This window comes from Carassius auratus, unplaced genomic scaffold, assembly GCF_003368295.1.
Source record: "Carassius auratus strain Wakin unplaced genomic scaffold, ASM336829v1 scaf_tig00035458, whole genome shotgun sequence".
Lineage (NCBI taxonomy): Eukaryota > Metazoa > Chordata > Actinopteri > Cypriniformes > Cyprinidae > Carassius > Carassius auratus.
This window is the reverse complement of record NW_020526232.1, coordinates 124,838-196,926: the sequence shown is the minus strand read 5'-3', so window position 1 is coordinate 196,926 and position 72,089 is coordinate 124,838. Positions and strand designations below refer to the sequence as shown.

The 72,089-nt window shown below is 37.4% G+C and overlaps 1 long non-coding RNA gene across 1 annotated transcript; it reads right to left on the bottom strand.

The window, feature by feature from the left end:
* Positions 1-33,813: 33,813 nt before the first annotated feature.
* LOC113081990 (uncharacterized) lies at positions 33,814-39,844 on the bottom strand. Its single transcript, XR_003282391.1, has 5 exons — positions 39,784-39,844; positions 37,360-37,421; positions 35,865-35,982; positions 35,627-35,660; positions 33,814-35,416 (listed from the first exon to the last, which is right to left on the bottom strand). It is a non-coding gene; the product is annotated as an uncharacterized LOC113081990 (long non-coding RNA).
* Positions 39,845-72,089: the final 32,245 nt, after the last annotated feature.

Below are 72,089 nucleotides of genomic sequence, written 5' to 3'. Positions count from 1 at the left end.
TAACATTGGAAAAACTATCTGACATCATATCTTTGGATCAGAAATCATAGAGCTTGGCAGAGGGCTCTTTTGAATCGGCCTATCAAGCAGTCCATAAGTAGTGACATAACAACTTCATAGCCACGCCATAGCAACCAATTTTAGCACCCTAGCAACTGTTTAACAACATTTAAAAGCTATATATCATCAAAATAACCATATAGAAACACTGTCTTGGTCTTTTTGGAATCAGGCTGGTAAATGATCTTTAAATATCACTATATGAACTATATAGGCACACCATAGCAACCATATAGAGCACCCTAGCAACCATATAGCAATATAAAGAACTTATATCACAGCTCCACGATATCAAACAGGCATCATGGGTGGCTACAGGGCGCAGAGATTTGCCACTGCAAGCACCACTCACATTTTCTTCAGGAAATGTACTTTCTAGTTATTATTATTTCTTCCGTACAAATTTCGGCGCGTAACTAGTCCCGCAGTTTTCGTCACAGACCAACGAAACAGGCGTCAAATCGTGCGCCTATTCGGGGGAATGGTGTGCTATGACTTTATAAGCGATCGGGTGTACGATGTTCGTACACCGCGGCGAAATATCGGCCGAAAAAATCGCATAGACAATGCATTACGGCCAACTTTGACGAATCGTAGCGCAGAGAGAGAATTTCGCAGAAACATGTGAATCACCACATTTGGAGAGGCTATCAAGCTGTGCGAGAGGATACCTCGCAGAGGCGTACAAGTTGGACCCCTGGGGCGCTAGAGACCCCAAAGTTCCCCATAGACATACTATGGTGAGGATCGCCCATGAAACAGTGTGTTTTTCCTACTTATGGGAAGTTATACAGGGATTTTTGTATTGAACATAACTCAGGATGGACAGTGTCATAGAGACAAGGGGGTGGGCTCATTCGAATCAGGCAACCAATCAGTCTCTCAGGATCACTGTGAATCTATCAAGCCACGCCCTAGCAACCATATAGAGCGCCATAGCAACAAGCTCCATAGACTTCCATTGAAAAAGATCAAATTAATAACTTTGGATAGAAGTGTCATAGAAACCATGAGGGTGGCTCGTTTGACTCGGGAAGCAAACGGCCAATCATGTATCTCCTTCATGACAACCTAGCCACGCCCTAGCAACCATTAAGAGCTACCTAGCAACCCAAAGTAAAGAGAGATATCTTAACATCTGAAAGACATAGAAGCATGGGGGTTGGTTTATATTAGCAAGCAACCATTGGAGTATCATCATTGGCAGCTGCCAGGCCACTCCCTAGCAACCAAACACAGTACCCTAGCAACCGTTTTGCAAGATCTATATCTCTGCATCAGAACATCGTAGAGGCATGGGGGTTGGTTTATATTGGCGAACAGCCTTTGGAGTATCACCATTGGCAGCTGCCAAACCACTCCATAGCAACAAAATGGAGTACCCTAGCAACCGTTTGCACGACCTATATCTCTGCATCAGAACATCGTACAGACATGGCGGTTGGATTTTTTGACTCATGCTAGCACACTGGACTTCCAACATGCTAGTCATGCTAGCAGTGATTAGCTACATGCTAATAGTGATTAGCTAAGTGCTCAAATGGGCTAAGAAACTCTATAATAACTACATAGTGACCATCTGTGACAACTACCAACCACCTAGTAACATCATAGCAACCACCCAGGAGACCATAGCAACCGCCTAGCAACCAGCCAAAACACCCTAGCAACCGCCTAGCAACACCTTAGCAACCACCCCAAGTACCGTAGCAACTGCCTAGCAACCACCCAGGTTACCATAGCAACCGCCCTAGCAACCACCCCGGGTACCCTAGCAACCACATAGCAACACCCTAGCAACCGCCTCAATCACCCTAGCAACCACCCTGGGTACCTTAGCAACGGCCCTAGCAACCATCATGGGACCCTAGCAACCGCCCTAGCAACCACCCCGGGTACCCTAGCAACCACCCCGATTACCCTAGCAACCACCCTGAGTACCCTAGCAACGGCCCTAGCAACCATCATGGGGACTTAGCAACCGCCCTAGCAACCACCCCGGGTACCCTAGCAACCACATAGCAACACCCTAGCAACCAACCCGATTACCCTAGCAACCACCCTGGTACCCTAGCAACGGCCCTAGCAACCATCATAGGGACCCTAGCAACCACCCTAGCAACCACCCCGGGTTCCCTAGCAACCACCCTAGCAACCTCATTACAACACCCTATAGCAACAGAGGGCGAGTTTTGCCACTGCAAGCACCACTCACATTTCTTCAGGAAATGTACCTTCTAGTTCTTCTTATTATTCTTACTTCTTCCGTACGAATTTCGGCGCGTAACTAGTCCCGCAGTTTTCGTCACAGACCAACGAAACAGGCGTCAAATCGTGCGGCCTAGTCGGGAATGGTGTGCTATGACTTTTATAAGCGATCGGGCGTACGATGTTCGTACACCGGGCGAAAAAAACGGGCGAAAAATCGCATAGACAATGCATTGCGGCCAACTTTGACGGATCGTAGCTCCGAGAGAGAATTTCGCAGAAACATGTGAATCACCACATTTGGAGAGGCTATCAGGCTGTGCGCGATCATACCCCGCAATGGGGTACAAGTTGCACCCCTGGGGCGCAAGAGCCCCCCAAAGTTGCCCCATTCTAAGCCAATGGGGAGGGATCGCCCATGAAACACTGTGTTTTTCCTACTGTGGGACATTACATAGGGATTTTGCATTGAACATAACTATGGATCACATAGTCATAGAGACAAGGGGGTGGGCTCATTTGAATCAGGCAACCAATCAGACTCTCAGGATCATTATGAATCTATCAAGCCACGCCCTAGCAACCATATAAAGCACCATAGCAACAAGCCCATAGACTTCCATTGAAAAAGATCAAATAAATAACTTTGGATAGAAGTGTCATAGAAACATGAGGGTGGGCTCGTTTGACTCGGGCAGCAAACGGCCAATCATGTATGTCCTTCAAGACAACCTAGCCACGCCTAGCAACCATTAAGAGCTACCTAGCAACCCAAAGTATAGAGAGATATCTTAACATCTGAAAGACATAGAAGCATGGGGGTTGGTTTATATTAGCAAGCAACCATTGGAGTATCATCATTGGCAGCTGCCAGGCCACTCCCTAGCAACCAAACACAGTACCCTAGCAACCGTTTTGCAAGATCTATATCTCTGCATCAGAACATCGTAGAGGCATGGGGGTTGGTTTATATTGACGAGCAGCCTTTGGAGCATCACCACTGGCAGCTGCCAAGCCACTCCATAGCAACCAAACGGAGTACCCTAGCAACCGTTTTGCACGACCTATATCTCTGCATCAGAACACCGTACAGACATGGCGGTTGGATTTTTTGACTCATGCTAGCACACTGGACTTCCAACATGCCAGTCATGCTAGCAGTGATTAGCTTCATGCTAATAGTGATTAGCTAAGTGCTCAAATGGGCTAAGAACTCTATAATAACTACATAGTGACCATCTGTGACAACTACCAACCACCTAGTAACATCATAGCAACCACCCAGGAGACCATAGCAACTGCCTAGCAACCAGCCAAAACACCCTAGCAACCGCCTAGCAACACCTTAGCAACCACCCCAAGTACCGTAGCAACTGCCTAGCAACCACCCAGGTTACCATAGCAACCGCCCTAGCAACCACCCCGGGTACCCTAGCAACCACATAGCAACACGCCTAGCAACCACCCTGGGTACCCTAGCAACGGCCCTAGCAACCATCATGGGGACCCTAGCAACCGCCCTAGCAACCACCCCGGGTACCCTAGCAACCACATAGCAACACCCTAGCAACCACCCCGATTACCCTAGCAACCACCCTGACTACCCTAGCAACCGCCCTAGCAACCACTCCGGGTACCCTAGCAACCACATAGCAACACCCTAGCAACCACCCCAATTACCCTAGCAACCACCCTGGGTACCTTAGCAACGGCCCTAGCAAACCATCATGGGGACCCTAGCAACCGCCCTAGCAACCACCCCGGGTACCCCAGCAACCACATAGCAACACCCTAGCAACCACCCCGATTACCCTAGCAACCAACCTGAGTACCCTAGCAACCACCTTAGCAACCACCCGGGTACCCTAGCAACCACATAGCAACACCCTAGCAACCACCCCGATTACCCTAGCAACCACCCTGGGTACCCTAGCAACCATCATAGGGACCCTAGCAACCACCCTAGCAACCACCCTGGGTACCCTAGCAACCACACCTTAGCAACAGAGGGGCGAGTTTTGCCACTGCAAGCACCACTCACATTTTCTTCAGGAAATGTACCTTCTAGTTAGTGGTGCTTGCCGGAGGCAAGGCACTACTATTATTATCTCACATACTTATTATTATTCTTACTTCTTCCGTACAAATTTCGGCGCGTAACTAGTCCCGCAGTTTTAATCACACACCAACGAAACAGGCGTCAAATCGTGCGGCCTATACGGGAATGGTGTGCTATGACTTTTATAAGCGATCGGGCGTACGATGTTCGTACACCGGGCGAAAATCGGGCGAAAAATCCCATAGACAATGCATTGGGGCCAACTTTGACGGATCGTAGCTCTGAGAGATAATTTCGCAGAAACACGTGAATCACCACATTTGGAGAGGATATCAGGCTGTGCGAGAACATACCCCGCATTGGGGTATAAGTTGTACCCCTGGGGCGCAACAGCCCCCCAAATTTGCCCCAATACAAAGTATAGGGAGGGCTACTATGGGAAATTACATAGGGATTTTGAATTGAACATAACTCTGGATTACAGTGTCATAGAGACAAGGGGGTGGGCTCATTTGAATCAGGCAACCAATCAGTCAATCAATCTCTCAGGATCATTATGAACTTATCAAGCCACGCCCTAGCAACCATATAGAGCGCCATAGCAACAAGCCCCATAGACTTCCATTGAAAAAGTTAAATGGAATAACTGTGGGTAGAAGTGTCATAAAAACATGTGGGTGGGCTCGTTTGACTCGGGCAGCAAACGGCCAATCATGTATCTCCTTCAAGACAACCTAGCCACGCCCTAGCAACCATTAAGAGCTACCTAGCAACCCAAAGTATAGAGAGATATCTTAACATCTGAAAGACATAGAAGCATGGGGGTTGGTTTATATTGTCAAGCAGACTTTGAAGTATCATCATTGGCAGCTGCCAGGCCACTCCCTAGTAACCAAACACAGTACCCTAGCAACCGTTTTGCAAGATCTATATCTCTGCATCAGAACATCGTAGAGGCATGGGGGTTGGTTTATATTGGCGAGCAGCCTTTGGAGTATCACCATTGGCAGCTGCCAAGTCACTCCATAGCAACCAAATGGAGTACCCTAGCAACCGTTTTGCATGACCTATATCTCTGCATCAGAACATCGTACAGACATGGCGGTTGGATTTTTTGACTCATGCTAGCACACTGGACTTCCAACATGCTAGTCATGCTAGCAGTGATTAGCTACATGCTAATAGTGATTAGCTAAGTGCTCAAATGGGCTAAGAACTCTATAATAACTACATAGTGACCATCTGTGACAACTACCAACCACCTAGTAACATCATAGCAACCACCCAGGATACCATAGCAACTGCCTAGCAACCAGCCAAAACACCCTAGCAACCGCCTAGCAACACCTTAGCAACCACCCCAAGTACCGTAGCAAACTGCCTAGCAACCACCCAGGTTACCATAGCAACCGCCCTAGCAACCGCCCCCGGGTACCCTAGCAACCACATAGCAACACCCTAGCAACCGCCCCAAATACCCTAGCAACCACCCTGGTTACCTTAGCAACGGCCCTAGCAACCATCATGGGGACCCTAGTAACCGCCCTAGCAACCACCCCGGGTACCCTAGCAACCACATAGCAACACCCTAGCAACCGCCCCGATTACCCTAGCAACCACTCTGGGTACCCTAGCAACGGCCCTAGCAACCATCATGGGGACCCTAGCAACCGCCCTAGCAACCACCCCGGGTACCCTAGCAACCGCATAGCAACACCCTAGCAACCGCCCCGATTACCCTAGCAACCACCCTGAGTACCCTAGCAACGGCCCTAGCAACCATCATGGGGACCCTAGCAACCGCCCTAGCAACCACCCCGGGTACCCTAGCAACCACATAGCAACACCCTAGCAACCACCCCGATTACCCTAGCAACCACCCTGAGTACCCTAGCAACGGCCCTAGCAACCATCATGGGGACCCTAGCAACCACCTAGCAACCACCCCTGGTACCCTAGCAACCACATAGCAACACCCTAGCAACCACCCCGATTACCCTAGCAACCACCCTGGGTACCCTAGCAACGGCCCTAGCAACCATCATAGGGACCCTAGCAACCGCCTAGCAACCACCCCGGGTACCCTAGCAACCACACCCTAGCAACAGAAGGGCGAGTTTTGCCACTGCAAGCACCACTCACATTTTCTTCAGGAAATGTACCTTCTAGTTATTCTTATTCTTCTTCCGCCAAAATTTCGGCGCGTAACTTGTTCCCGCAGTTTTTGACACAGACCAACGAAACAGGCGTCAAATCGTGCGGCCTAATCGGGAATGGTGTGCTATGACTTTTATAAGCGATCGGGCGTACGATGTTCGTACACCGGGCGAAAAAACGGCCGAAAAATCGCATAGACAATGCATTACGGCCAACTTTGACGGATCGTAGCTCCGAGAGAGAATTTCGCAGAAACATGTGAATCACCACATTTGGAGAGGCTATCAGGCTGTGCGCGATCATACCCCGCAATGGGGTATAAGTTGTACCCCTGGGGCGCAAGAGCCCCCCAAAGTTGCCCCATACTAAGCCAATGGGGAGGGATCGCCCATGAAACAATGTGTTTTTCCTACTGTGGGACATTACATAGGGATTTTGCATTGAACATAACTATGGATCACATAGTCATAGAGACAAAGGGGTGGGCTCATTTGAATCAGGCAACCAATCACACTCTCGTGATCATTATGAAGCTATCAAGCCACGCCCTAGCAACCATATAGAGCACCATAGCAACAAGCTCCATAGACTTCCATTGAAAAATATAAAATGAATAACTTTTGATAGAAGTGTCATAGAAACATGAGGGTTGGCTCGTTTGACTCGGGGCAGCAAATGGCCAATCACGAATCACCTTCAACACTTCATAGCCACGCCCTAGCAACCATTTGGACCTCCCTAGCGACCAAAAGCATAGAGAGATATCTTCAAATCTGAATATCATAAAGGCATGGGGGTTGGTTTATATCATTCATACTAGCAAGCAGACTTCGGAGTATCATCATTGGCAGTTGCCAGGCCACTCGCTAGCAACCAAACACAGTACCCTAGCAACCGTTTTGCAAGATCTATATCTCTGCATCAGAACATCGTAGAGGCATGGGGGTTGGTTTATATTGGCGAGCAGCCTTTGGAGTATCACCATTGGCAGTTGCCCATCCACTCCATAGCAACCAAATGGAGTACCCTAGCAACCGTTTTGCACGACCTATATCTCTGCATCAGAACATCGTACAGACATGGCGGTTGGATTTTTTGACTCATGCTAGCACACTGGACTTCCAACATGCTAGTCATGCTAGCAGTGATTAGCTACATGCTAATAGTGATTAGCTAAGTGCTCAAATGGGCTAAGAACTCTATAATAACTACATAGTGACCATCTGTGACAACTACCAACCACCTAGTAACATCATAGCAACCACCCAGGAGACCATAGCAACTGCCTAGCAACCAGCCAAAACACCCTAGCAACCGCCCTAGCAACACCTTAGCAACCACCCCAAGTACCGTAGCAACTGCCTAGCAACCACCCAGGTTGCCATAGCAACCGCCCTAGCAACCACCCCGGGTACCCTAGCAACCACATAGCAACACCCTAGCAACCACCCCGATTACCCTAGCAACCACCCTGGGTACCCTAGCAACGGCCCTAGCAACCATCATGGGGGACCCTAGCAACCGCCCTAGCAACCACCCCGGGGACCCTAGCAACCACATAGCAACCACCCCCGATTACCCTAGCAACCACCCTGACTACCCTAGCAACGGCCCTAGCAACCATCATGAGGACCCTAGCAACCGCCCTAGCAACCACCCCGGGTACCCTAGCAACCACATAGCAACACCCTAGCAACCGCGCCAATTACCCTAGCAACCACCCTGGGTACCTTAGCAACGGCCCTAGCAACCATCATGGGGACCCTAGCAACCGCCCTAGCAACCACCCTGAGTACCCTAGCAACCACATAGTAACACCCTAGCAACCACCCTGGGTTACCCTAGCAACGGCCCTAGCAACCATCATAGGACCCTAGCAACCACCCTAACAACCACCCCGGGTACCCTAGCAACCACACCTTAGCAACAGAGGGGCGAGTTTTTGCCCACTGCAAGCACCACTCACATTTTCTTCAGGAAATGTACCTTCTAGTTATGTTGGCTTGGCAACAAGCCAACATACTGTTATGCTATTTAAACTTCTTCTTCTTCTTCTTTTTTTTCTTATTATTATTTTTCTGACAGAAATTCTGAACGCTACTCCTCCTAGGGCTTTAAAGCCACAAGCCCCAAACTCGGCAGACACCTGCGGGATAGAGCGGTGCTGGTTGCTATATCTTTTCAGACTGATCAGACTTAAAGTTTTTTTTTATTAATTTTTAAATGTCAAAATTCATTACCCATAGACTTACATTGTCTGAGAAAAAATGCGCCCCTACTGGTTGCAATACCCGGAGTTTTGTTTACTTTCACTTTTACATTGGTTAAAAATACAAGTAAATAATACAATTTCCCTCAAACTGACAAGCTAAACCAACATATCTGATTACAGGGGTCAGGGCTCATTAATAATTTATTTCTGGGCAGAGACCAGTCAGACGAGAGAAGAATCACGGCTGGTCAGCTGCTGGAGGCATTGTCTCTTAGAGCTCACAACGAGCGAATTTATTCTTATTTAAGACCTTTTAAAACGGCGATTGCACGCAATCCACACGTTAGAGCACACCAAGAGCTAAATTCAGATGTTTCTGAACTGTTTAAAGTAATAACATGATATATTCGCGGCAGCCAAATGTCCGCGAGCTCGCGATTTCTCTGAACACTTGAAGTCCACATGACAGCCGCGTTTCGGGGCGAGATCGGACAAATAAATAGGCTACACATTTCATTCACACTGACAAGCTAAACCAACATATGTTATTATTACCGGGTCAGATCTCATTTATAAATTATGTCTCTGACGAGAGAGAAACGAGCGCTTCAATATCACAGCGAATTGCACTAATCCACCCATTAGAACACAACAAGAGCAGAATTCAGGTGTTTTTGAACTGTTTATGTGTGCAAAATGAAATATAATTTGACAGCGTGATACAGCTTATGAATACTGGAAGGAAAAAAAGTCACGACAGCCTTTTAACTCTGGAGTCGATTAACGCATATACGCGTTTTGAGTCATTTTCTCCTGATAACCCCGAAATTTAAATTACACTTTCAGTTTTAATCATACAGATAAGAGCAATACATCAATCGAATCTGTAAAGGGTCTACTTTTTTTTTTGGATACAAACATAATAACAACAAAACTTTGTGCACTCATAAAATAAATTTAACAAACAAGGTGCAGCCTTGGTCTGCGCTGATCTTCATTTACAAACACGTCATCAAAATGAACTGTAACTCCGTGAATACTCAACGAAGAGACATGAGAGATATATCTATAGAAAGCTTGACACGTCTACTTTTAAACCAAACAAGTGCTGACGAACAAATATTCTGTGATAAAGTAATCCATATCAAAACAACGCGATGTCCTTTTTTCACGTCTAATGTGTATGGAAGGCCAAGAGGGTCAAATACACGTGAATCTTAACGTGTCTCTGTAAAGGGTCTACTTTTTTTGGATACAAACATAACAACAACAAAACTTTGGGCACTTATAAAATAAAGATAACAAACAAGGTGTGCTGTCTGCAGCCTTGGTCTGCGCTGATCTTCATTTACAAACATGTCATTAAAATGAACTGTAACTCCATGAATACTCAAGGAAGAGACATGAGTGATATATCTATAGAAAGCTTGACATGTCTACTTTTAAACTAAACAAGTGCTCCTGAACAAATATTCTGTGATAAAGTAATCCATATCAAAACAACGCAATGTCCTTTTTTCACGTCTAATGTTTATGGAAGGCCAACAGGGTCAAATACATGTGAATTTTAACGTGTCAACAACACGTTAAATACGTGTATTTCATGCGTAGGCAACACGTATTTAATATTATTTATTTATCGGCGCTGCACAACATGGTAAAGTCATTTATATATTTTTTTAATAGCTTCTTAAAATACTATATTACTCCGATATTATATCCAATATTGTTTAACGCGTTAAATACATGTTGTTTACACGTGAAAAATCAGCGGGTATTTAACGTGTATTTCACGTTGAAATACACGGGAAGTACACGTTAAAAATCAGTTTGAAGAGGTCAATTTCATTGGCTGCTGAGGACTTGGGTCAAACCACTTCTGTGAGCTTAGAGGGGTGTACCATTCATAGACAGGCAACCACCATTTAACATGCTATAGATCAGCTTATTCAGCCTTATTATTTAGTCTTTTTTCTTTTCTGTTTTGTATAGCCTATAGAAATAATATATTTAAGTTTCAGTTTTATGAAATATTTATTTTTTAATAAATATTAATTAAAATTTTGTGGTGATAGTATAACGTTTATAAAAGTTACAGTATTTTGTAATGAAACAGGACTTTTTGTTTAGCTCTTGACTCACCGAAGTATACTATATATAGTGTCCCTTCTTTAATTTTTCAGTAGTGTGATAACTTTAAATATGTTGTCAGTACTATTAAAATAACATTAAATTGAATGGTATTTAGGAGATTATGGTTTTTGCATGACTTAATTCGCATTCAGCTAGACAACCCTGTCGTAGCTGTTATCATAGCCTAGGCTTTTTATTAAAAAAGAAAACAGCAAGGGACCATGGAAAAAGAATGTTGCAGGTGTATTTTTTATGGTATTATTATTTTTTATTTTTTGCAGCGGGGCAACTCAAGAATGTTTGGCACACAAATACTGTGGCTCTTTTGCCCCATGGCCAAGATGGCCAAGCCAACATCAAAGTTAGTTCACTAACTTTTAATTCTAGTTATTATTATTCTTCTGAGACTAAATTTTCTGACTCTAACTCCTCCTAGACCGTTAACTCTACAGACTCCAAACTCGGACCAGCTCTTCAGACTAATCTCGCCGGGTGTGCTATATCTTTTCTAACTGATCGGACTTATACTTTTCATAAAACTGAAGATTAAAAATCATAAAAATCCCATAGACTTGCATTGAAAAGCCTCTGCTCATCTGAACATTCCGTGAACTCCAACTGTCAAAAATTCAAATCTAAACACACTGAAGCCCATTAGACTCAATCAGACTAACCTATGTACTATTACTAACCCATTCAAACTCATTCAAACTCATCTATCTATCTATATTCAAACTCTATCTATCTATCTATCTATCTATCTATCTATCTATCTATCTATCTATCTATCTATCTATCTATCTATCTATCTATCAAACTCATCTATCTATATTAAAACTAATCTATCTATCTATCTATAATCAAACTCATCTATCTATAATCAAACTCATCTATCTATCTATCTATCTATCTATCTATCTATCTATCTATCTATCTATCTATCTATCTATCTATCTATCTATATTCAAACTCATCTATCTATCTATAATAAAACTAATCTATCTATCTATCTATCTATCTATCTATCTATCAAACTTATCTATCTATATTAAAACTAATCTATCTATCTATCTATCTATCATCAAACTCATCTATCTATCTATCTATCTATCTATCTATCTATCAAACTCATCTATCTATCTATCTATCTATCTATCTATCTATCTATCTATCTATCTATCTATATTCAAACTCATCTATCTATCTATCTATATTCAAACTCATCTATCTATCTATCTATATTCAAACTCATCTATCTATCTATCTATCTATCTATCTATCTATCTATCTATCTATCTATATTCAAACTCATCTATCTATCTATCTATCTATCTATCTATCTATCTATCTATCTATCTATCTATCTATCTATCTATCTATCTATCTATTCAAACTTATCTATCTATCTATCCTAACAACATGCTAGTCATGCTAAAAATCATGCTAGCAACATGCTAGTCGCATGCTAATCATGCTAAAATCATGCTAGCAACATGCTAATCATGCTAAAATCATGCTAGCAACATGCTAATCATGCTAAAATCATGCTAGTCGCATGCTAATCATGCTAAAATCATGCTAAAATCATGCTAGCAACATGCTAATCATGCTAAAATCATGCTAACAACATGCTAGTCGCCTGCTAATCATGCTAAAATCATGCTAGCAACATGCTAATCATGCTAAAATCATGCTAGCAACATGCTAGTCGCATGCTAATAATGCTAAAATCATGCTAGCAACATGCTAATCATGCTAAAATCATGCTAGCAACATGCTAATCATGCTAAAATCATGCTAGCAACATGCTAGTCGCATGCTAATCATGCTAAAATCATGCTAGCAACATGCTAATCATGCTAAAATCATGCTAGCAACATGCTAATCATGCTAAAATCATGCTAGCAACATGCTAGTCGCATGCTAATCATGCTAAAATCATGCTAGCAACATGCTAATCATGCTAAAATCATGCTAGCAACATGCTAATCATGCTAAAATCATGCTAGCAACATGCTAGTCGCATGCTAATCATGCTAAAATCATGCTAGTCGCATGCTAATCATGCTAAAATCATGCTAGCAACATGCTAATCATGCTAAAATCATGCTAGCAACATGCTAATCATGCTAAAATCATGCTACTAACATGCTAGTCGCATGCTAATCATGCTAAAATCATGCTAGCAACATGCTAATCATGCTAAAATCATGCTAGCAACATGCTAGTCGCATGCTAATCATGCTAAAATCATGCTAGCAACATGCTAGTCATGCTAAAAATCATGCTAGCAACATGCTAGTCGCATGCTAATCATGCTAAAATCATGCTAGCAACATGCTAATCATGCTAAAATCATGCTAGCAACATGCTAATCATGCTAAAATCATGCTAGCAACATGCTAGTCGCATGCTAATCATGCTAAAATCATGCTAGCAACATGCTAATCATGCTAAAATAATGCTAGCAACATGCTAGTCGCATGCTAATCATGTTAAAATCATGTTAGCAACATGCTAGTCACATGCTAGAAACATGCTAATCATGTTAACATCATGCTAGCGACATGCTAGTAACTTGCTAATCATGCTAGCGACATGCTAGTAACTTGCTAATCATGCTAACGACATGGCTAGTCACTTGCTAATTATGCTAGCGACATGCTAGATACCTTGCTAATCATGCTAAGTACATGCTTGTCACATGATAGTCACTTGCTTGTAATGCTAACAATATGTTAATCACTGTCATTTTTATACTTCTTAAACTTAAATCTTTTTAAACTTTTTAAACTTTTCACATTTTCAAACTATCTATCTACCTATATATCTATCTAACTATCTATCTATCTTCTGACTGTCTATCTATCTCTCTATCTATCTATATATCTATCTAGCTATCTATCTATCTACTGACTGTGTCTATCTATCTATCTATCTATCTATCTATCTATCTATCTATCTGTCTATCTGTCTATCTATCTATCTATCTCAGACTGAAAACCATCAAACTTAAAACTTTTTAAACTTAAACTTTTCAATCTTTTCAAACTTTTCAAACTTTTCAAACTTTTTCAAACTTTCTGGTCAGGCTTTCTCAAGCCAACTTAAAGTTTGTCTTGACGAACTTTTTTATCTAGTTATGTTGGCTTGGCAACAAGCCAACATACTGTAATGCTATTTAAACTTCTTCTTTTTCTTATTATTATTTTTCTGACAGAAATTCTGAACGCTACTCCTCCTAGGGCTTTAAAGCCACAAGCCCCAAACTCGGCAGACACCTGTGGGATAGAGCGGTGGTGTGTGCTATATCTTTTCAGACTGATCAGACTTAAAGTTTTTTTTTTATTAATTTTTAAATGTCAAAATTCATTACCCATAGACTTACATTGTCTGAGAAAAATTGCGCCCCTACAGTTGCAATGACATTTAGGGGAGGGGCGCATTCAGACGAGAGAAGAATCACTGCTGCTCAGCTCAGGCTGTCTACACGGAGCCGACAACAAGCGAATTCATTCCTATTTAAGACATTTTAAAAACACTATTGCACGCAATCCACACGTTAGAACACACCAAGAGCTAAATTGAGATGTTTCTGAACTGTTTAAAGTAATAACATGATATATTCGCGGCAGCCAACTGCTCGCGAGCTGGCAATGTATTTCTCTGAACACTTGAAGTCCACAGAGAATTTACAGCCTTTCACATTAAAACACTGCAGCGAAACGGCACAAAACAATTAGAATAATATATTAAATGGTTTTAAAGTAGTTTTGGCCACTGTCACGCTGGTCTTAGCTGGTTTCTAACTGAATCATCAGGCTGAACATCACAGCGAGCTCGCGACGTATTCCTCTGAACACTTGAAGTACACATTTACAGCCTTTCACATTAAAACACTGCAGCGAAACGGCACAAAACAATTAGAATAATATATTAAATGGTTTTAAAGTCGTTTTGGCCACTGTCACGCTGGTCTTAGCTGGTTTCTAACTGAATCATCAGGCTGAACATCACAGCGAGCTCGCGACGTATTCCTCTGAACACTTGAAGTACACATTTACAGCCTTTCACATTAAAACACTGCAGCGAAACGGCACAAAACAATTTGAATAATATATTAAATGGTTTTAAAGTAGTTTTGTCCACTGTCACGCTGGTCTTAGCTGGTTTCTAACTGAATCATCAGGCGGAACGTCACAGTAAACTCGCGCTTCAGCCCCGCACTGCGGGAAACTGGACTGAGCAGCTGATGGCGCGTGTGCACGAGAGAGAGCCGCGCGTCAACACTGAACCGAGCTCTCGTTCAGGACGTTCACTTCCTCCTGGACCTGAACGAACAAATTCAAATCGCAGTTTAAATAAACAGAAAAAAGAGCGAAAAGCGAAAGAGCTCAATTCAGCAGCGCGGTGTTGTTCAGGGAGCAAGCAGAGACGCGTCTCAAAGTCTTCTTGCTTTTGTACCGACAACAAATACATACAAAATATGTCGAAATACCCGTGTTGGAAAGTGTGTTCGAATAAGTATGTGGTTATGTCTTAAGTGAAAGTAAAGAGTTGCAAAAAAAAATCGGATGTGTATGATCATAATGGATGCGTTTGTCTCTTAAAGGGACCGCGCCTAATTTACTAGCTCTGCTGTCAGAGTCTTTAATGTATGAAAATGAAAGTAAATCACTCACTGCTCTTGACTGATTTACCTTGTAGTACAAGAATTTATCCAAAGTCAATCCAAAAATCAGATAGAATTGTTTTACTAGTGGGTGCAGGCCACTAGTTCATTTATGTAAGTGAGTATGGCAAAATAGTGATCTGTGAAATATTATACCCACAAATTCTTAATACTGTAGGCTACCAGTGAAATTGATTAAAAAAATAATAATTAAGGACCTGCCCATGTTTTGCTTAAGTGTTTCTTTCTTTAATTGTTAATGCAACCTTTTCACACCACAGACTGAACCAAATTAAGCATTTCTTGCTTGGTAACTGTTCAACAAAGTATTGATAGTTGTGTAAATATTGTCATACTGACAGCTGTCTGAAGTTTTGGTTGATTCCATTACATATCTTTTTATCAAAGTTATCCGAAATTATCAATATGAATTTGTTCTGAGTTATTGTCATATATTATTACCAGTTTCTAAACTACAGCAAATAAACTGTGATTATGTGAGAAATGTTGAAGGTGTCTGAATACATTTTGGTTTGATTGTGTATTTTATCTTACAGTGAAGACTATGCAGTGCTATTTTAAATTAACATAAACAAACTTAAAAAAATGTAAACATTATGTAAATAGCACAAATAAATAAATAGAATGAACATACAGTACAAATTAAACAATTTTAAACAGTGTGTAACTGCATCATCTATACAAACCATTGTGCTTGGACCCCTTATGATCTCCTTGATTTAAAATGCATTGTTTCAGTTATCTTGTGTGTCGTTGCCCACAACGTGACGGTGGCAGGACTGTGAAATACATACACGAGAAAAATAGGCATGACTTATTTCACATCCAGCTAGACAACCCTGTCATAGCTGTTATCATAGCCCAGGCTTTTTATTAAAAAAAGAAAACAGCAAGGGAGCATGGAAAAAGACTGTTGCAGGTGTATTTTTTTTATGGCATTATTATTTGTATTAATTTTGCAGCGGGGCAACTCAATGTTGGGCACACAAGTACTTTGGCTCTTTTGCTCCATGGCCAAGATGGCCAAGCCAACATCAAAGTTAGTTCACTAACTTTTAATTCTAGTTATTATTATTCTTCTGAGACTAAATTTTCTGACTCTAACTCCTCCTAGACCGTTAACTCTACAGACTCCAAACTCGGACCAGCTCTTCAGACTAATCTCGCCGGGTGTGCTATATCTTTTCTAACTGATCGGACTTATACTTTTCATAAAACTGAAGATTAAAAATCATAAAAATCCCATAGACTTGCATTGAAAAGCCTCTGCTCATCTGAACATTCCGTGAACTCCAACTGTCAAAAATTCAAACCTAAACACACTGAAGCCCATTAGACTCAATCAGACTAACCTATGTACTATTACTAACCCATTCAAACTCATTCAAACTCATCTATCTATCTATATTCAAACTCTATCTATCTATCTATCTATCTATCTATCTATCTATCTATCTATCTATCTATCAAACTCATCTATCTATATTAAAACTAATCTATCTATCTATCTATAATCAAACTCATCTATCTATAATCAAACTCATCTATCTATCTATCTATCTATCTATCTATCTATCTATCTATCTATCTATCTATCTATCAAACTCATCTATCTATCTATCTATCAATCTATCTATCTATCTATCTATCTATCTATCTATATTCAAACTCATCTATCTATCTATCTATATTCAAACTCATCTATCTATCTATCTATCTATATTCAAACTCATCTATCTATCTATCTATCTATCTATCTATCTATCTATCTATCTATCTATCTATCTATCTATCTATCTATCTATCTATTCAAACTTATCTATCTATCTATCTATCAATCCTAACAACATGCTAGTCATGCTAAAAATCATGCTAGCAACATGCTAGTCGCATGCTAATCATGCTAAAATCATGCTAGCAACATGCTAATCATGCTAAAATCATGCTAGCAACATGCTAATCATGCTAAAATCATGCTAAAATCATGCTAGCAACATGCTAATCATGCTAAAATCATGCTAACAACATGCTAGTCGCCTGCTAATCATGCTAAAATAATGCTAGCAAAATGCTAATCATGCTAAAATCATGCTAGCAACATGCTAGTCGCATGCTAATCATGCTAAAATCATGCTAGCAACATGCTAATCATGCTAAAATCATGCTAGCAACATGCTAATCATGCTAAAATCATGCTAGCAACATGCTAGTCGCATGCTAATCATGCTAAAATCATGCTAGCAACATGCTAATCATGCTAAAATCATGCTAGCAACATGCTAATCATGCTAAAATCATGCTAGCAACATGCTAGTCGCATGCTAATCATGCTAAAATCATGCTAGCAACATGCTAATCATGCTAAAATCATGCTAGCAACATGCTAATCATGCTAAAATCATGCTAGTCGCATGCTAATCATGCTAAAATCATGCTAGCAACATGCTAGTCATGCTAAAAATCATGCTAGCAACATGCTAGTCGCATGCTAATCATGCTAAAATCATGCTAGCAACATGCTAATCATGCTAAAATCATGCTAGCAACATGCTAATCATGCTAAAATCATGCTAGCAACATGCTAGTCGCATGCTAATCATGCTAAAATCATGCTAGCAACATGCTAGTCATGCTAAAAATCATGCTAGCAACATGCTAGTCGCATGCTAATCATGCTAGCAACATGCTAGTCGCATGCTAATCATGCTAAAATCATGCTAGCAACATGCTAATCATGCTAAAATCATGCTAGCAAAATGCTAGTCGCCTGCTAATCATGCTAAAATCATGCTAGCAACATGCTAATCATGCTAAAATCATGCTAGCAACATGCTAGTCGCATGCTAATCATGCTAAAATCATGCTAGCAACATGCTAATCATGCTAAAATCATGCTAGCAACATGCTAATCATGCTAAAATCATGCTAGCAACATGCTAGTCGCATGCTAATCATGCTAAAATCATGCTAGCAACATGCTAATCATGCTAAAATAATGCTAGCAACATGCTAGTCGCATGCTAATCATGTTAAAATCATGTTAGCAACATGCTAGTCGCATGCTAGAAACATGCTAATCATGTTAACATCATGCTAGCGACATGCTAGTAACTTGCTAATCATGCTAGCGACATGCTAGTAACTTGCTAATCATGCTAACGACATGGCTAGTCACTTGCTAATTATGCTAGCGACATGCTAGATACCTTGCTAATCATGCTAAGTACATGCTTGTCACATGATAGTCACTTGCTTGTAATGCTAACAATATGTTAATCACTGTCATTTTTATACTTCTTAAACTTAAATCTTTTTAAACTTTTTAAACTTTTCACATTTTCAAACTATCTATCTACCTATATATCTATCTAACTATCTATCTATCTTCTGACTGTCTATCTATCTATCTATCTATCTATCTATCTATCTATCTATCTATATATCTATCTAGCTATCTATCTTCTGACTGTGTCTATCTATCTATCTATCTATCTATCTATCTGTCTATCTGTCTATCTATCTATCTATCTCAGACTAAAAACCATCAAACTTAAAACTTTTTAAACTTAAACTTTTCAATCTTTTCAAACTTTTCAAACTTTTTCAGACTTTCTGGTCAGGCTTTCTCAAGCCAACTTAAAGTTTGTCTAGACGAACTTTTTTATCTAGTTATTATTATTATTATTATTATTATTATTATTTGCCACTTCAGTAAGACTCACTGAGAGTTACCCGAGGTTGTTTTGATGAAGTTCCTCCAACTTTTTATAATATACTGATCTCATGATTGATTGATATATTTATCTGTTTCGGTCAAGAGTGAAATCAGCAATTCTGCATTACTATCACAATGAGATGTTTTACTTCTGTTCTGCAATCTTATAATAAAAATGTTAATGTTTACATTTTAATTACAAGTGAATAAAATACTAGACCATACCGTAATTTGCATTTACTGTAAAAGTTTTAAAAAGTTCTGATGAGAGCATGAGATCTGAATCTATGTTAGTCTTATTCATAAATGTGGAAAAGGCATGGCACATTTAATTAGCAAAAATCTATTTGGTATTAAATCACACAGACACATGCACAGTCTACATACAGCCTTGACATGCTAGACAAATTCAATTATATATATACAGAATATGTCTAAAACTTATGTTCAAAGAATCAGTTAAAACCCACTACTCCGTTTAACAAACAAAAGTCTGGTGTATAAGGATATGTGCACAGGCCAAGCACACTTCTCACTCACACTTTTCAAAGAAATCTTAATGAATTAATTTCTTTTAAAAAAAACATGTACTTTATAAGTAATTCACTTCTTCCCCATCGGCTCTGGAGGCAGTGTGAAAGAACAACATACTGACATTACATTGGCAGCAACATTTTTGCTTTCTGTTCAGTTATTTTATTATTTTAAGAACAGACAGCTACATCCCAATTTAAAAGCTACATTCCATTAACACAGTTTCCGTGTTTAAGCCAGGTTAAAGAGATGGGTCTTTAATCTAGATTTAAACTGCAAGAGTGTGTCTGCCTCCCGAACAATGTTAGGTAGGTTATTCCAGAGTTTAGGTACCTAATAGGAAAAGGATCTGCTGCCCGCAGTTGATTTTGATATTCTAGGTATTATCAAATTGCCTGAGTTTTGAGAACGTAGCGGACGTAGAGGATTATAATGTAAAAGGAGCTCATTCAAATACTGAGGTGCTAAACCATTCAGGGCTTTATAAGTAATAAGCAATATTTTAAAATCTATACGATGTTTGATAGGGAGCCAGTGCAGTGTGGACAGGACCAGGCTAATATGGTCATACTTCCTGGTTTTAGTAAGAACTCTTGCTGCTGCATTTTGGACTAGCTGTAGTTTGTTTACCAAGCGTGCAGAACAACCACCCAATAAAGCATTACAATAATCTAACCTTGAGTTCATAAATGCATGGATTAACATTTCTGCATTTGACATTTAGAGCATAGGTCATAATTTAGATATATTTTTGGGATGGAAAAATGGAGTTTTACAAAGGCCATAAACGTGGCTTTCTAAGGAAAGATTGCTATCAAATAGCACACCTAGGTTCCTAACTGATGACAAAGAATTGGCAGAGCAGCCATCAAGTCTTAGACAGTGTTCTAGGTTATTACAAGCAGAGTATTTAAGTCCTATAATTAACACCTCTGTTTTTTTTTTTCAGAATTTAGCAGCAAGAAATTATTCATCATCCAGTATTTTATATCGACTATGCATTCTATACTATGTTTCCTAATGATATCTCCCAAGGGTAACCTATAGAGCATGAAGAGTAGTGGCCCTAGCACTGAGCCTTGAGGTACTCCATACTGCACTTGTGATCGATATGATACCTCTTCATTCACTGCTACGAACTGATGGCAGTACGATTTAAACCATGCTAATGTACTTCCACTGATGCCAACAAAGTGTTCAAGTCTATGCAAAAGAATGTTGTGGTCTATTGTGTCAAACACAGCAATAAGATCCAATAGAGCTAATAGAGAGATACACCCACGATCAGATGATAAGAGCAGATCATTTGAAACTCTAAGGAGAGCAGTCTCAGTACTATGGTACGGTCTACATCTTGACTGGAAATCCTCACATATACCATTTTTCTCCAAGAAGCAATATAATTGTGAGGATACCACCTTTTCTAGTATCTTTTCTAGTATCTTGGACAGAAAAGGTAGATTCGAGATTCATAAAGTCATTACTGCTGTGGTGTTGGGAAATGTCAACTAGCCGTCGGATCTAGCTGTTTTTAATGCTTTTCTTTAGGATAGGTTACTTTCCCGCCAAGCAATACAAAATACCTATAGTTTTGTTTTCCTCCAGCTGCGCTCCATTTTTCGGGCTGCTCTCTTTAGTGTGCGAGTATGCTCATTATACCATGGTGTCATACTGGTTTTCTTAACCTTCCTTAAGCGTAAAGGAGCAATTGTATTTAAAGTGCTAGAAAAGAGGGAGTCCATAGTTTCTGTTACATCATAAAGTTATGAGGTTTTGGATATGCTAAGGAATTCGGATACATCAGGAAGATAACTTAAAAAAGGAGTCTTTTGTGGTAGAAGTGATGGTTCTTCCATACTTGTAACAACAAATAGAATTTACCATTTAGGCTATATGAAGTTTGCAAAAAACTAAATAATGATCTGAGATATCATCACTTGGCAGCATAATTTCAACACTATCAACATCAATTCCATGTGACAGTATTAAATCTAGAGTATGATTTCTACAATGAGTAGGTCCTGAAACGTGTTGTCTAACCCCAATAGAGTTCAGAATGTCTATAAATGCTGATCCCAATGTATCTTTTTCATTATCGACACCAACTATTAAAACTTTATCTGCAGCCAGAACTAACTCGGATGTAAAATCACCAAACTCTTTAATAAAGTCTGTATGGTGCCCTGGTGGCCTGTATACAGTAGCCAGTGCAAACATCACAGGGGATTTATCATTAACATTTGTTTCTCTGGATAATGTTATATGTGTCATGATTCTGCCTTCATGTCCTGACTTTTCTCTGGTCTTGAGGCAGGATCATGACAGATCCGTGTTTTGTGTACAAGCACATGGCCTTGTCTTTGGGCCATGTGCTTGTGTTGTCTCGTTCCCTTGCCCCGCCCCCCTTGTTATCCTAGTCTTGTCGTGATTGCCTTATCAGTGCCACCTGTCGTGTCTTAATTAGTTCTCCTATTTAGATCCTCTTGTGTGCTCTGTCTTTTGTCGGTTCATTGTTCCACATATGTGTTCCTACCTGTCAACCTCGTGAGATATTGTGTCCTTGTAACCCCTCCAAGAAGTCGTTGTATAACAGTGAGTGTTTATTTGTAGTTAGTGTTCTTTTGTTTTGAGTCCTTGTTTATCTTGTCTTGTAAGGTTATTTAGTGTCTACCCTAGTCGTTGTTTTCCCCCTCGTGGGTTTTGTTTTCCCTTTTTGTGTAATAAATCCTGTGTTCAGTACATCCTGTCTGCACTTGAGTTCCTCCCTACCCCTCCACACAACAATATGAACCGCCATTACTTCAAACGAGTTATACTTGAAGCCTGCCCTCTGAGAAATCCTGAAAACGTTGTTATAAATTGAAGCAACTACTCCCCCTTTGCCTTTTAGACGTGGCTCATGTTTATAACAGTAATCTTGGAGGGTGGACTCATTTAAAATAATGTAATCATCAGGTTTTAGCCAAGTTTCTGTCAAACAGAGCACATCTAGGTTATGATCGGTGACCATATTATTCACAAAAAAGTGTTTTTGTAGAAAAAGGACACTATTTTAAGGTGTCCTTGTTATAGTGTAATCATACATTTAAATACTGAGTAATATTAATTAACTACATGTTGTTAGGCACGATGGCCTCTTGGGGCTTATTGCTTTATTATAATAGTCAGTACATGTAACATGTAACAAGGGCACCTTAAAACAAAGTTTTACCGTTAACTCTAACCATCATATAGTGGCATTCATCTTCGTGTCCTTTAGTATTAAGCAAATGCATTTAACTGAAAATAGCAAGAACTAAATGATGAGTAATGATCATTCACTGGTTTACATGTTTAACCTCATGTTACTGGTCAGTAATAAACATATTACTGAAATGGATTAAATCCCAGACTTACCTTTAGACTAAACACTGCAGCATACATTCCAGTTGGACAGATTTCCTTAGACTTCCAAGAACCCCAGTTCATTCCATTAGACACAGTCAGCACTGATTTGTAATTTCTTGGCTTAGACTCTAGTACTATAACTGACTGAATGCTCACATGCAGCCCAATAATGACTAATGGTAAAGAAATAAAGTGATGCATTGCTGGAGCTCTGGCCTAGTCAATAAAAAATAGTTCAAATAGTCTTCAAATCCAGAAAACCTGTTCGACTGCAGTCTGTCCGCAGAATATGCCTGATTTTTCAGAATGCACTTTCATGGTTTATAAATATCATGATATCCTGGTTCTAGCCAATCAGCAGCCAGGAGCGCAGAGTGCACATCAACAACTTATGTGACTGAAAACACAAAAATACAAACACTGATCCAGCAATATATCTGTATGCTTAACCCTAAATGTCCCTGAAGACTGATTTCTTGATAAAAAGCTTGTGTTGCTTTGTTTGATTTTCTTTTTGCGTTTGCTAACAGGTTTATTGTATTTACATTTCCTCAGTTTAATAAGAGTGATTGCAAAGAAGCAAGTGTTAAAGGAAGTAATCTGCTCGAAATTATCCTTCTATCATCATTTAATCAACCTTATGTGGTTCCAAACCCATATGACTGTTTTTCTTCAGAGAAGCACGTGAATAATTTAATTATCAGTGAAGTAGATTCATGCTACTCTAAATCAAATTAATTAACCTTTAATTTAATTATGCTTTAAAATGCATGCAAACCGATCATCTTAAAAACTAAAAACATTTTTTTTATTATTTAAGTTGAACTAACTAGTGTACCATAATGCAACTTGTAATTTCTCAGTTGCATTTACTTGAACAGCAAACTGATCTGACTTGCTTGTTAAAACCGATTGAATTATAAAGAGCAAGCAAGTATTGCTCCAATAAATGAAGTGCTTCAGTTGTTTAGCTAGCAGCATCACACATGCACATGTTAATTTCACCAACAGAAACATTATCACTGCATCAACAACAGCAATTATTGCTGTTTAAATAAAGCAGTAAATAGTCTTACATTTGTAATAGACCCATCCTTGATCTACCGTAACCATACTGTAGGCTCTACTCTTCAACACAGTGGTAACCTTCACAAAAACACAGACATAACAACCCTTTTAAAAACATAACAGAAGATTAATCAAAAAAACTTTGTGTGAAGAAAGAAATAGACCTATCCACAGAACAAACTGGTATCAGTTAGCTGAAAGTCCAGGGTTTATTTATATCGTTGTTCCAATCAGTGATCAAGAAGCAATGTAAAAAACTAAATGACTAAATAAATTTGGATATTAAAGTCAACGGCCTGCATGTAAACATGCTTTAGACAAACACTTACTGAAATGCTGCTCATTGCTGGTAAAAGCATTTGCCCTTTGCCCTTTTTTTAAAACTTTCACAAGCTTTTTTTTTTTTTTTGTTATAATAATAATAAACATATTGTTTAAAGCAGAAACTGGATATACTGTAAAAGGGTTATGAACTGTTTTACATTCAAGTGCAAGCACATTGCACTATGAGCAAGGGTCGCTGGGTTTTTGTCATTGTTCATGCTTGTTTGAGTCTTACAGACATTTGGTCTGTTTCTTGTGGTTTTATTCAGATTCTCCTCTCTTGAGGTGACTGAAGAGTATGTAAAGATGACCTGATGGGATTGCACATGATTTCTGCCTCTGCTGACATCAAATTGAAAATTTGGAAAATCTTTGCGATCCGTGAGGGCCGTTGTGACCTGGTGGTTTAATCCGGAAGCTAGTTCTCTTCACAGTCGTTTAATATTTCCTGACCTTTAACACGAGGTATGTATTGCAAGCAGCCATTTAAGAAGTCTGAAAATGTAATCTGAACTGAATCAACGCTGAACTGACTTGATCTGAATAATGACACGTCTTTTGGAGCTGCTTCACATCAGAATCTGAACTGTGATTTACAGTAGATGAAAAGCACCAGAACAGATTCAAATAGTTCAAATAGTTCAATATATATATATATATATCTATAGTTTAGTTATTGTGCTTTAACTACAAAATACCACAGTAAAACCACAGTTGTGAGCATCTTTATTTCTTGTTTTAATATTCAAATGAAATAGAAATGCATGAGAACACAGAACAGTGGGAAACTGAACCTTGTAAGGTTCCTTGTAACAAGAGAGAAAAATGGAGACCAGAAATGAGACACAAACCGGTGAATTACAAGAGAAAAGCAGACAGACACTGGTTAGACGGAACAGTATGAGGAATTATCAACCACTGTGTAAGTGTTTGTTCATAACTGAACATTTTAGTCTTGCTGTTGTAGGTTTAACTGTTTTCTCTTCTGGCACAAAGAGACACATTCAGACAGGTTCATCACTTTCTGAATGAAACAGATGTGTGATTGTTTAACTGACATGTTTTACTTACTGTACCAAGAAGATTAATTTAAAATTCAAAACAACATATTTAGATAATCTGAAATATATATTTGTGATTTCTAGTCTAATGCGATCCAGATGGGTCTGTGAAGTTTCATTCTGACATAAAAACTGAGGTGAGATCCTCACATCAAAACCCTTAAGAAACCTTGCTGTATTTCTTACCATGTTATTTTAATGAATTGTCATAATTATTAATACACTGGTCTGTAGTCTAAACTGTTTTGCCATTTACAACACTTTATTCTTATTTATTTCCATATTGCAGCTGATGAATCTGAAGTCTTGCACATTCAAAGAAAATTTCTTCTGTTGCATAGTAAGCTGAACTTGTTTTTGCATCCTTCCATAGTGTTTATTGTATATGCATTCATTACTCATATATATATATGCTGAAATAACATAATATTTGTCATTATATTTGCATGTTGCTTGTATGTGAAGGTGCTTTATAGTGTTACAATGCACATTTCTGCCTAAAGACTGTTCCAGTGTTTACCGTGCTGATATTGTATTGCTGTAATATAGTTTTTTTTTTTTTTCACAATGACATTGTACTGTAATTTGTTGACAGGCTAACGGTAAAAGCATAACTGTGACTCCTGTCCAGTGTCTTGCTCTCAGTATCTACTGTACTTTGTACCATTGAAATTAAAACCTGATGTGCTACAGAGAAAGTCCAGTCATGTGTAATTCAGTTATTGTCATCAAAACCACAGCCACGGTTTACACTTGGGAAATACATCTATTAAAGTAAGTTTTGTTTGCGATGGTTTCTTATCGAGGAGTTCTTTTGTTTGTTTTGATCTAATTAAAGTAAACGGATTATTGCTTGCTCTGTCTGAATGATTTGTAATCTGTGTGGTTTGTGTTTCTGTGGCTGTGTACAGGACCAGGCCTGTGCTGATATATGTTTCAGGTTTCAGTGAATCTGATGTGGTTGTCTTTCCTTCTGCGTAATACAGGTGGAGATGTGCACTATTCAATGAGTGAGATCCTCCATCTATCACATAGAAGTCTGCTTGAAAACAATGAGGTTCAGAGCATGCTATTATATCTGTTATTTAACAATTTTTAGCTGTCAGCATTTCAGAGGCTTTCAGCCTTTAGATTGAGGGTTTATTGCCAAATTGAGAAAAATTCAAGACTCTCAGATATGGACCCATAGTTAAAAAGTGACTTGTTTGTCAGTTGTGCTAAAGAGGTAGAGAGTGCATGTGTTATAGGAAGATCTGAAGGGGGAGGAAGGCCAACTCATACCTGTATTCTTAACTGGACGGAGGGTATAATAGCTGGATGATTGTGTAGGAGAAGGAGAAGAGGTTTAGTTGGCACAGTTGTTTGGACGCTGTTAGCTTGTGTGAGGCTGTTCGTGTGTAGAAATTCAGGCTTGCAGCTCCACAGTCTCGATACGTTGGATGACACAGGGTTTAATCAAAAAATCATTTAGGTTTGTTTTGCACAAGCCTTTACACACTCAAGGACTTCAACCACGGTCTGTCTGATGCAGCTTAGCATGAAATGAGTTCACTGCGAAACAAGCTCAAAGATGATCACACCTGAGGCAGAGGAAATAACCAAGAGGCTCAGAGTCCGACTCCTAAAGTTCTTTACTCAAAAAAAAAAAAAAAAAATCTCCTTAAATGTCAGGCAAGAGAGAATCCAAAGCAACACTCAACAGAAGACAGCTAAATTTTCTAACCATAAACCCTTGGCAGCATCATACTCAAAAAGACTTTAGGACTGAACAAGAACAACAGTCAGTGAGGCATTTAAATAGGGTTTGGAAAATAAGGAAAGATTCAATACAGGGGTGCTACAAGTCTCTAATAAAGAGGTCATCTGGGGTTGAAAGTACGCCATCCAGTGGTGAAACCAGGGAAACTCAGGCAGAACATTACAAGTGGAAGTGTTTGTACATTATGGAACTTTATTGTGTCATCTTATTTTAGATTCAACATTAAATTCACTGCCTTTTTTCATGTCATAAAGTAAAATCTGATATGTGATTTCTATTCTCTTGTGTAGACCGGGAAATCATCCTTCATCACCACATCAGCTCCTGAACTCATCTGATCACAAACAGATCTGTGTCTCAGTGCTGCACTTCATAGTCTGCTTGAACACTCAGTTTAATGCTGTCTTTATATTCGTGTTTTGTGTTTTATTTTATGGTATTAGAAGTGTATAAACTAAATAGGTCCAGATTTGTTTTAGCTGAGTTTATGCAACGTTTTAAAATGTCATCAAATATTAATCAGCTTATAGACAACACTCTAAAGACTAAGACAATTAGCTGTAACGATCCTGCATCTCGTCCTGATCTTTGACTTGTATGAAATAATAAATCACTGATGTAGCAGATATTATTTTTGAATATGAATATAAGCAAGTAACTGTGTCCATCTGTCTTTCAGTGCTTTCATTCCTTCCATGTGCCATCCATCAACACAATGATAATACTAGTGTTCATTGTATATCAGTCATTTGTACATCATTCAATTAAATTGTAATATCATTAGTATATTAGACAACAGTCAGAAGTTTTATTCATTATAAGGTCTTATAGTGGTGTTGGTTTTAAGGTTAATATAAAGCAGCTGTTATACTTTAGTCAAGATTATGATCTTCATCTATATGTTTTGGTGCATTTGTGGTGAGACCATCACAACCACTTTCCATTTCTGTATTCTAAGAATTGAAGCCATTTGTTCACAGGAAATCCTGTGAAATCCTTCCGCTGTTTAATGCGCATCTTCTCACCCCTGAAGCTCAGACGGCACAACATCAGCAGAGATCTCAGAGTTGTGATGGACATTTTCTTCTCTTCAGCTCAACACAAGGTGATTAAAAACAATCAATTTGTATTTTTTTATTATTCATTATTTAAGCTCTTACTGTACTGTGAAACTGTGAAATATAAATTGTAAAAAATGTACTTGGCAAAAAAAGTAGTAAGATTATGTTTTACTGAACAAGTGTTTTGCATTTCATGTTTTGTATGTAAGAAAGCACTGTACCTGTATTGTTTTTATTGCTATGCACTGTTCATCTTCTTCTTGTGTGAATGACAGAATGATGATTTTTGGGTGAACTGGGTAGATTGTGGAGAAAAAAAAACTCTCTTAACTGGACGTTTAACCCCACTCTACCACACACCAGCACTAATACTATGTTTTAAAGGGTTTGTATGATGTTGCTAAAAAGAACATTATTTTGTGTTTTTGATGTAATGCAATTTGTTTATGTGTACATTACTGTTGCTTCTTTATACCCTTCCTTCTGAAACTCATCTTTTTTTACAAACCTCATCGTTCTGAAAGCGAGGTGTGCTCTGATTGGTCAGTTATCCAGTGCATTGTGATTGGCTGAATACCTCAAGCATGTGACGGATATGTTACGGCCCTCGCCAGATTGTGATGCCGTCTCACAGCAGGATGAAACAAAACCAATAAACCCATTACAAACAAGGCATTTGTTTCATCCAGTGGGTACATAATTACTGATTCAAATGACTTATACTATATTTTTATGTGTTGCGTTGCGTACTGCGCTGTGTAAACATATTGTCTGCATTTGTGATAGGAGAAATGACAAACAACAAACACTACTCTACACTGCTTAAAACTCACGAGGCATATTGGTGCTAAAATTCAGCCCATCTGGCCCACACAGTCCCCCATAAATCTCTTGCTGACATTAAAACTATTAAACTATCATAACTGAAACTATTAAATTATCCTTTGTAGTTGCCTTAATGAAAAGCTTTTTCTTGAATCCAGAGTTAACTATAGTATTAGTACACCTTTATAAAAGTGGCTTATTGCCTTTATTTGACCCGATATTTAATAGGCAATAAGTAGCCTATAACAATTTTAGTGACATTAATAATACATATCATTAATGCCATATTTCTACAGTGTCAGTAATGCATGTTAAACAGCCTAGCTGTGCTGCTGTGTGGATTAAACTGCTTCAAGAGTTAGTTCACCCAAAAATGAAAATTAGGCACAAATTATTCACCTCTCAGCATTTGTTTCAGCACATCAGTCCAAAAGAAGTTTAATAAAAAGCACTCATCCTTAATAAAAAGTGTCTCACACGCCATGAGACTCACCGACGCATGTGCAGCGCTGACCTCCATACGTCATCAGCCCAGAGCTGCTTCTGTGTACAACTGTTGGCACCAGCTACATTAAAGTGATTATTATTTTTCAATGTGGATATTTTTCCTTTAAAAAAAAACGCATCGATTCTCTGCTGGAGGCCTTTTTTGGTTTTGTCTCAATGCACCGGGACACAGGGGATCACAGTATGGTGGCATAACATTTCCGTCACATGCTTGAGACATTCGGCCAATCACAACAGACTGGATAGCTGGCCAATCAGAGCACACCTCACTTTTCAGAACGATGAGCTTTGTAAAAATCGATGCGTTTCAGAAAGGAAGGGCATAGAGGAAAAACAATAATATATAAATGTTTCTCTGAGGGGAACTGACTGTGTTCAGAAAAGTTTAGATGGTATTTTCTTTTCATCTTGCCCCTGTGTAATGCATTTAAAGTAGTATTTGTAAGCACAGTTTTGTTTGTTTACAGCAGTAACCCAGTAAACACCATATCATTGCTGTTCTATAAGCGCCACCTGCTGGCAGAGAGTGAACTTGCATCTCATTCAGTCCGTCTGCTGTTTCTATTTCATTAAGATGTTATGCAGTATAGTTTCGCAAAACTAAAATCAGACCATTCTGTTTTTGCTTCAAATTCCCAAACACTACAGTCTAACCCTTATGAAAACTGGTTTTACTACAAGTGAAACCAAAAACCATGGCTAATATAGTTACAGTACATGGTATCCACAAATTAACTAACCATAGTTTGGTATATATTAAAACTATGGTTAAACAAATAGTATTCAATATGCACAGACAAAATTTCACTTTCACTTTAGTTTTGTTTTTGGAGATTTCACTTTCATAAAGAAATGTGCAGCATTTTGTCTGAGAAATAATAAAAGGACACCTTTTAATTTATGAAATTTACAAACCTCATTTTGTTAAGGAATCAAGAAAAAAATCATATAGTGAAATCAGTATCATGAATTGCATTGAGTTGAGTGAATGGTTACGTTCCTACTGTTGACTGTTATTTGTTACTGCTTTAGTCACATGGATGATATAAACTGAACTTGAACTAAAACCACTGGATTCATCTAAACTCTTCATGTCTTCTGTGTGATTTAACAGATGGGATGTAGAAATGAAATAACACAGAGAGAAAACTGCTGGAGCATAAGAAACCAGATAGGAAGAACTACAAACATGGAGGCCAGAAATGAGACACAAACCAGAGAAACACAAGGGAAAAACAGACGGACACTTGTCAGATGTGACAGTATGAAGATAATAAAACCAGAATGTAAGTGTTTGCTCATTATGGAAATGCTAGTCTTCACACACCGGTCTTAAACATTCAGACATATTCATTCATTTTCTGTGAGATGAAAGTTTACGGATGTGTGATTGTGTGTTAATAACAGAATGTATTATAGATCAAGAACATAAAACAATGAGTTTAATCTGATGATGTTTGTGATTTCCAGTCTCACATGATCCAGACAGACCTGTAAACTTTCCTTCTGATGAAACTTCATCATGTTCTGAAGAACACACAACGTCCCTGAGACAGCAGCAGCGGCTGAAGACAACACCATCATGATCCCAGACTCCATCCATCCACACTACAGTCTGATCACATCCTCAGAGACGGAGGATTACTCTATAATAATCCTGATTACTGATCTCTATGAGATCATTATTCATTCACTAATAAACCCCCACATGATTAAAATTGGCTGCATCTATTATAATAGATTATATAACATTTTAATTATTTTGAGAATAGTTTTTAAATTATAATCTTTCAAAATGATTTTTTTCTGGTTCAGTAAGGTGCACTCAGTGGTTGAGTCAGATTTTCAGTATCGCCTTCACTTAAAATAATAGATTATAATCCTGTTTACATGAAATATGCTTGATCCAGAGCAGGTTTGAGCAAACAGACCTTTTGCAACTCCAGGATGAGCGTCGAAGAACCAAATAATCCTGGATCATGTCAAATCATCAACAATAAATCCAGCTAACAGAGTAATCTACACATGAAGAACAGACCCAGCGTTCATCAAACTAACAGTTTGTTTCTCAGATCTGTTTCTTTACTCTGCACTTTTACTGACAACATTCGGTACATCACAGTTTCCTGCATTTGATAGTGAACATTTATATAAGACATGAAAACGCAACACAGATGAGTGGTTCATCACACAACACACATTCATATAATTCACACACTGAAATCAGTGATGAACTGCCTTTAACTGGAAACTGAGAGTTTTATCCTTTTGCATTATCAACGCACTATTTTCCTGTTTGATACTGTAAAGCTGCTTGGACACAATGTGTAATTTTAACATAAACAGCTGAACAACACTAGAAACAGAGCTCTATATGAACTCAATCACTGCTCAACAAACACGTTTATGGTTTCATGAAATTATCAGAATATATTAAAATTGAGCATATAGACTGAATAACTGTGAGACTGAAGCGCTGCTGAAGCTTCATCACGTTCAGAATCAGGAAGCAGACTTACACCAGACTAAAGATTAGATCCAGACTCGGATGAACACAACACTGAGAAGAGATGATGCTGACCCTGAGAGGACTTCAGATGACCCCAGCTCTCAATCAGAACAAAAACTGAACAGTTCTTTGTCATACACAGAAATAATGTGAGAAAACTCTTTGAAATAAACCAAATCAATATTTATGTGAAGAAACTCACACATTTCTGAAATGAAGACTATAAAGACTAAATAACAAGACTCAATATTCCTCTTCCTGCAGTCAGATAGTGTCTGGATTGACCTTTGACCCTGTGATACAGTGAGGTGTCTCCCTCTACAGGCGATCCTCAGAATCACAGAGTTACAGATCTACAAATATATATGAAAGTATTTTCCAGCAACAGCAATGAAAACACACGCACAGGTTTCACTTCAGCAGCTGATATGATCTTATCTACTGGATTCATTTCATAAAGTCTCAAGAGTTTGTGAGAAATCACTAAACACAGACAGAAAAGTGTGAAACATTACTGAAGTCAAACACAAAGATGTGAATGTGACTCTAATGGATCAGTTCTGCTGTTTTCATCTCTTCTGAAGCGCTGAATCCACATCTCTTTCATTTCTACTCAATTCTGTTCAGGATTCACTCCAAACCTTTGCTCAGTGTTTCATCTGTGCTTCTGCTTCTGTGTTGATGCTGTTTCTGACAGAAGAATCTCTTTATTCTCAGCTTTCTCATGTGCTTCATCTCTCATTTCACACACAACATCTCTCTGTTTCTCCAGATTCACAGCAGATGAAGAGAAGCAGTTCTGTTCTTACCACACACTCTTTCTGCTTTCATTTGTCAGCTGAGGATGATGATGAGGATTCATATCTCTATAAACTGTAATTAAAATTTATAGAAACAAATATAGAAATCCAATGATGAAGTATTACAACACTGAATAACTGCTGTTAATAGAGTTCATCGTCTGTTTGATTGCATCTTTAATTGATTTTTCCGTAATCATACTTGTTGATTAATTGTGTTTAATTTATAATGTGGCTTGTTTATTTTTAGTTTCACTGGAAACAGTTTAAAATCAGGTTAATTTTCAATAACTAACATTAACAAAAATAATAAATACTGTTACACATGTATTGTTATTGTTAGTTCAAGTTAATATTTACTAATGTTAATGTGAGGCAAGGGACAGCAGGTAAAAATTTTACATCATAGAGCTAATATACTCAGGACAAGTTTATTTTAGCCTATAATTCAATCTAGTAAAGACTGAAAACAGATGACAAGTCAAATTCTGAACTGATGGTGGAGCTACAGCTCTTGAGTATGATCAGAAATAACCAGGTTCAGAGGTCAAGTGTCAGAGGTGATGAAACATCCTCAGAGGACTACTGCTATCAATAGTCTGGGAACGGATACTGTTAAAACTAAATGTTGTATTCCAATTCACATATATTAAGAGATCTGATCATTATTAACATTATTTTTAATAGAAAATAATACAGCATCCATTATTAATGCGTTTAGTTTTCTCCCACAGATGTTAAGCTCACTGTACATTTATTTGGCACAAAAACAATCAGCATTTCTATTTTAACAAATACATTTCTCTAAATAATACATCATAAAATAATCACAAACATAACCAAACAGAAAATGGATACACCAAATCGATTTGAAAGCAAATGATAAACTTCAAAAGAATACCTTTAAGAATATGTCAAATGAAGAATCAATCAGTAATATCAGTCAGATAATGTGTTTCAGGAGTCAATGTATATCGAACGGAAACAGTTCATATTTATTTTTCATATTTACACTAGCAGTCAAAAGTTCTTGGACAGCAAAATTGTTTAAATGATTCTTAAAGAAGTCTTTACTGCTCAACAAGCCTTCATTTATTGATGCAAACATAGATATTGAGTTTTACTGCTTAAAATAAATGCTTTCTATTTTAATATATTTTAAAATATTATTTTAATAACTGTATTTTATTTCTCAATTCTCTCCCAAACTGACTAATAAACAAGAAGAAGATGAAGAAGAACAAGAATGGCATCTTATACTGCTTCATTGGTGACAGTATGTACAATATTTATACATTATATTAATTTGAACATTTATAGTTTCTTGTTTTTTATTTATTATTATTATTATTTTTTTGGATAACTTTTTTTTCACTCAAAATTCCACATTACATGGAAAACCAAATTAGAAACAACAGAACAAGACTACTAAAATAAATTTTATATATATATAGTATATAAAAAAGCCATGTTGTCATTTTTCCTTTCTTTTTTTAATAACTGTGTGATTGTTGATCTCTGTGCTGTTTTGCAACATTTAGTTAATAGTGTTTATGACATATTTAATTTTATCTAGAGTCTTCTGAAATTGAGAAGCTGTTTGTCTCGTGTAATGAATAAACTTCCGAGTTCGTGATATGATTTTTCCTGGTTTTCTCGCGTTTGCTGGTTGATTCATTTCAGCGATTGAATTTTGAACATTAGAAACAAAATCAAGAGCAAGAAACAGAGATGAGAGTACACCAGTGGCTCTGGCAGCCTTTGCAGGATCACGTACAGCTCTGACATTGTTCTCATACACACAGATTTCTTTGGATGTCTCTGCACAATATTTTCCAACTAGAGCCACATCAGCTGCTTTTGCAGTATTAAATACATCATCAAAACCTCTTACTGGTGTCTGAAACTGCAGCTTACTTAAAATCTCATTGTTCTGTTGAATATCTGCAGTGATGTTAGAAATTATACTCAGATGCTCAGTCATTGGTTTGAGTTTCTCCAGGAAATCACAGATGATCTTCACAACAGTCGGACGTAGTTTTCTTTGCTTGAGTATGTTAGTGATGTTTGATGCTACACTTGTTACTCCAGCTACTAAAGCAACAGCTGCAACAGCAGTAACACACAAAGAAGCTCATAATGTGACTGGAGATAAAGCCAGACCCACTGCTCCAACTGATCCTCCAGCCAAACTGACCACTGTAGTGCTCTTGTGCACAATTCAATCACATCAGAGATGTCCTCCAGTTTCTTCATTTGATCAGTGAGTGTGGGGAGATTTCTCTTATATTCTGACTGTAGTTCCTCAATGGATCTTTTGAAAGAATCAACAGTTTGAAGTTTCCTGAAACATCAAAACCTTTATCAGGATTAAAAAGTATTTAAGATTTGATTTGTGTGCTTTTTAATTAATTGTTTAAATGATTTTTAAAGAAGTCTCTTACCAGTATTTAGCAACTAAATATTTGCCATAATGTAGCTTTAAAAAATGACTGTACTTCTAATAACATCAATAAACTGATGAAGTCAAGACTTAGAGCAAGGAAACTCTTACCGCTGTATTATCTCATCTGGTTTACTCCCAGCACCTGCATTAGATATTAAACATTTTCAAAGATTATGATAAAGATTAAATAATTGCCAGTACAAATAACTTTCTTTGTTTTTAATTCTAAATCATTTCCATCTCCATTTGACATGAGGATGTGATTTCTGAGGATCATTTGTTTATTTATTTGAACACAAAATTAATGACGATAAAAAATTCTTCATCATGTAATTTATGGACTTACAGTTAAAGTAAGGAGGAAGACCAATACTCTTATCTAAAGCATCGCTGTCATCACCGGATCCAGACAGTTTGCGATGGCGAACCATTTCTTGGGATTAGTTTACTTCGAGCAGAAGAAGCTGAGTGAAATATTCAGAAAGAAATTCAGAAAGATCCACAGTTTGACTTGTGATTAAATCACACATGTTGGTTCGTCTGGTCTCCGGCTGATCCTGGGTTCTCCCAATGTTTTTTATTTTGTATTTTTTCCTCAATTTCCTTGCCACTATCGCCTTTGGCCTGCTTAGACTTACCCTTTCCTATTTTTTTCAGTATTATTAAATTGAATAACATGTGTAATATGGTTTTCTATAAATAACAGGTAAAACAAGCAGTTTCAGTTAATAAATGTTTCTGTTGATGGATGAATATTCTTTGCTGTTTTACATTTGATTACTTTATTCAGTTTCTCTACCTAAAAACTAATACTAGACCCCCTAAATAAAATCACGAAAATCAGTTTATTTTATTTGTATCTTTACTCTTTTGTATTTATTTGTGTTGTTGCTTGAATATTCTTAATGATATGATAAAATATATTGTGACGAGTGGGGCGGAGCGAGAGCCGTGGGAACAGAGCGAAGTCGGTGAAGTGATTGGAAATGAGCGACACCTGCTCGACTCACCGGTCTCGAGTCCCACGGAGGAGATGGAAAGATATAAAACAGGAGCGACGACAGTGACGGACGAGAGAGGACCAGGCCTGGGCTTTATTTTATGTTTTGTTTGTGCGCGGCAGTCGTCCGTGAGGGGCTGTCGTGCTAGTTTGTGTTTATTTTATTATTAAAGTCTTTATTGGATTGTCCGCCAGTTCCCGCCTCCTTCTTCCCGTGATCATGTAGTTTTATTGTTACATTGGTGCCGAAGCCCGGGACAAGGAGGGACGCGCTGCTGAAGATCCCTCGCCGCTGTGGGGAATCCATGGTGCCATCGAGCTGGTGAGGAGTGTGGTGCCATGGACGCTCGAGGCGGTGGGCTGGAGTGAGTTTCCGGGGACGGATGAGAAGGTATCACTCATTTCCAATCACTCCACCGGCCTCGTCCCGTTCCCACGGCTCTCGGCCCCGCCCCACTCGTCACAATATATTTTTTTAAAGTTTAGTTTTTTCCATGAATATAGCAATACCGAACCAAAACCAATTTTATTATCTGCTATCAGCCTATTTAAAGCTATTATAATCCCCCTGTATCCTCTGAGTAAGAACAGAACTGGTGAGTTTGTGCCGTGTGTTCACTGTTGGCCAAGCAAATTACTACAAATAATCAAAAGTATGGGATTTCCAGAATAATCAAATATCTAAATTAATACATAAACAAAATTTATGATCAGTTTTTAATAAACTTTGTCTACATTTGATTATCACTTGGAGTCAGGTTGAACATGGAGCCAGACTAAACTGTAAAGTAAATCCTGATAAATGTAGAAGCGCAGGTAAAAGACTGAATATGCATCAAACCTTCAACCAGGAGCCGGTGGGTGGATCCTTATACCATTATCTGTTTCGGCCTCAGAGGGGATCTGTTAAATACAGCAGAAAGTGTAATGAAGCAGAATGTATAACCTCCTCAGTTTTTCATTTTGGTAAAGAATTTATTTTTCATTTTAATTTACATTTGTCTACAAAACATATTTAAGATATCTATCTATCTATCTATCTATCTATCTATTATATATATATATATATATATATATATATATATATATATATATATATATATATATATATATATATATATATATATATATATATATATGCAGGAATCTTTATAGCCTATCTAAAGATCTTTAAAAAATAAAAATAATAATACTGTCATTAATTACTCCCTCATGTCGTTTCTAATCTGTAAAACCTGTAAAACCATCATCGGAACACAAATCAAGATATTTTTGATGCACTCAAGGACACAAACACGATCAAGGCTCAGAAACGTAGCAAAGACATTATTAAAATAGTCCATGTGACACCAGTGGTTCAACAGTAACGTTATGAATCTATAGAATACTTTTTGTGTGCAAGTAAAACAATAATAATGACTTTATTCAGCAATTTCTCTCTGTCGTGTCACCCTATTGTGCATTTTGGAGAGTATCACATATACAAAGAACGAACGCTGTTTCTGTGTCAGCATCACATTCATGATACGCTGTTTACGTTATTCTTACGCTTTGATCTGAACATAAACAATGTATCCATGTACATACGTTGCATATGTTGTTTACATGTTATATTCTCAAATGGAGTATAGCGTGATGTGGAGGAGACAAATTGTTGAATTAAGTCGTTATTATCGTTTTACACAAATTCTCGTAGATTCGTAAAGTTACGTGGATCCGTGTCACATGGACTATTTTAATGATTTCCTACGTTCCTGTAACTTGATCTTCTTGTGAGTTTGGAACAACATGAGGGTGAGTAATTAATGACAGCATTTTCATTTTGGGGTGAACTATCACTTTAAGATCTTGAGATTGTCGGCTTGTACTGTCTGATTACACGCGCTAACATGCTAGTGTAAAAACAAAAAAAAAAACCCTACAGAGAGTAACTATAGATGGTAGTGGTTTTCAAACAGGTTTTAAACATATAACATTAAACATATAACGATGATGATTATTGTCTGCTGTTGTCAATAATGTGGCAGTAGTCTGAGAGGTTAAAGGTTGAGGCTAAATGTCTCATATTTTCAGTTTATTCTAAGACTTCCACAGTTTGCTCTAAACAAAATTATAATAAAGAATTTCAACAAAAGGGCAGCTGAGGAGACTTTATCTGTGTCTGGAAATACTTTGGATCTGGAAAAACTCAAATGAAACGTAAACCGGCACTTTGTTGGAATATGTAATTAAAATATTGAATTGTTTAAAACATTTATTTATTCATTTAATTTTATAAAACTTTTTTTAAAGAAAGAATAATATGCAAATAAAAAATAATTATATAAAATAATTATATAATATAATTCTCAGTATGATTTAACAGTAGGCCTAATCAGGTTTCCATCCAGTTGGTTTTATGCATAAATAAAAAATATAAAAACACGGCAAATCAGTAAGTGGAGAAGCTCAGCTATGGCTGAAAACTAAACAGAAGTAGCAGTGAGTGAAGTGAGTAGAGTGAAGTTAGATCGGTACAGACAGGCCTACAGTATGTCCAGAAACGGCCTCTTATAGACATCTGACTGAATCAGACTGTCTGTGTTATGACCCTCACTCTCGACATACTCTTTTGGTATAATATGACATAAACATGTTTTAATAAATGATGCAAGACACAGAAAGTCACAGCATTAGCATGCAGCTGGAGAAAAGAAACACTGGTTGACCCCGCTCTCCCCCAACATTCATTTACACGACATAAAATCATTAAATCAGATTTAGACTTTTTAAAACTTGCCTCATAGAAAAAAATAACTTTGAATATACAATATTTTTTTGGGATCTGACCTCGAGCGTCGAAATGTTTGTCTGTCGTCAGTTTAAGCGAGAAAATACTTTCGTTTTCAAAAACAACGAGCAACACGAATCGTGCAGAAATTAGAGGCAAGAGAGTGACGTCATCAGAGAAACATGTTGTGTTCAGCTCGCATCCGAATAGTTTAAAGTTTTACACAGAGTCTGAACAGTGACAAACATACTTCATACATAAGATTTGCAATTGCATTACGACGATCCTCTAAAATAATTTATATATATTTGTTTTTGTATTTTATGAAAAGATAATACGACATGGAATCAACAACGAAGAAAGCTTTCAAACCGAAAGTAAACCGAAAGTAGAACGTAAGTACAAAATGAGGAAATATTCACGTGTGTCAACTTAAGATACACAATTAATTCATTGAAAAGTAATCTCGAATCATTCCTAATGGCAGAAAGTTACCTTTTTGATCACGATTGAGATCTACAGCAGATCACAGCTCCGCTCGCGCAGTTTATAACGGAACTCTCCACTGAGAACTTCCGGAAGCAGAAAACAGGCCAGAACTTAAAGTGCGTCATAAGAATAATTTCTGCCGTGTACCGTAAAATCTGCGTGAGGCTGAAATATGACATCAAGGATAGTAATGTAAAATATACTGGATTTCTGCTAACGCATGTGCTATACAAGTATGTACAGTATTTGTTATGTATTTTTGAGCTGATGCTTGTCAGTCATCAGCTGAACATGAACTCTCTCAAAATAGCGCACATGTAGGAACTACTGCACTGAATAAATGCTCAAAGCATGAAAACAAAGAAAGAAAGCTTGTTTTAAAGTCACTCAATTAAATACTTATTCTCTAAGTGTCAAAATGCCAAGGGGCTTCTCATTAGGGCAGATATATTACATTAATATTTTAATTATGATATCTTGAAGTGAATTAGCTACAACTAAATGTAATATAAGATATAAATAGGCATCTGGATATTTGATGTTTACCATGTATCTGTCCTTTTATATAATGTGGGCTATAGAGTGAATATATAATCATTTAGGAGATGCTTTTATCGAAAGTGTCTTACAGATAATAAATCCCAAACCAGACGGTCATATAAACATAGATTACTGTGTTTAAACTGCCATATACTTATTTTACATAGAAACTATTATAATGAAGAGAAATAAACTGATTTGAAGGAAACATGAAGGCAAACAAACTTGTTTGAGGATGTAATTTTGATGATGCAGGGACAACAAGACTTTACCTTAAATAAGACTGAACAAGTACACGATTAAACAATACACAGTAAAAACACATATGAACACACATAAGATAAAACAATACAGAGTAAAAACACATTATCTGCAAACCTAGAGATGACACTGTGTCTTATCAAATAAAGGGCAAGCCCACAAAATAATAATAAATGAAGATGTAATCTGGCTTTGATTAATAGTGGAGTGATAAGATCATCTGCCGGTGAACGAGTGAAAGGTGAATTAATAATTTAAATGAGAAATTACATTTTGCGTAACCAGCATTTCTCCTGATGTCTGTCCTGCAAACCTAGAAAACTTGCTGCTAGATTTTCTTTATGTTAACACAGTAAACTGTGCACATTTTTTTAAGTTTATCATATTAACAAGACTGCTAAAACTAAAACTACTGTCGTTTGCAATGTGTAGTTTCAGTAGCTAATAAGAAAATTCACAAAATCACATACATTTTAAAAACAAATATAAATGAACATATTACAAATCTCAATTTCAATCTCATCTCACCATCTAACCAGCTTTTAATGATAAGAGACAGACACAAGAGCAAATCAACAGAGGAGGACACTTACACTTACAGTAGCACTGCTAATTAACCTAGAAAATCTAGAGATACATCAGCCATACACAAAGATACCTACAATAACATAACACACACACACACAGTCACACACACACACACACACACACACACACACACACACACAGTCACACACACAGAAGATTTGACTAAATACATACAAATTCAGGTCTATATTTATAAGCACAGAATTTCAATTGCATAAAAAAAGTATTAGGGCATTATAAATAAAACAAATTCATGAATGTGTTCTCTGCTGAAGACTTGCAGTAATTTCTATCTTTGTCCACTAGATGACAGAAGAAGCTCCTCAAACTCAGAGCACTTTAGTTTCAGGTTGAAGACAGTGAAGGAGGATCGTGTTTCTCATCATGAATCATAAACTCACTGATCCTCAAACACACATCTGAATCTGGATCATATTCTGTTACAGAAACAGTGTTATTATGACACAGACAGCTTCATGAAGAAACCGGTTTTAGAGAAGAAGAAAGAGCGATGCATGCCCTTACGAAAAAAAGAAGTTTATTCAAGTTTGCTATTAGTGTACTTCTTTTAAACAAAGAATAGGAAAGTATGCTTTTAGTTTACTTTTTATGTACTCCTCAGAAATATACTTAAAATGACATTTAAGTATACTTTACTTATACTTACAAAAAGTCTAAATATATTTGAGCTATACTTGTGCTCCTAGAATGTGCTGCCTTCGATATCCCACAATCCTGTGCGTTCCATTCTGTGACAGTTAAGGTAAAAAATAAAGATGGAGTCTCAAAGTTGCAGTCAGTGGTCAGTTTGTGTGTAAATGTATGTTTTTGTGCAAAGTTTTCCACTTTTTATGTATTTTCTAGTGAGAAATTATCTATTTTTATCACCACAGCTCTCTTTGTTTTGCTGTAGATTATTTAACCATTACTCTGATGAAGAGGTGATAATTACAGTCAAGTTTTGGGATGTTGATCGACTCCATCTATGTTTTGTTATCATTCTGAATCCAATTCATAGTCTTTATTCAGCTTTTTGTTCAAATGGTATTTCTTTATTTTTTATGAAACTTACCCACATTAAAGTGTTTTAGAAAAGAATGAATAAAGCTAGAATAAAATGTTTTTGTTTACGAGCAGATACTCTGTTCTTTCTTTGGATGTTGTGTATGTTCAGATATCCATAGAACAAAATTTATACACATTAATACCTAATGTAAAGTTCACTTAAAGAAAACTTATAAGTATACTTGCAGTATAACACAACTGAACTAGTTGTTTACTGAGACTATTCTTCAAAGTTAATAAAGTTTTATTTAGTAAACTATCAGTGAACCTATAAGTTCACTTTTAGTATTTAAAATATACTTGAACGTTACTTAAGTATACTTAATAAAAGGAACTTGAGTTCTACTACTTTTTGGTAAGGGTGGGTTTGAGATGAGTTATATAATGTACAATGTTTATAATGACTGAAAGGTTGACAGTTATGACAGTTTTTCCAAATAAATAATGTTCACAGCTAAACATGTTTTAATAAGAGCGATCACTGCTGACGGGGATCTTTATAATGAGAGAGACCAGTTGTACTGTAACGAGACAGACTTTATCTAATATCTCATCTCTTAAGATCAGTGCTAGATTTGATAATGTGACTTTCTTTGATGATGTAGAAAGTGGAGGCACAGGGCCAGGGGTGTGAATTAGTGATGAGGGTCGTCTCATAACCCGCTGGTTAAGAAATTGGCACTTTATCTGCGAGGCGGGCCAAATAATTGCATAAAAGCAGGACCCACGGGTTGGAAAAACACGACCCGCGCATCACTAGTATGAATATCATCACCAATATCCCTGACTTATTTACTGACTTATTTACAGCCTACTGTTAACATGTTAACATGACGAGTAATAATAGTAGCGTTATTCATTCATCCCACACAAACTGTCAGGCTGATGACTTTTATAATGTGTTCATCAGGTGAAACTCCCTCATTCTGAAACTCAGATGATTCTCATCTTTTATAGCTTCAACACAAGGTGATTAAAACACTCATCTGTCATTTTTTGTTGAGTTTCTATTAATTGATTACAGAAGCTATTAAAGTAGTCAAACTGTGAAACTAAAATAACGAAAATTTAAATACACAGTGACGTAGCAAAGATAGTAATAAGAATATATTGTATTATAGTCTAATAACACCAACACAAGAACAACAGACTGGAGATTTCTAAACAAATGCTTTTGTCTCTTTTACATCATTGATGTAGAAACATGTTTTTACTGAACAGGGTTTTATTCCTGCAGGAATTGATTCAATAATATATTTCTGTTTTGCCACAAGAAGCAAAGTAAAGTCCATGGGCCCTATCTTGCACCCAGCGCAATTGACTTTGTACACCGACGCATGTGTCATTCCTATTTTGCACCCGCGCAAAGCGCGCTTTTCCCTCCACAGAAGCACGTGGCTAAACTAGTGAATGAACTTGCGCTCCCTGGGCGGTTCAGCGCAAAAAAGGAGGCGTGTTCCGGCGCAAACAATCCCTGGTGCTATTTTGCTGTTCCATTAAACAATTGCGCCACTGACCAGAAAAAACCTAGTCTAAAGTCAGTGGCGCGTTGCGCGTTGTTCATTATGCTATTTTAAAGGCGCATGCTTGACCATAATGTATATAGCGTGCACAACGCGTATACACTTTGCTCATGTAATCTACACAGATGCAACAGTTATTTTTGCAAATCATAAACTGTTACACTAAAAAAATATTAACACATGAGATGACGGAAATCATTGTGGTGAGCCACGAAGATGTGAAAAAATAGGCATAAATCTAGCTTACAAATTATTCAGGCTAATTGTAGTAATTAAGGATCAGACCTGTTTGCCCTATAGTGGCAAGACATATATGTATATAAGGACATCTTATAAACATCCAGGAAAAAAAATCGATGAAACAATTGTGGCTATTTCCTCCCACGCCTGTTTAACCGACGCAATTTTGGGTGGGTTTCTCCCATCCCCATACAACACAACTTCTCTGTCTTTCACTGCTCTTACAAGAACATCAGTCTCCTCGGCTGTGAACCGCTCCTGGCGTGCGCCTGGTAAATACGCCATAATAATAGCAATCCATAATGGAACTTGCGCACCTGCTTTTAAAGGGAATGTTGGATGACGCTCTGATTGGTTTATTTCACGTTACGCCCAAACCACACCTATGAATAATGAAGCTACTTCAGACCAACCCATTTTAGATTTGCGCCGGGCGCAAGAGCCATTTATCCCGCCGGGAAAATAGCAACAGCGCCGAGACCCGCCCACAAACTTACTTGCGCTTCGAGCATTGACACTTGCGTTTCAGATCGTTAAAATAGGGCCCCATGTGTTGCATGCAAGAAAGAGCTCGATCTATCGTTCTGATTACCAGTGTTCAAAATATCTTCTTTTGTTCATTACAGACTGATGATTTTTGGGTGAACTATCAGTTATAGTTAAGAGCTCTATAGTGTAGATTGGGGAGAGGGTCCTGGAGGGCCACTATCCTGAAGAGTTTAGCTCAAGTCAAACTAGACGGATGTACTGTTACTTCCTCTACAGTCAGAAATCTGGGTGTTATATTAGACAGCAATTTGTCTTTTGAAAATCATAATTCACATGTTACAAAAACTGCATTCTTCCATCTTAGAAACATTGCCAAGCTACGAAACATGTTATCTGTTTCTGATGCAGAAAAGCTAGTTCATGCATTCATGACCTCTAGACTGGACTATTGTAATGCACTTCTAGGTGGTTGTCCTGCTTCTTCAATAAACAAGCTACAGGTCGTCCAAAATGCAGCAGCTAGAGTCCTTACCAGGTCAAGAAAATATGATCATATTACCCCAATTTTACAGTCTCTACACTGGCTACCTATTAAGTTCCGTATCAGTTACAAATTATCATTACTTACCTATAAGGCCCTAAATGGTTTAGCTCCTGCGTACCTAACTAGCCTTCCTGATAATGTTCGGGGTTCAGACACACTCTCTCTGTTTAAATCTAGATTAAAAACACATCTCTTTCGCCAAGCATACGAATAATGCATCTCATAATTTGTGACTGCAGTTGTATATGATCAAATGCACATTCTTATTCTTTAGCTTGGGTTAAACTAATTAATTTTACTTTGTTGGATCAGCAGCTACGCTAATGATGTATTAACAAATATTGCTACTTACTATGCAATCACATTATAATTGCTATTAATAATCCTCATTGTCTGGATAACTACGTCTTGTTTTAATTTTTCAGAAAATTCATGTCATATGCAAATTTAATAGAATCTATAGCCATTTGCACTTAGTGTAAGAAGCCACTGCATTTCTTATTTTAATCTTTCCTCTGCCATGGTTCTTGTTTATCTATTTATTAACCAGAATTTTGGACTTAGTTATTTTGCTTTGGCAATACTACATGTGAAATATTTAAGCCAATAAAGTAGTTTTAAGTTCAGCTGACATCATACAGTATATATTCAGTGTCTGCATCACATTTTATGCATGTTGCCTCCAAAAAAACAAATAGATTTTTATTACAAAGAACAAAACAGTAAATATAATTGGATATAGAAATATAGATTAAGACTGTAGACATGACACAACAACAAAAATAAAATCTACTAATTCTGAAATTCACTTCCATCACTGATAAATCAATCAGTCGAGCACACAGGAATTCTGTCCAATTTTTACCAAATTTGACTCGGACCATCTTCAGACCATTCTAGCAAAAATTTATGACTTTCTTGTCGATATACAAAATGGTTTTCCTTTAAAGCATCAACGAATTTGCTGGAAAGATACCAAACCTTATCTGAGGCTCTGCAAAGCTTTGACATATTTACACCAAACATTGTACGTGCCATTGTCACATCACACTGACCACACCACATTCATTTGGTAACAGCACTACATATTGGTCAAGAGTAATAAACCATTTATTAACCATTAAATATTAAATTTCCATTAACCTATTTTAATGCATTAACCTATTTCAATAAACAATTAGTCTCCAAATATTCCTTGGGTCATGCTGGCAACATACCAATTATGCAAAAGTAAGTACATTTTAATATTTTATTCAGAATACAACATAGATGACATATCAAATGTTTAAACGGAGAAAATTTATAATTTTAATGGGAAAATAAGTTGATTTTAAATTTCATGGCATCAACACATCTCAAGAAAGTTGGGACAAGTCCATGTTTCCCACTGTGTGTCATCCGCTCTTCTTCTTATAACAGTCTGCAAACGTCTGGGGACTGAGGAGACAAGTTGATCAAGTTTAGGAATAGGAATGTTGTCCCATTCTTGTCTAATACAGGCTTCTAGCTGCTCAGCTGTCTTAGGTCTTCTTTGTGACATCTTCCTCTTTATGATGCACCAAATGTTTTCTGTGGGTGAAGATCTGGACTGCATGCTGGTCATTTCAGTCCCCGGATCCTTCTTCTACACAGCCATGATGTTGTAATTGATGCAGTATGTGGTCTGGCATTGTCATGATGGAAAATGCAAGGTCTTCACTGAAAGAGACGACGTCTGGATGGGAGCATATGTTGTTCTAGAACATGGATATATCTTTCAGCATTGATGGTGCTCATCTTTCCAGATGTGTAAGCTGCCCATGCCACACACACTCATGCAACCCCATACCATCAGAGATGCAGCTTCTGAACTGAGCAACGATAACAACTTGGGTTGTCCTTGTCCTCTTTAGTCTGGATGACATGGCGTCCCAGTTTTCCAAAAAGAACTTCAAATTTTGATTCGTCTGACCACAGAACAGTTTTCCATGTTTAGATATGGCTTCTTTTTTAACCTATAAAGTTTCAGCCGGTAACAGCGAATGGCACGGTGGATTGTGTTCACCGACAGTGTTTTCTGGAAGTATTCCTGAGCCCATGTTGTGATCTCCATTACAGTATCATTCCTGTATGTGATGCAGTGTCGTCTAAGAGCTGAAGATCACAGGCATCCAGTATGGTTTTCTGGCCTTGACCCTTACACACAGAGATTGTTCCAGATTCTCTGAATCTTTGGATGATATTATGCACTGTAGATGATGATAACTTCAAACTCTTTGCAGTTTTTCTCTGAGAAACTCCTTTCTGATATTGCTCCACTATTGTTCGCCGCAGCATTGGGGGAATTGGTGATCCTCTCCCCATCTTGACTTCTGAGAGACACTGTGTGAGGCTCTTTTTATTCCCAATCATGTTGCCAAGTGACCTAATAAGTTACACTTTCATGGTTATTTTTTAAGCATGATAGCGTCTGACAATAAAAACACTACTGCTCTATCAAGCCCCAACAAATTATCTTGTGTCAAACCCATAGACTTTATAAAATGGTCAAACCACAACCACACTCATAATGCAATTACTTCTGCTCCGACAACACCCACCAGGCTGGTGTTTTGCTGTACATGTAACCAGTAACAAACTGCTTTCTTTCTCTCAGTTGTAAGAATGTGGGAGAGACCTGCTGCAGTGACAACATATCATTGTGAAAGTATCTGAGTATCAGAGAACAGACCTCTGAGCAACATCACTATATTCTTCCTGTTAGATGTTTGTTTTAATACCATACTTGTACTTGTACAGTTTAAGGGGAGGTGAAAGAGCAAATGTTGGCAGATATTTTTGACAATCATCAATCACTTCTCTCATAAGACATTCTCCAGATTCAATACTTCTGCAGATCTAGATCTGGATGATGGACAGGATCCAGATGTATTGACTGTGAACACGACGAAATAAACTAAATATTAATAAATTAATAAATAATTTAATATGATATTTGTGATTTCTAGTCTGATAAATCCTTGTTTAGCCGTAGATATGAACCTAACAATGGATTAATAAACTTTATGAGGTCTTTATGAGGCAAAGGCCAAAGAGATCTAGAATATACAGCACAGACTTACTGTGCAAAGAAATCTTAAAATTAATCAGTCAAAGGCTCAACAGAAGAATACTTATCTCACATTCATGAATTTATCATGAGAATGCTTCAAATTCAAACTTTTGGTGTATTTTTGTACATTTTAAAAAGCATTTCAATATGTGTTTGTGTTTTATTATTACTATTATTATTGCAGTATGGCTGCAAACATATTCATGAGAAAAAAAGTGTGTTATCTAATCTGTTTTGTGTGTGTGTGTGTGTGTGTGTGTGTGTGTGTATGCGTGTGTGTGTGTGTGTGTGTGTGTGTGTGTGTGTGTGTGTGTGTGTGTGTGTGTGTGTGTCTGACTTAGTCTGACAACAACTATTTCTCATTTCCTCTTTTCAGACTATCCTGCGCTGAACACTTTTTCAAAACCCAGAACACATTGAAGAGGGCGGAGTCTTTCTAGCAAAGCACTGACTGACGAGTGACGACACACTCATGCTTCTAGCATCTTGACGAAACTCTGCTGCATGAGATCTTCACTGTGCATCTTTATTTCTCATATTCATATTCTGGATATTTCTACATCTCCTTTCATCACAGGTCAGATTCTTTAACACGATACTTTAACATACTTTCACTTTAAATGTATTTTGTGGAAACAGTATATTTGAGTTTCTGCATCTTCGAGCAGCAGAGCTCCAGGACGTCTACAGCATTAGTGCTTGTGTTAATGAAGTAAATATCATTGGCCTTATTGAGTGCAAACTGGAAATTATTCATTTATTTTAATACAAGTAGTAGTGTGATACTTTTGGTATTCTGATGTAAAGATGATTCAGACTAATTAAACAATGTAAAGTCAGTTATGATCTGTTTTTATTACTGTATGCATGAAAGGCTTTAATAGCTGACAAACAGTAATGTGTTTAACTGCATGTGTCTGAATATATAGCATTATCAGAGTCCATGCTATTTTTATTAGTGTTTTTATTAGTGTATGCATGAAAGAATAGCTGATATATATATTTAAGACTAGCTGACTTGTATCTGAATTCATTTATTGAACTGTTTGTTAGTTTGTTCATGCTTCAGTTGCACTGGACTGTGATTGTTCGATCTGAATCTGTAGCATCAGTCCAGACACTGTCTTCACATGATGATGATGATGAAGATGATGAGTATGATGATGATGATGAGGATGATGATGATGAGCCTGTGTTCTTCATCTACAGTCTCACATGATCATTGATGTGTCTGACAGAATCATGATGAGATGATGAACAAGAAAAAGCTTTTTTAACTGAAAATACCTGAAACACAATGTTATTCTCATATGTTTTTACATCACATACTTCAGGTTCATTTATATCATTAGGAGCATTTGTTCAAGTTTTAACAGCAAATTTAATTCAGCTATAAGGTTATCTGAAATGTACCTTAACTTTGATGATCAATTAACTCTGTCTGTGTGTTTTAATAAATACAGATGGAGAGTAGAAATGAAATAATGCAGAAACCACAGACGAGCAAAAAGAAGAATACAGAACAAATGGAGCCTGGAGATCAGACGCAAACCAGAGGAGAGAAAAGCAGACAAACACTTGTAAGATGTGACAGTATGAAGAGATTATCACCAAACTGTGAGTGTTTGTTTAATTCTTCACATTTCTAATCTTGCTACAGTACATACTTTCTTCGTATTCTCCTGTCATAAAGTTGCACATTCATCAGATACATCAGACTTTCTACAGATGATTGACAGGACATATTATTGATCAGGGATTGAGTATAAAACCCCATGAATCAAAATAAAAACGAGGATAATCTGATCTTTGTTTGTGATTTCTAGTCTCGCATGAGCCACAAGGACCTGGAAAGTTTAATTCAGGTTTTCTCAAGAACACACAACATCAGTGACTTCCAGCTGCTAAGAGATGAAGACCTGACCATCATCATCATCATCATCAGACTACAGTGTGTTCAGCTCCTGGACTCTTACACTGGAGAACCTAAAGGAAACCTGCAGAAAAGTCATTCACCTGAAGCAGGAGAGCTTCTTACTGTCAGTCAATTACATCATACTGTCCTAATGTATTGATGAAACACGTTACAAAGACTGTGAACTCCTGAATCGTGGAGTTAGCACATTTATATAGACAGGATTTTACTGTAAGCTGGTGAGTTAAAGTGTTTAACCAGTTTACCTACCGCTCCGTTACCCAGCATGTTAAAACAATCAAATGAAAATAAATCAATGTATTTCTTGTAAAAAAACAATACTCTGCTTTGAAATCTTTCTTGGGGTGTTTTATAAATGCACCTTCATTTATTTCTTCATTTCAAGTTCTCGTGGTCAAATTATCATTTACAATCACAGTAAGACGTAAAACTGTGCATGTGACTCAGAGAAATTCACTAAAAGCTAATCTCCTAAAAAAAATACAAAAATCTAGTGAGTGTTTTCAAAAACATTATATTTAGCACGTTGAGCACTATAGGGGCATGTTGTCACATGATGCAGTGCATGATGGGAAGCGGCTGTTCATTGATGCTCATTTATGAAACACTGTATAAAGAATGAAAATCTTCCTCAACATATTTTTATAAGGATTTTAAGCTATTTAATGTTTTTAAATGCTTAGACAATTTTGAAACAAAGCAACAACCAAATTTTTTTTTCAGTCTAAGATGAAATAAAACGTTATTATTATTGATTTCACATTCAATTTTAAAGTACACCCTTGCTGTCTGATCAGAGAGTGAAACGCTGCTCTGGTCTAACCATAGACAGTAAAAGAAATGGACACAGCGACCCCATTGCAACTCAATTGAGACAAGTGAAGCCCATTTTTAGCGTTTTTTAGCACTTCCGTTTCTGACGCGCAGACTCAAACGAAGCTTGATGACGTCAGCAACCTGTCTGACAGATGTAAATCTTCTAGTAGCTGTGTGTGCAAACTGCCATCGTTAATCTTGCAGAGACGGCGAGCTTGAGCGGGGAGTTCTTTGTCGTGAGTGAGCAGGAGTAAGTATTCTGATTAATAAGTGAAGTTCTGCTAAAAGATGGCAGCCCCCACCCGACTTCAACTTCCGGTCGAGTTCCTTTCCGCCTGGGTCTAACACACACATATCATGTCTTGACGAGACTAGTTTATGTTCTTGTCTGTGATTCAGTTTAGTTTTATACCACAGCACCTCCATCTGGAACAGCTCAGAACTGAACTATTCTCTATCTGAACAGTGTTAATCATTTACATTTAATAATGCTCATTAGCTTCTTCTGCATTGACAGTTAAATTCGACAACAATGTGTTTGCAGCAGAAAAGTTTCATGTGATTCTCAAATTACTCTGAACAAAACGCAGCAGACGTACTGAAAATGCATGCAATTATGTCAAACTATATTTAAATACAGCTATTCATATTGTTTTTGTGTGTGTTTATTTTAAAAACACCAACTATTTAAAAACACGCCACAAAAGTGTAGCATATATCAGAAAACCTGTTAGAAATTTCCTGACCTAGATTTGAGGATCACGTGATCTAGCGTGATTATGTCCCAGTCATTTCAGAAGAGTTCACAATTAATGAAATATAACATTTTATTTTGTCAGGTGATAATGTATAATGGCGATTACATAACTAAACAATGAGAATACAGTTCAGAATTATACTCGGTTCCAATTTAGATGAATACATATCATCAGTTATCACTGAATCATTCAGAAAACTGAAAGATTCAGTTGCAGATTTATTGTAGTCCCAAACAATGACCCAAAAACTGTGTAACAGGCAGAAAATAGGCTACTGGCAAAAAGGCAGTCCACAAAACAGATATTCCGCAAATAGAAAATAACAGAACTCCAACCAGGACACACAGAACATGTGTATATACAGACAGAGAAACTAACTAATCACCCACAGCTGGAGCCAATGAGATGTGATTGAAAGAGCAAATGATGAAATGTACTTTTGGTACTTAAGTACATTTAAAAGGAAGTACTTCTGTACGTTTACTTACAGTAAAATCTGTCTTTACTATTTTCACTTGTTATGGAGTAATATTTGATCAGCAGCAGGCCAGTGATAACCAGTTTTCTTTATTTTGTCGGAAGCGCGCCCTCTTGTGACCATTGTGCGCTCTACACCCGTATATTCACAATACACACAACACACACACACACATATGTACAGGTGCATCTCAATAAATTAGGATATGGTGACATTTCAATCAGCTTATCAACTCAAAACACCTGCAAAGGTTTCCTGAGCCTTCAAAATGGTCTCTCAGTTTGCTTCACTATAGGCTACAGCTTATTTAAATTACATACATCTGTATATATGAATATTCATTTAAAATAAATTATTTATAATTACTGTTAAAATAAAATTGCTTGTGTAGTGGATTCATTATATATATATATATATATATATATATATATATATATATATATATATATATATATATATATATATATATATATATATATATGCCTATATATATATTTAAATATATATATATTTTTTTTTAGTGTTAGTGATCTTTAAAGTGAAGGAGCAGAAACTGGGAGTGATTTGTTTGAGTCTCGAGTCTTTGCTCTCATCTGATTGGTCTGATTTCAGTCTGAGATCTGTAACTCAGAACAGAAGTTTCTAAAGCAATGAACGCAGCTAAAAGCCAAGACACTTTCACGAAACCTAAAGCCCAGGACTGGAGCGAACTAAACTGAATCGTTCCTGTCTAGTGAACTAAACCAGCTTCATACAGACCCTGGACACAGAAGCACAACAATAATCACAAACATATCACTAGAAATAGAGAAATTACAGTCAAACAGACCAAGAAACAGAAACAAATCACTGTATCTAATCAGTAAAACAGGATCTAGTTGTCTGTTTATAAGCTGTTAATCGTTTGAGCAGGTCTCGCATCTGTTTCTGAGATTTTTACACAAAACTGAGTCAACACTTGAGTTATTAATCACTGAACAGAAAGGGTTAACAGAGTGTGTGCTGTCCATAAATGAAACTTAATAAAATAGATGTGTGTGTGTTTGTGAAGGTGTTCTCTGTGTGGTGTGTTGAAGGAGTGTGAGCTAATACATAAATAACAGTTAAATTAAGAAATAATAAACTATTAGTTATTACCTCTATCAGGATCTTAATATTCACAGTTAAACATCTTCACAAATGATCCTAAAATGATCAGAACACACATGATAAGAACACGATCAGACTGTATTGTGTATAGATGTGATTTGTGTTGTGTTTTCTGAATCTTGTTCATGTAGAAGTCATTTAGTTTTCTCTGTTGAAGCTCGATGCTAATATTAGCTGCTTCAGGAGAATAAAATGATCTAAACGTCTCGAATAATTTCCTCAGAAACCGGAGGATGGTGTTGACACATCATCAGGAAATATTAACATTAGGGTTTAAATGATTGTGAAAGTATAAAGTGAGCCGAGGGTGTGTGACACTGATGTCTCTGCAGAGCTGAATGTGGACAGGGGTCCTTCAGAGACACAGCTGCCCTGATATTCCCTGATTTTATTACATTTTAATCAATGTCTGACAGTGCTGACAAAGAGTGGACACACAGCTTCGAAACCTTTTGAAACACACGTGTGTGCTTAAAAAACAGATATGAGATATTATTAAGAGTTGCCTTTGATAAAACAAGCTCTTCCTCATCATTAAAGTTTTTTTTTTTTAATCTATTTTATATATGAATGACTGAACACTTCTCTGGACACAGATGCAGTGAGATGACAATAAGTGTCATAGATTTGATAATTGTGATAATTGTGTTAAATACATTTTATTATTAATCCCCCATAACATTTACAGTTACAAATATTTTCATTTTTAAACCTAATAGCAGAAACAATTGCCGTCAAGAATCATTATCATTCATCAAAACGGAAATGTTTTCTCACTTAGTCTAGTTTTTAATAACAGCATGATTTCTCGGAAATCAGCCTGTGGTGCTTTTTCTGAAAAATTTCCACTGAACTCTATTAGTAAGAACAGAACTTGTGACGATAGCTGCTTCTGGAGAAACGATGTCTGAGATGGTTTCCGCTTCCTGTGCACGTGACTCCGCCTTCACCAGGGGACAGATTTCCCTTCAGCGCTTATAAATATATCTGACTGCACAGAACAGAGCTGTTTCTGATGGACACAAGTTCTGCTGTATAGATCCTCTGAGACTGGATTTTACACTTTTCTGATTCGGATTTAACGGATTCAGATTATATTGTAAGTGTCTATGATAACGATTTATTGCGTGTATTATTATTATTATTGTCGCTGTATTCTGCTGGCACATTTGTATGTTATCCTAAAAGTCCATGGGTTATGATTTTTTTCTTGTTTTCTCATCATTATGATTTAAAATAAGTTTTTATCTCGTCAATCTTAATTTTTCCGTGATCTCAAAATAAATATATTGCTATTTTGTGCTATAACATATGACAGCGTTTTAGTGCCACGTTGAAAAAAAAGAATCTAAGATTACGAGATTAAAGTCGTAATATTTCTAGAATAAAGTCGAAATGTTTAGATAATTTAAATCGTATACATTAAAGTTATAATATTTTTAGATTAGGCCTTTACTGAAGATTAAACACTTTATCTTGACGTCATCTCACACACCCAGTCGACATTCCTTCGGGGGGCGCTGTCGCTCTCTTATTTAATTATTATTATTAAATATTATCAGAAATCACCATGCGTCATACTCGCAGGAACAATAGGCTTGGCAATAATATTTCATATCTTCAGTTGCATTCGTTATTTGTAGTGCACCAGCCACCCAATAGCAATACAATTCATGCAGTTGATAAAATTACTTTTAATATCTCTGCTTTCAAAATCAGTTTTAAAGTAAAACACAAATTAATCAAGCTCTTTAATGATCAGATCTCTGTATTTATGTGAAACAATTCATTAAATTAAACGGTTTTCTTTGTGAAAATCCAAAGTGTGTGAACATTTATTCTTAATATTTTGACTTTATTCTCGTCATTTCTACTTTAATCTCGAAATATTACGACTTTAATCTTGTAATCTCTGATTTTTTTTTTTTTTTTTTTACGTGACACTAAAACGCAATCGTAGAATGTAAAAGTAAATCCACATTGTTCTTGTTATCTTACTCTGTCAGCTGTAATTTCATGACTGGAAAATATATATATCTGTATATGTATTTGAAGCATCTATTTATCAGTGCTATAATGCATTTAAGGATATAGTTTAATGTCAAAATAGATAATAATCATCAGATTGATTAACATATACATCATTCCTTTAATCTCCATTTCTAGATGTAGTTGTAGATGTTGATGTGATTCTTACTCTGGCTGTTGTTTATTCACTGAACAATAAACTACTTCATGAAAACAAACAAACATTTGAAGGAAAGACTTATTCTTCTTTTATTCATTTTTACAAGTGTGAACCAGTTTTATACCCTGGTGTTGTACAGATTTATTGCAGTACAGTAAAAATAAATACAATTGTATTCTAGTTCATATTTCTTGCAGTGCAGTCATTAATTCATTAGCAGAGACTCCACAACTTTAAAAGCATGTGTCATACTGTAAGGAGACATTAAAAGTGTACAGTATATGTGTTTGATAATCACTGCATTAAAGCGTTATATCTTATGACTTTTGTGTTTTCACTGAGAATCAGATCTATGACACTGGTGCTGCACAAGGCTATATTACACACAGAGCGCTGTCTTCATCAATCTCTCAGCTGTTTAAATGAGTTTAGATCTGGAGACTGAACCCTTCAGTGATCCTCGTGTCCTCATCCTGGAGGACAACACTCCCATCAGGAGAGAAATGTGTCCTCATCAGGATCAAGCTGATCAGATTTGTGTTGATCTTCAGAAAACTGAACTCTATCTGAAGATCAGGAATCAGCTGCTGGAGAAGATGATGTGTGAGAGTCTGACACTTTTACTGGAACATCTTGAGAAACTAGAAATGAAAAACACAAACATCTGATTACAGCAGTTCTGTACAAGAATGATGCTCGCAACACAAGATCACGGGTTCAGATCTGATTCAGATAAAAACTCTATCAGAGATTAGAGAAGGAGAAACAGTGTTGATGATTAAAGACATGAAAGTTTGTTTGTCTTTAACATTATAAAAACTCACAGTTTAGTCTGAAGCCATCAAAGCTGTTTCTTCTGACTAACATCAGCGTCTTTTCCTCTCCTGGTTCTTTAGGTTGTATCTTGACATTTTTCTCTTTCATTCTCTTCTTGTCTTTCGTCTACAGATCGCTCCTTCATTAGTCACTTAGTCATGTCTCCTTAAAGATTATCTGTTACAAATAATATGGAAGAACATCCACACAAAGATTCAGTCAGAGACACTAAAAACAGAGAAGAAGACCATTATTTTAATGGATTTGCAAACTCATACATTTTAATTTTACTGTCAGATGGCCAAATAAACATTTACATGAACTTCAGCTTCAGCTAAAACTTAACGTTATAATTTTACTGCGAGTTGTAAAACTATGAGAAATTAGTGAGTTTTTTTGTTTAATAAAGCAATTTACAGTGGACACAAGATTATTTACAAGACATTACTTTTACACATCATTATAATGTAATTTAAGAACTATATTGATATTAATATCTTTGATCTATTAGTCTGCATTCACATTGATCATATCTATCTTTAGATGTCATGTTTTTGTCTGGTGCTATTATAACTCTATCAGCTGCAGCTTCAATCTGAATCACATTTATATGAAGATAATATCACTCTCATAACTTTACAGACTGTAATGATCTGCATGAAAAACAATACTTTTATTCAACAGATTATAATTATGTAGCACTGAAAGTGTGATAGACTGCACACTTTATAATAACTAGAAATCTGTCACTCATCTCACTTCAGTTCACGATCTCACAAGTGGATAATAATAATAATAATTATTATAATAATATTGTCTTCAGTAGAGATGCTCAGAAATCAATGTTTTACAATGTTTTAATACGATCTGTATTGAATAAATAGAATGCATCGTTTGATATGATCATAGACACTTACAGCATAATCCGGTGTTGTATCTAAATCAGAAAAGAGCAAAATCAAGATTAGCTCCAGTAAATGCGTCAGTTATTGTTCGACAGCTGAACTTCTGTCTGCAGCGGAGTTTGTGCGCGGGGCGGAGCTTACAGACTCGGCGGGTGACGTCAGAGGAGTCTCCTGTCGGACTACAAGAGGCGATAAACTCCACAACAATCTGGTGTAGACTGAATCTCAGCTGTTCAACATGAACTGACGCTGACGCCTTTACTGGAGCTATTTTAATAAGTGAATAATTTCTATGATCATATCAAACGATGTGTTGTATTTATTGTTATTACTGTCTGTGAATATATTCTGTTGATGCAGTTGAGCTCAAGTCAAGTCATATTTATCTCTACAGCACTTTATTCAATACAGATTGTTTTAAAACATTAATTTCTGAGCAGCTCTACTGAAGACAATAACATCATCATCATTATCATCATCATCATTATTATTATTATTCCACTTTCCAGGTCCAAGGAAGGTATTCAAGAGGATCATTCTGGCTAGAAGGTCATGATCCTCTTGCTGCAAACCTTAAAATACCTCAGACCAAGACAAACATCCCCCGAGATGGAGACAGAAACTAACAATTGGAATTTGCATTAAGTCAGGTCCCAGACGAAAGGTAGTTTACACCTCAAAGTGAATAAGATTACATCAATATCTGCAGCACTGGTGTGTTCCTGTAGTTTTGTGAAGTGATGATGTCATCAGCTCAGCTCTTCTTCTCTGACAGAATCACAGACTGCTCTGGTGTGAACACCACATGCTTTCTTTCATGTGCACACTCATATTTCTGGAAACAATCTGAACCAGGAGAATAAAAGATCAGAAAGTGAAAGCTCTTTGTGCGGATGTGTCCTAAACTGTGCTTCCATATTATTTGTAACAGATCATCTTTAAGGAGACATGACTAAATGACTAAAGGAGTGATCTGCAGATGAAAGACAGGAAGAGAATGAAAGAGAAAAAAGACAAGTCAAAACCTAAAGAAAACACTTTCATAAGAGTCCTTTGGAAAAGAATGACTGACATAAAATCAAACAGAAATCATGCCGCGCATGCGCACAGATGCAGCAGCTACAGACTGATTTACCAGAAATCACGTGATCTCTCACACAGATCAGCCTGATGTACGAGAATAATGCACTTACTGACTGACATTCAGTTTAAGTGAACACAATGATTCTTGACTCATGGGACAACACATGTCCAGCAATTCTACAATCATGTAGGCCGAAAAATATACAGATTTAAAATGTTATAAATACTTTTTTTTTTTTATAAAAAAAAAAAAAAGAAAGAATTAGAATCTGAAATCTTTTCCTTGTACTTTTGTCAAATAAATAAAAGTTTAAGGGGTCATATGATGCAATTTTATTTGTTTTATTTTTTTGCCTTGAACTGTATAAACACATTTCATTACAACAAATACACAAAATAATGTTCTTTTTTGCAGCATCATATGACCCCTTTAATATTTCAATAATTTAACAACACATTTGCATGTTTGCTGTTCTTTGTTGTTTAATTGTCACATTGACATGCAGGTCAACAAATAAAATATTAGCATTTTTTGTGTCCAAATGTTTCAATTTTTTTAATGATATAATTATTAGTTTCAGTAAAGGCATTATGATGACCTTCCGTCTCCTTCAGCTCTGTCTTAGGCATCTTACATTACAGACAGTGCAGTTTATTGTTCAGACATCTGCAGTCCTCAAGCCTCCTGCAGCAGGACTATGACATGTTCATACAGGTGAGCAGGGACCCTGCTTTCTTCACCAAACTCTTCGGTTACACAAATGGAGAAGAAACCCTGGGAGAAACCAGGCTCAGTCGGGGTTCGGTTCTCCAATTCTCTAGAGCCAGCTCAATCACATTTACACTGCAAAATAATATTTAAGAATAAGATTTAATATTGGGGTCTCAAATATATGTCAATTATATAAACTGGAGACAGAAACCCTTTAACATTAGTTTTTTCAGGAACAATATTCTGGAACGATGCATTCATCTGGATACAACATGGGGAGTTATAATCTATGGGATTTAAATCCGGCCATGATTCAAAACTGAAAATAAAGTTCTGAAAGGTTGAAACTAAGTGTTCGAAAACTCAAAATCTTCCAAAAAAAAGTTTTGCAAGATCGAAAAAATAAGATTTGCAAGGTTGCAAAATGTAAAGAACGACTCACTTTCCTCAACTCAGTTTCTTTTTCGGGGCCGGGGGGTTGGTCCTGTAGCTGATTTCACATAATGATTACAGATAACAAAATCATAATTTTTAAAAAGGTTTTATTTAAAAATTTGCCTTATTAAATTAACTGTATTTATAAGCTTTTTTTTTCCTACTGGGGCCTGAAATTGATTGATTTTGGTAAATATTTAGCTAAATGTGTTTTTTTTGTTTGTTTGTTTTTTTGCTGGTAGTACGCGAGTGCTGGCACCTTGTCTGGTTTAAGCCTGTTATGGATAAATAATGATGACAATAAAACCGCCTGTAGTTGACAGCAAAACCATGGTTTAAGTATTTATTGAATCGTTCAAATCAAACTTGTTGTTCAAAACAGCTGATTCTATTAGAAAGGAAACAAGAAAGTCCATTTGAATGGACTGTTGAATCACTGGCTCACTTGATTCGTTGGAAATCTGATGAATTAAAGGAACAAAACACCGCTTTAAGGGCCGTTCACATGTCGTGCCTAAAAACTCGTCGCTTTCTCCTTCTTTCCAAAGCGCTCGGGCTGTTGCGCTCCTAAAGCGTCTGCTGTTGCTAAGCAACCATGACCTGCTCTCCCCATGAAGACGAGGAAATTTCAGCAAAGGATAAATTAATTTGCAAAACTAAAAATCGCTTGCAGTAGCTCTGCTACTAAATTTATTTCAAAATTCCTTCATCTTGGCTGAGCTTTCAACGTTGTCACATGACCTGCGGTGTGCTCTCTGAAAAGTTGAGATGTTTTTAACTCGATGTGGTGCGGACGCGCCTGTTGTAGCTACCAAATTTGTGTTCGCGCACATGTGCTGATACTAAATAATTGCTTAATGTTCAATGAATATAAAAACTTAAAAAAAAAATTTTTTTTTCATGGCTTAAATTATTAGGACATTTTTATTTATTAATTCTAACAGGCTTCATTGCACAGTTAATGCTTTAGGACTCTTAGGACGTGTTTTTGTTGGGTTTTTGTCAGCTCTATCCTCTCTCAATCTGTCACAAACAGCGTATGAGGACAATGGAAGCAATACAAAACAACAAAAGAGCAATGATATACAAGTGCTATAACAAGTTTCAGCTTACACGTAACAAAGGCTTTTAAATAATATATTAAAGAAAAAAGAAAACAGATAGAATAGAAAAAGAATAGAGCAAGCTGGTGTTAGAGGTCTTTTTGGAGGAGAAAAAATAGTTTATCACATGTTTTAAACATTATATATTTATTAGCCTACTTATTTATGTTATATATATATATATACACTTATATTTTATATATATATACTACTTATATAAAATATGAAAATACAGATGTTTAGATTGTAATTCAGGTTGATTTTTTATTATTTTTACAAAATATAGATTTTAAAATGTCTCAATACATATAGCCTATAGTGATTGCTGAAAAAAAGTTAACCATGCATTCATAAATTTGTAATTTTGTAAATATTTATAATTTTACTGAAATATTTTAATGAAAGTAAAAAATGCACTGTACACCTTTCTGAAGATTTAAATATAATATCTAAATATGCTTTTGGATGCACTATAGAAGTCACTTTAATAGTAATATTCGGTCTCTACATGAAGAGAGTCAGTGGTCCACTGCGTGAGGAAAGTGAGGTGAGTGTGTACTGATGCACCGCCGGACTATCAGTGGTAAACTCAGTGGCTTCTGGCAATTGTATGGTGAATTCCAGTCGGTAACCTTATTTTAGAACCGGACCGCACGCCATCCTGGACGGGACCGCCTCGTGGCCAGAAATCTGTGCATCCTCTGTTTGCGTATCCTGTGTGCTTTTGTCATTGGCGGAGCAGTCGGTCAATCCCTCCTTTCCAGTAAATACGACTTGTGATTGGATTGTACGTCAGCAGACAGCAAAGCATTGGCCAAGAGCAGAAGGCCCTCCCTCCAGGCTTTTTTTTCGCTGCCACAAATCACGTGAGTCGCAAGCTCGCAACTGTGTTGGCGTATCTCCGCAAAGTGGGTGTTGTAAACTCAGCTCTGAAAAAAACTGTCTGCAATAGGAGTGTGAATGTAATGTAATGTAATACGTTTCACCCTTTCGAACCTCAGTTTTCAGAGTTTCAAAACTTGGCACACCAGTTTTCAGGTTTACAAGGTTTCAAATCTTGAAAATAAACTATACACTGGGAGAACAGTGACAAATTCGAAACTCTGAAAAAATGATTGCACAACACCATTAAAAAGAGTGTTGCACTTCTGAAGAAGGAAAACTCAAAAACAACATAATGTTTGCAGAGATGTTTTATTTTTTTACCACTTTGCAAGCTTGCAAAGCTCTGTTTTCAGAGTTGCAATCTAATACAGTGGGAGAACAGTGACAAATTTCAAACTCTGAAAAATTCTTTGCGCAACATCGTAATTTTTTTTTTTTTTTTGCAGTTCTGAAGAAGGATATCTCAAAAACAACACAATGTTTGCAGAGAGATTTTTATTTTTTTACATTTTGCAAGCTTGCAAAACTTTTTTTGTAAGAGTTTGAGTTTTCGAACACTTAGTTTCAACCTTTCAGAACTAGATTTTCAGTTTTGAATCATGGCAGGATTTAAATCCCATATTCATCTGGATGCAACAAAGAATACCTGCATGACTGATCCTCTCATGGGAATTTGTTAAGTTTGTTTTCTTATTTAAGGATAAAATGATATATTTAATAATAAATTATTTGTTGCTTTTGATAACATTTTATAAATTAAAATTGCCCACAACGAATGGTTTTTGAAGTAGAATTTGTAATATATTTGGAAACATTAATAGGCATGTAAAGTCCTATAGCTAGATATTTATTAAAAGATGTTGACTTCATTACATAAAAGCATCATGCTCACCTACTTTAATTTTGTGGTACAATGTACAGAGTATAATATGAAAATGTAATGTAATCTTAGTCAAGATGAATCTCCTGCAGTTCAGTTTTTCAGCCTGAGGGTGGCACTGAATTTTAATATATCCTAGTAATTTCATGACTAGAAACACCTAAACATATTTGTTGAGCAATGCTGAAGACATTAATACATTATGATAGAGTTTAGAGATGAGTTTTCTAGTCGAGGGATATGTTGTCCATACAGACGAGCTGCATGTTGTGTTGTGAACTGAAGACACTGAGTTTGTGAAGGTGTAATTTTGCAAATGTCTAAATGAATTGTGTATGTAAAGCAAAAAGCTAAAGCTACCGCTATGTACTGCTCCGTCTTTTCTCTTCGCTTACAATTTTGGCGCGATTCTCTCACTGACTGTTCTGTAAGCACGAGGGAGAGGGGGCGGGTCTAACCATCTTCTTGTAGCCAATCACATCAGACTCTCGCTGACTCTCCATTTACTCGTATCTGATTGGTTCAATAAACTCATCATATGTCAAGATCAGGATCAGGATCGTTCTTGATACACAAAGAGTTATTTTAACGTACTCATACAGAAAAAAATCTAATAAAATAATAAAACATAAAGTAATTAATAATAATAATAAAAAAAATAATAATAACTTAAACGTAATGTGACAGCAAAACAAGTGAGAAGTAAAGAAAAGTGGACACTGAAAGATAATCAATTCTGTGTTTCTTATTGTCACGTGTCACTGTCACAGGTTAGGACAAAAACTACACAGAAAAGATACTTTTTATCACGTTACGTCTGGTTGGGACACAGTGTTACAGTTTGAAGTATAAAAATATGAATGCTGACAGATCTAATAATTGAATCTGCAATTAAGGAAAGTGGAGAGAAGAGATCGAGTCTGGAGATTGGTGTGTATATATATATATATATATATATATATATATATATATATAGGTATTGGTATATATAGGTCAGTGGCCCTTGGCTTTGTATTGTTTGCAGAATTTGGCCCCCTGTGAAAACTAATTGAGGAACTCTGTTGTAGATCTGTAACTGTGTGATTCTGAGAATCGCCTGTAGAGGGAGACACCTTACTGTATTACAGGGGTCAAAGGTCGATCCAGACACTCTAGGTGCGTCCCGTTCGACCGTAAGTGTACTGCGAAGTGGACTTCACAGGGTATTCCGCCATCTTAAGTGAGATTCCAATCCGAAGGGAGCGAACATGTTCAGTTCGAAGGGCACTGCGCACGGCACAGGGAATAAGGGAACATCGATACATCACTTCACAGGAAGTGGAGAGCGATTATTCCCCAACTGTCATTGCGCGAAGCACGTCATCACCAGTCAGAACGGCCGTCTTCGCTGTCTTCGTTCATATTCATTACGGATTGTAGACGAGGCTCTGCCATTTTTCTTTATTTAACTTTTTTTACTCAGTGTTTACTATACGGCTGTGTGCAGGAAGAAGGCGCACGAGACCGCTATGCAATTATATTACCATTTATTAAAAACACATATAGGCTATACAGTTAACCAAATAAAAGTTATTTTCATATTTGCATGACAGCAGGGCTTCAATTCTGTTAATAGTCAAGTAATAGCAGCAATTGTCAATTAAAGTGTATAATAAACATACGTTTTTCATTATATAGTACTCAATGATTTTTTATTGTATAGTGTACATATTTTAAATGTGATTGTAAATAAAAATTTAAATATGAATGTAGTCTTATATATTTATATCATAATCTGCGCGACCCCATCGGTGACTTTCTTTGATTACGTTTGCAGGGCGTTCCAAATGAGCGGTTATTGTCAGTGAAGTCCACTTCAACTGATATACCGTGCTCAGGGAGTAGGGAGCAGTGAACACTGCGTAGGGACCCTGTCTATCTGACTGCAGGAAGAGTACAGCATTCTCCATTCTTTTTTTTTTTTTTATTGCACTTGAAAGAACAACAACATATTTGAAGCAACAGGGGGCAAACGGACATCATCACAAGAGGTTCTGTTAGAGACACAAATTTACAAGACATATTAAAGATAAAAAAAAAAAAAATTACAAACAAATTGTAAAGGAAAGAAAGGATAATTTAAAGACAGTTTACAATAGACTCAATAATGTTACAAGTTTTTGAAGCCTTTGAGTTCAACGGATTTGACATATTCTTAAAGGAAGTAAAAAGGGACTTTATATCAGATGAAAACATTCTAAAGTTAGGTTTGCAATGGGATGGCTCTGGCTTTATGTAGGTGAAATTTACCCAGAAGACAAAGCAATAAAACAATATGCTCCAGATTAACAACGCTCAACTGCAGGTAAAACACTATTCAGAGATGAGTTTAACAACGGTCAACTGCAGGTAAAACACTATTCAGAGGTGAGTTTAACAACGCTCAACTGCAGGTAAAACACTATTCAGAGGTGAGTTTAACAACGCTCTACTGCAGGTAAAACACTATTCAGAGGTGAGTTTAACAACGCTCTACTGCAGGTAAAACACTATTCAGAGATGAGTTTAACAACGGTCAACTGCAGGTAAAACACTATTCAGAGGTGAGTTTAACAACGCTCTACTGCAGGTAAAACACTATTCAGAGGTGAGTTTAACAACGCTCTACTGCAGGTAAAACACTATTCAGAGGTGAGTTTAACAACGCTCTACTGCAGGTAAAACACTATTCAGAGGTGAGTTTAACAACGCTCTACTGCAGGTAAAACACTATTCAGAGGTGAGTTTAACAACGCTCAACTGCAGGTAAAACACTATTCAGAGGTGAGTTTAACAACGCTCTACTGCAGGTAAAACACTATTCAGAGGTGAGTTTAACAACGCTCAACTGCAGGTAAAACACTATTCAGAGGTGAGTTTAACAACGCTCTACTGCAGGCAAAACACTATTCAGAGGTGAGTTTAACAACGCTCAACTGCAGGCAAAACACTATTCAGAGGTGAGTTTAACAACGCTCTACTGCAGGCAAAACACTATTCAGAGGTGAGTTTAACAACGCTCAACTGCAGGCAAAACACTATTCAGAGGTGAGTTTAACAACGCTCAACTGCAGGCAAAACACTATTCAGAGGTGAGTTTAACAACGCTCAACTGCAGGCAAAACACTATTCAGAGGTGAGTTTAACAACGCTCTACTGCAGGCAAAACACTATTCAGAGGTGAGTTTAACAACGCTCAACTGCAGGTAAAACACTATTCAGAGGTGAGTTTAACAACGCTCAACTGCAGGTAAAACACTATTCAGAGGTGAGTTTAACAACGCTCAACTGCAGGTAAAACACTATTCAGAGGTGAGTTTAACAACGCTCAACTGCAGGTAAAACACTATTCAGAGGTGAGTTTAACAACGCTCTACTGCAGGTAAAACACTATTCAGAGGTGAGTTTAACAACGCTCTACTGCAGGTAAAACACTATTCAGAGGTGAGTTTAACAACGCTCTACTGCAGGTAAAACACTATTCAGAGGTGAGTTTAACAACGCTCAACTGCAGGTAAAACACTATTCAGAGGTGAGTTTAACAACGCTCTACTGCAGGTAAAACACTATTCAGAGGTGAGTTTAACAACGCTCTACTGCAGGTAAAACACTATTCAGAGGCGAGTTTAACAACGCTCAACTGCAGGTAAAACACTATTCAGAGGCGAGTTTAACAACGCTCAACTGCAGGTAAAACACTATTCAGAGGCGAGTTTAACAACGCTCTACTGCAGGTAAAACACTATTCAGAGGTGAGTTTAACAACGCTCAACTGCAGGTAAAACACTATTCAGAGGTGAGTTTAACAACGCTCAACTGCAGGTAAAACACTATTCAGAGGTGAGTTTAACAACGCTCAACTGCAGGTAAAACACTATTCAGAGGTGAGTTTAACAACGCTCAACTGCAGGTAAAACACTATTCAGAGGTGAGTTTAACAACGCTCAACTGCAGGTAAAACACTATTCAGAGGTGAGTTTAACAACGCTCAACTGCAGGTAAAACACTATTCAGAGGTGAGTTTAACAACGCTCAACTGCAGGTAAAACACTATTCAGAGGTGAGTTTAACAACGCTCTACTGCAGGTAAAACACTATTCAGAGGTGAGTTTAACAACGCTCAACTGCAGGTAAAACACTATTCAGAGGTGAGTTTAACAACGCTCAACTGCAGGTAAAACACTATTCAGAGGTGAGTTTAACAACGCTCTACTGCAGGTAAAACACTATTCAGAGGTGAGTTTAACAACGCTCAACTGCAGGTAAAACACTATTCAGAGGTGAGTTTAACAACGCTCTACTGCTGGTAAAACACTATTCAGAGGTGAGTTTAACAACGCTCTACTGCAGGTAAAACACTATTCAGAGGTGAGTTTAACAACGCTCTACTGCAGGTAAAACACTATTCAGAGGTGAGTTTAACAACGCTCTACTGCAGGTAAAACACTATTCAGAGGTGAGTTTAACAACGCTCAACTGCAGGTAAAACACTATTCAGAGGTGAGTTTAACAACGCTCAACTGCAGGTAAAACACTATTCAGAGGTGAGTTTAACAACGCTCAACTGCAGGTAAAACACTATTCAGAGGTGAGTTTAACAACGCTCTACTGCAGTAAAACACTATTCAGAGGTGAGTTTAAACAACGCTCTACTGCAGGTAAAACACTATTCAGAGGTGAGTTTAACAACGCTCTACTGCAGGTAAAACACTATTCAGAGGTGAGTTTAACAACGCTCTACTGCAGGTAAAACACTATTCAGAGGTGAGTTTAACAACGCTCTACTGCAGGTAAAACACTATTCAGAGGTGAGTTTAACAACGCTCTACTGCAGGTAAAACACTATTCAGAGGTGAGTTTAACAACGCTCAACTGCAGGTAAAACACTATTCAGAGGTGAGTTTAACAACGCTCTACTGCAGGTAAAACACTATTCAGAGGTGAGTTTAACAACGCTCTACTGCAGGTAAAACACTATTCAGAGGTGAGTTTAACAACGCTCTACTGCAGGTAAAACACTATTCAGAGGTGAGTTTAACAACGCTCAACTGCAGGTAAAACACTATTCAGAGGTGAGTTTAACAACGCTCTACTGCAGGTAAAACACTATTCAGAGGTGAGTTTAACAACGCTCAACTGCAGGTAAAACACTATTCAGAGGTGAGTTTAACAACGCTCAACTGCAGGTAAAACACTATTCAGAGGTGAGTTTAACAACGCTCTACTGCAGGTAAAACACTATTCAGAGGTGAGTTTAACAACGCTCAACTGCAGGTAAAACACTATTCAGAGGTGAGTTTAACAACGCTCTACTGCAGGTAAAACACTATTCAGAGTGAGTTTAACAACGCTCAACTGCAGGTAAAACACTATTCAGAGGTGAGTTTAACAACGCTCAACTGCAGGTAAAACACTATTCAGAGGTGAGTTTAACAACGCTCTACTGCAGGTAAAACACTATTCAGAGGTGAGTTTAACAACGCTCTACTGCAGGTAAAACACTATTCAGAGGTGAGTTTAACAACGCTCTACTGCAGGTAAAACACTATTCAGAGGTGAGTTTAACAACGCTCTACTGCAGGTAAAACACTATTCAGAGGTGAGTTTAACAACGCTCTACTGCAGGTAAAACACTATTCAGAGGTGAGTTTAACAACGCTCAACTGCAGGTAAAACACTATTCAGAGGTGAGTTTAACAACGCTCACCTGCAGGTAAAAACACTATTCAGAGGTGAGTTTAACAACGCTCTACTGCAGGTAAAACACTATTCAGAGGTGAGTTTAACAACGCTCTACTGCAGGTAAAACACTATTCAGAGGTGAGTTTAACAACGCTCAACTGCAGGTAAAACACTATTCAGAGGTGAGTTTAACAACGCTCAACTGCAGGTAAAACACTATTCAGAGGCGAGTTTAACAACGCTCAACTGCAGGTAAAACACTATTCAGAGGCGAGTTTAACAACGCTCAACTGCAGGTAAAACACTATTCAGAGGCGAGTTTAACAACGCTCAACTGCAGGTAAAACACTATTCAGAGGTGAGTTTAACAACGCTCTACTGCAGGTAAAACACTATTCAGAGGTGAGTTTAACAACGCTCTACTGCAGGTAAAACACTATTCAGAGGTGAGTTTAACAACGCTCTACTGCAGGTAAACACTATTCAGAGGTGAGTTTAACAACGCTCTACTGCAGGTAAAACACTATTCAGAGGTGAGTTTAACAACGCTCTACTGCAGGTAAAACACTATTCAGAGGTGAGTTTAACAACGCTCAACTGCAGGTAAAACACTATTCAGAGGTGAGTTTAACAACGCTCTACTGCAGGCAAAACACTATTCAGAGGTGAGTTTAACAACGCTCAACTGCAGGCAAAACACTATTCAGAGGTGAGTTTAACAACGCTCTACTGCAGGCAAAACACTATTCAGAGGTGAGTTTTAACAACGCTCAACTGCAGGCAAAACACTATTCAGAGGTGAGTTTAACAACGCTCATCTGCAGGCAAAACACTATCAGAGGTGAGTTTAACAACGCTCAACTGCAGGTAAAACACTATTCAGAGTGAGTTTAACAACGCTCTACTGCAGGTAAAACACTATTCAGAGGCGAGTTTAACAACGCTCAACTGCAGGTAAAACACTATTCAGAGGCGAGTTTAACAACGCTCAACTGCAGGTAAAACACTATTCAGAGGCGAGTTTAACAACGCTCAACTGCAGGTAAAACACTATTCAGAGGCGAGTTTAACAACGCTCAACTGCAGGTAAAACACTATTCAGAGGCGAGTTTAACAACGCTCTACTGCAGGTAAAACACTATCAGAGGCGAGTTTAACAACGCTCTACTGCAGGTAAAAACACTATTCAGAGGCGAGTTTAACAACGCTCAACTGCAGGTAAAACACTATTCAGAGGCGAGTTTAACAACGCTCAACTGCAGGTAAAACACTATTCAGAGGCGAGTTTAACAACGCTCAACTGCAGGTAAAACACTATTCAGAGGCGAGTTTAACAACGCCAACTGCAGTAAAACACTATTCAGAGGCGAGTGTTAACAACGCTTACTGCAGGTAAAACACTTCAGAGGTGAGTTTAACAACGCTCTACTGCAGGTAAAACACTATTCAGAGGTGAGTTTAACAACGCTCTACTGCAGGTAAAACACTATTCAGAGGTGAGTTTAACAACGCTCAACTGCAGGTAAAACACTATTCAGAGGTGAGTTTAACAACGCTCAACTGCAGGTAAAACACTATTCAGAGGTGAGTTTAACAACGCTCTACTGCAGGTAAAACACTATTCAGAGGTGAGTTTAACAACGCTCTACTGCAAGGTAAAACACTATTCAGAGGTGAGTTTAACAACGCTCAACTGCAGGTAAAACACTATTCAGAGGTGAGTTTAACAACGCTCTACTGCAGGTAAAACACTATTCAGAGGTGAGTTTAACAACGCTCTACTGCAGGTAAAACACTATTCAGAGGTGAGTTTAACAACGCTCTACTGCAGGTAAAAACACTATTCAGAGGTGAGTTTAACAACGCTCTACTGCAGGTAAAAACACTATTCAGAGGTGAGTTTAACAACGCTCAACTGCAGGTAAAACACTATTCAGAGGTGAGTTTAACAACGCTCTACTGCAGGTAAAACACTATTCAGAGGTGAGTTTAACAACGCTCAACTGCAGGTAAAACACTATTCAGAGGTGAGTTTAACAACGCTCTACTGCAGGTAAAACACTATTCAGAGGTGAGTTTAACAACGCTCAACTGCAGGTAAAACACTATTCAGAGGTGAGTTTAACAACGCTCTACTGCAGGCAAAACACTATTCAGAGGTGAGTTTAACAACGCTCTACTGCAGGCAAAACACTATTCAGAGGTGAGTTTAACAACGCTCTACTGCAGGCAAAACACTATTCAGAGGTGAGTTTAACAACGCTCTACTGCAGGCAAAACACTATTCAGAGGTGAGTTTAACAACGCTCAACTGCAGGCAAAACACTATTCAGAGGTGAGTTTAACAACGCTCTACTGCAGATAAAACACTATTCAGAGGTGAGTTTAACAACGCTCTACTGCAGGTAAAACACTATTCAGAGGTGAGTTTAACAACGCTCCGTGGTGCGTGCAGTAAGCAGTTTAAGCGTTTTCTGCCAGGTCACAGGGTAAGTGACTAATTATAGGTGATGCATGCTGGATAATGTTTATTTTTATTTTTATAGGAGCCTGGTATTGATAAATAAATGCATATATGCTTGTGTTCGATTAATCAATGTCTTGTTTATTTATTTATTTATTAAATATCCTCTAAATTAATAACTCTGACGTCATTGTATGGCGCGATCATGATCCCGAGGTTCATTGCGTTTTTCCCTTTCCACTCGGTAAGTAGAAATTAATTAATAGAGATCGAGACTATTCTTAAATTTACACAATCAAACTGTAGAATCAGGACAAGTTGTGTTTAGAACTTTTAGACGTGTAAGGCAGCAATTTATTAGGACGGTTAATGCATACATGTCAACCCTCCCGATTTTTCCGGGAGACTCACGAATTTCAAAGCCCCTCCCGAAAATCTCCTGGGCCGACCTTTCTCCCGAATTTCTCCCGATTTCCACCCGGACAACAAAATTGCTACACCATCCATCACTGGGCGCCGTTTCAGACCAGGCGGCAAGGAAGTCGACCGGAAGTTGAAGTCGGGTGGGGGCTGCCATCTTTTAGCAGAACTTCACTTATTAATCAGAATACTTACTCCTGCTCACTCACGACAAAGAATTCCCCGCTCAAGCTCGCCGTCTCTGCAAGATTAACGATGGCAGTTTGCACGCACAGCTACTAGAAGATTTACATCTGTCAGACAGGTTGCTGACGTCATCAAGCTTAGTTTGAGTCTGCGCGTCAGAAACGGAAGTGCTAAAAAACGCTAAAAATGGGCTTCACTTGTCTCAATTGAGTTCCAATGGGGTCGCTGTGTCCATTTCTTTTACTCTCTATGTTTCAGACCGAACAATAGGGACTTAGCAACAGCCTCTGGTGGAACGGCAACGCCATTCTGGCGTTATTGCACATGCGCGAATTTAACTGCTACTTTGTGATGTTCTATACTACATATATACTATAATACATCATCATCCGAGGTACCAAGTAATAAAATGAAAGTGAACATGTTTTTCTATAATCCAGTTATAATGAGTTATATCTGAAGTATACTTTCATGCATATAGTAATGTATTTGATTTTACTTAAGGGATGTATTTGTATTTTACTTATAGGATAGTTCACCAAAATCAAGAACTTCATAATAAAGTAATCACTGAGAAAAAATTTACTGATTTTCATGTCTTTCCAAACCTGCAGGATTTTATTTCTTCTGTGGGACATAAAAGTTATTCTAAGACTTTCCTATAATCCAATATTTTTTCCATGTCCCTCAAACATATGATTTTTGGCTTCCGATAAGTATACAATGGCTCATTTCACTGAATATTACAAAAAACTATCATGACTAATATTAATAAAACATATCATATATGTATTCATAAAAAAAAAGAGATAACATGATAAACAGCCAAGTATGACCCATACTCAGAATTCCTGCTCTGTATTTAACCCATCCAAAGTGCACAGTGAACACACACCCGGAGAACTGCCACTTTGTCACTTTAGTAATTTATCAATTTATTTTCTGGTATTTTTTTCCCCCTTTTTAATTTGTTCACTTCTGCTGTTTTCAGATTTCATTACTTAAACATTGTTCGTACTCTACTTGCTCATGGAATAAAGCAAAGTATAAAAAATTA